Raw genomic sequence first — 72,089 nt, 5'->3', positions numbered from 1 at the left:
GTTGTTGTAAGGGCACAACGGTTGCATTGCTAGTTGCCTAATTATTTGGGTAGTGTAATTTGTACATATGCATAGTTATTGTTGCTAAGTTGATGCCATATCTTGATTCTTTTCTTTCACATTGTTGATCTTCATGGATATACACAGCTGGATTTAAAGTGATTGAACATGGAGAGAGTAATGTGTTTTGAACTAAAATTGGTGATCAACTGACATAGGTATCTTATGTGTCTCTTGGTTAAGCATCGTAGTGTTGTGTTTTAGTTGCTTGAGGACAAGCAATTATTTTAAGTTGAGGGTGTTGATGTGTGAGCAGATGCCAACATATTTAAGGCTTTTAACTAAGAATAATTGCGAAGTCGTAAGCAACTTTTATCATTTTTGATTATTTTATTTTGATATTGCAGTAAAAGTCATGATGCAAGGGAGATTTAAGGAAATAGAAGTAAAAGAGCTGAAAACAAATACAAAAGAACTGGAAGTGTGGCTGATGACATTCCTGATAAGTCGTCATCCCTGTGATAAGTTATCAAAAATCACGTCAGGTGTTGCAGTATTAGAAGGATTAAAGTGAAACCCCTTTAAGCCCAATTAAAAAACTTGCACATAAAACCATTCATTTAACTAAGGAGCCATTTATCAAGGCATTAACAGTTTAGTATCGTCATACCAATTAGGCTTGCAAGCTAATCCATGTAATAAAGGGGAATCCTAGACCCCATCAACCCATCTAAGTTGGGGGAATCCACGACCCCCATTTAACTCCCAATTTCTAATTTAAAATCAATCCATGGCCTCTGAGGACTTTCAAAATCATTTATGTTCCATTAACCTTTTATGCAATGCAAGGTTTCAAAAGTGGATTAAGTCATGTATGTATCCATGTTTCAAAACAAATTTCATACAGTTGGGTCGAGGTTAAAGCCAATTCCAAACCATTAAACCATAAAGTTGGGGAAACCATGACCCCCATAATTTATCAAATCAATTTTCATCAAACTAGGGGGATCAGCGAACCCCATCCCATTCACCATGCCCATTCACCCCGATGAGTTTAAAAATTCATTCATAAAGCAAAAATAAATGCATGTAAACCATGGAAAAACTAACCAAGTAACAATCATTTAAAACCCTCAACCCATCATTCAAAAACCATAATTAATTCACATAAACCATGATTAAACACATGCTTTTATATAAAACAAAGTTAGGGGAGAGATATATGCCTGAAATTACAAGGAATTTGGGGAAGAAAACTGCAATTTGAACCCTAGGTGCTCAATCCTTAAAAACCCTAGCTTTATTCTTGACTTGAGGATTTGAGAGAGAAAAGTAGTTTATGATTACATTAATTGGTGGAAATAGGGTTAAAAGAAGGGTTTTAAGTCTTGGAAAGCAACGGGATGGAAGGAAAAGTCCCCAATGCCCTTAATAAAATCATGCAAGAAATATAACTCTTCGTCGCTATGGGTCTCGCAATGATTCGTGGTCACTGTTCACAATTTGTTACCACAAATTGTAGTCTAGGTAGTACCAGTACCACCTCTACTAGTTTGGTCATGAGTCATACCCTATGACTCGTGATCTTACCTTACGACTGGTAGGGTCGTAGTCGTGATCCAAACAGTAACTAGGGCAATCCTTACTGGTTAAGCTTCGATTGGCACCATAAGAGTCATAAAAAGTGATAATAACTCATCACATGAGTCGTCTCCTAGGTAGTGAGCTCAACACACGAAATTTTTAGAGGCCAAAACCTAGGGTGTTACATTACCCCCACCCCCCACCCCTCTCTAAGATCATTCATCCCCAAATAAGGAGTCAGTCACCCATTTTTACGATACAAGAAAAAATGCACACATACTCAAACAACAAATTTGAAAGGCCATAAGAAAAAGAATGGAAGTTATACCTCAAAACATTTTCATCCAGCACGGTGAATAGGAATGGATATTCGGACTTCAAGTCCTCTTTTCAGCTTCCCAAATAGCTTCTTCCACCTTTTGATTCCTCCAAAGGACTTTCACCGAAGCCACATCTTTAGTTATCAACCTACAAACATGCCTATCCAAAATCTTGACCAAGACTTCCTCATAGGATAAGAAATTTAAAGTACCAACATCTTCCAAAGAGACAATCAAAGAAGGATCACCCACGAGACAATCAAAGAAACATGGAAAATCGGATGAATAAAACCCAAACTTATAGGCAACTCCAACTCATAGGAAACACATCCAATTATCCTCAAAATCTGATATAAACTAACATAACCAGGAATGAGCTTCCACTTCTTCCCAAACTGCATCACTCCCTTCATAGGAGAAAATTTCACGAACACCTAATCATTAACCACAAACTCCAACTCCCTTCGGCTCACGTCCGCATAAGACTTTTGGTGACTTTGGGTAGTCTTAAGCCTATCTCTAAACACCTTCAACTTTTCCATGGCCTGGTGAACCAAGTCAGAAACAAACAACCTAGTCTCACCAACCTCAAACCACCCAATAGGAGATCTATACCTCCTACCATAAAGAGCCTCAAAAAGAGATATCTTAATACTCGAATGATAATAATTATTATATACAAATTTAGTGAGAGGTAAGTGATCAACCCAACTGCCTCCAAAATCAAGCACACAATAACTTAGCATATTCTCCAAAGTTTGAATAGTCCATTCTGCTTATCCGTCCATCTGTAGGTAGAAAGCGATGCTAAGGTTTACCTTAGCCCCCAAACCTCTCTGAAACAAATACCAAAAGTGAGAAGTAAACTATTACCTCAGTCAAAAATATTGGACACTAGCGCACCATACAACTTGATGATTTCTTGGATAAATAACTTAGCATAGTCCTCACAGAGTCGTTAGTCCTCATAGGCAAAAAGTGAGCAGACTTGGTCATCCTATCCACAATGACCCAAATCAAATCATATTGATTGTAAAATTGTGGAAGACCAATATGAAATCCATATTGATCATCTCCTACTTCCACATGATAAATTCTATCTCTTATGACATCTATCTAGGCCTCAAGTGTTCAACCTTCTTATGCTGATAGACCATACACTTGTCCACAAAATTTTCCAATCCTTCTTCTTATTGCTCTACTAAAATATTTCCCTCAAGTCATGGTACATCTTTGTCGAACCTGGATGACCTGTATAGATAGACTCACGAACCTCTGCCAAAATCCTTTTTTGCAGTCCATCAACATCAGAAAACCACAACTTGCCTTAGTACCTCAAGATACCATTTCTTCTAATCTTGAAAGCCATAACCTTCTATTGACCCACATCATCCTTAATCTCCATCGAAATAGGGTCCAAAAATTATTTCTCCTTCACCTCAGCACCAAGAGATAACTTAACCACCTCTTGAACAATTATTCCTTCATCCTAAGAGTCCAAAAGAAGAACTCCCAAATTAGCCAATTAGTGTATATCCTTTACCAATTCTCTCTTATTCTCCTCCACATGAGATAAGCTCCCCATAGACAACCTGCTAAGAGCATCAGCAACCATATTAGCTTTACCTAGATGGTAGTAAAGACTCATATCATAGTCCTTGAGCAATTCAAGTCACCACCTCTGCCAGAGGTTCAACTCCTTCAAGTGAACACATACTGCACACTTTTATGGTCTGAATAGATATCTACATGCACCTCATACAGATAATGATGCCAAATCTTCAAAGCAAAAACCACTGCCGCTAACTCTAAGTCGTGAGACGGATAATTCCTCTCATAAACCTTAATCTGTCTAGAAGCATAGGCCACAACCTTACCATGTTGATCAAACATAACCCAATCCCACACGGGATGCATCAAAATAAATAATGAGCCCATCAGTACTCTCGGGTAGGGTTAAAACTAGTGCAGAAGTTAAATTATCCTTTAAATTCTCGAAACTACCTCACAAGCATTAGACCACAAGAACTTAACCTTTTTCTGAGTCAAAATTGTCAATTGAGAAGCAATCAATGAGAAAATCTATACAAGCCTCCTATAATATCCAACTTAGCCTAAGAATCTTTGAATGTCAGTTGGAGTCGTAAGTCTAGACCAACTCTTTACCACCTCAACTTTTTATGAATCTACTTTGATCCCTTCACTAGAAATAACATGATCGAGGAAAGTCACTGTATTCAGCAAAATCTCACACTTAGAGAATTTACCATACAATCTTTGATCCTTAATTGTTCGCAACACATTTTGAAGGTTGTTGGCATGATCCTCCTCACTCTTGGAATACACCAAAATATCATAAATGAAGATTATCATGAACAAGCTATAACTGTCTAAACACCCAATTTATTTGATCCATAAATGCGGTTGCATCATTACTCAACCCAAATGACATCACCAAAAACTCTTAGTGACCATATCGGGTTTAAAAAGCAGTCTTAGGAATATCAACCTCCCGAATCTTCAACTAATGATAACCTGAGTGAAGGCCAATCTTAGAAAAGTATCTAACACGCAGAAGCTGGTCAAAAAGATCATCAATTTGAGGATGAGGGCAATTATTTTTCACTACAACCTTATTCAACTGCTGATAATCTATACGCATCCGAAGAGACTCATCTTTCTTAAGCGTGAAAAGCCTGGGAGCACTACACGGAGAAATACTAGGTCAAACAAAGCCCTCAACAAGGATATCTTTTAACTGCTCCTTTAGCTTTTTCAATTCCGTCGGGGCCATTCTATAAGGAGGAATAGAAATAGGATGGGTATCCGATAGAAGATCAATTACGAAGTCTATTTCTCTATCAAAAGAAATGCCAGAAAGATCCTTGAAAAATACTTCAGGATACTCATTGACAACAAGGACAGATTGCAAGGAGAGACCCTCAAAATTAGAATCTTTAACTCAAACTAGATGATAAATACACACTTTGAAATCAACTTCTAACTTTAAGATAAGAAATAAAACTCCCTTTAGGCACCAAGGAACTTTCCTCCCATTCAATTATTGGTTTATTAAGAAATTAGAAACTAACCTTTTAGGTCCAACAATCCAAGAAATCATAGCACGAATGGAGTCAATCCATCCCTAAGATAACATCAAAATCCACCATGTTCAACTCTATCAGATCTACTAGGTTCTTCCTATGAAAGATAGACACCACACAACCCCTATAGACCTTTCCAGCCACAATAAAATCACCCACCAAAGTAGACACATAAAAATGCTCGGGAATAGTTTCGGGACCAAAATCAAAATGTATAGCCATATAAGGGGTCACATAAGAAAGGGTAGACCTCAGATCAAGTAAATAATATGCATCACAAAAAAAGAGTTGTAACATATCAGTAACAACGTCAGGAGATGCCTCAGATTCCTAGTGAGTATTAAGAGCATAGAGATAATTTCGGTCAGTGCTGGTACCAAAAGTAGCACCCTTTGGGGCAGGAGCTGAAGAAGTTGCAATCGGGATCTAGTTATCTCCCATGGAAACTATAGTTGTCGAAAAATATCACTGCATATGACCAGGCTGACAACAATTATAGCACTGATTGCTCCTCTCATCACACTGACCATGGTGAAGTTGTCCACAAAATTGATAAGGGGGATATGATGGGGCTGCCTGAGCTCCAATAGCTTGAGATTGGGCGCCCTGTTCCTTAAAACAACGGTTAGCCTAGTGACGATCACTAAACAACTTAGGATAAGGGATACTAGCCGAAGAATATGAACCAGAATTTCCCCAAGTCTTCTTCTTGCTCCACTGCCTACCATCTCTTCCACTATTCTGCTAATTTGTACCCTGCTCTAAATACCTGAACTGCTTACTCTGCCTTTCCCCAATCTCTGCCTATCTCTTTTTTTCATCCTCCAATTGTTGCATATAAACCACAAGTCTAGAGATGCCCATGTTATTGTTCAATATAGTAGCCTTACACTCCAGTACTAAGTCATGGGACAACCTAAAAACAAATTTTCTCATCTTCTCCCTCATATAAGACACCAACTCTAGAGCATAACAAGATAACTATAGAAATTTCAAGGAATACTCTTTCACACTCATCTTGCTCTGTTTCAAATTCACAAACTCCTCTGCCTTATCTTTCCTCAGCTCTTGAGGAAAGAAATGATCAAGAAAGGCACCCAAAAACTCATCCCATAATGTTGGCTCTGCATCATCACCTCTTAACTGCTCCCATTCCTCATACCATTAATAAGCTACATCTTTCAACTAGTATGCAGCAAACTCAACACCCTCAGAATCGGTAGCATACATCACCTTGAATATCTTTTCCATTTTATCCACAAACCCTTGAGGATCATCCTCAACCTTAGAGCCAATAAAGGTTAGGGGATTCAACATCATGAACTGGCCAACTCTAGAGACCTTAGAAGAAGGAGAAACAAAAACAACACAATCTGACTGACGAGACTGAGAGGTCACCAACTGAGTAAGACAATGAATGGACCGATGGAACTTTGCATTACAGATATAATCCTAAGGTGCCGGGGTATGACTATCCTCAGCCCAATAAGCTCGAGGAGGACTATGGGAATTGGTGGAACTCCATGAGGGGTGGTACAATCCAGAGAAGGGACCCAAGACTAGGTCTGTACTTCATAAGCAGGTCGAGCACCATCCATATTATCCTCAGGTAGGAGAGGGTTTAGCATAGTTTTTATAAATATCAAATCTTTGAGAAGGTATAATCTATAACGTGATTAAATCAAAGTTAGGGAGATTCAAGAAACCAGACTCTATAGCCCAAAAAAAGAACACAAGAAAGAAAAACATTCCTAAATGCCTTGTAGACCCTCCCTTATAAGTGTGGCACGCTACATACCCAAAAGGAGACTCTACTCAAATTGTATTTATGGACACACAACCATCCTGAACTTAGGCTCTGATACTAAGCTTGTCACAACCCGAACTAGGGCCTAGTCGTAATGGGTATCTCCAATCCATCGAGGACCGAAGACCACCCCCTTAGCCTATCCAACCAAAACATAATATAAATAACAATAAAATAAAACAGAGTATAAAGATAATACAGTTAATGTACTCAAATGGAACTTCGAGTAAATAAACAATAACCACCCGCATTTTGTCCACAAAAACCTCTAAACTGAAATACCAACTTAGGTCCGAACATACCCCTAACCATGGCCAAAAATGCAATCCAAAAGCATGAAAAATAATTGATGAGATTTCGATACTCATAAAGAAGTAATGAAATGTCAGGCCTTCCGAAAAATGGAGGCTCACCATTTCAACGCAGTCCAACCGATGAACCAGAATCACATAACTCTGGATAAGGTAATTGAAAAATTCCCTAGGACTCTACATCATGAAATGATGTAGCATTCGGGGACGGTTAGTGGGGTGAGCATTAGCACGTAACTTAATATAAAGGTTAATATAATGTTATTTTTCAAAACAAACCAATCTCAATGTACATGTTCACATATATGCATATAAGTATATATAAGATGTTGGGATAGGGTACAGGGTTTAAGCATGAGATTTAAAACCATTATCCTAGACTGTGTAGCTCTAACCATCCTAAAAATACCTATGGGCTATATGGATCTGGCTCCTCCCACCAGAAGAGCCCCAGTACGTGTTAGCCACACAAACCATAGAAGTCCAAGGAAAGGCCAGGGAATCTACAGCCCCACGCCAATCCAAGGTATATACATATCAAGTGTAAACTATGCAGATGGTCATGAAGACCCCCATGCCGGCAAACATGGTTTCTAGTATCGGTCCTCCCAAAACCTCCACCTTCCATGATGAGCTACACAACCCCCTTTAAGCCTAGTTAAAACACTTGCACATAAACCCATCCATTTAACCAAGGAGCTATTTATTAAGGCATTAACAGTTTAGTATCGTCGTACCAATTAGGCTTACAAGCTAATCCATGTAAGATGGGGGAATCTATTACTCCCATCCACCCTTCTAAGTTGGGGGAATACACAACCCCCATTTGACTCCCAAGTTCTAATTTAAAATCAATCCACGGCCTCCGAGGACTTTCAAAATCATTTATGTTACGTTAATGTTTTATACAATATGAGGTTTCAAAAGTGGGTTAAATCATGTATGTATCCATGTTCCAAACCCAATTTCATAAAGTTCAATTAAGGTTAAAGCCAATTCCTAACCATTAAACCAAAAAATTGGGGGAATCCATGACCCCCATAATTTATCAAATTAATTTTTATAAAATTGGGGAAATCGACGACCTCCATCCCATTTACCATGCCCATGCCCATGCCCCAATGGGTTTAAAAATCAATTCATATAGCAAAAATAAATACATATAACCATGGGAAAACTAACCAAGTAACAATTATTCAAAACCCATAATTGAATTCACATAAACCATGATTAAACACATGATTTTACATAAAACCAAGTTAGGGGAGAGATACATGCCTACAAATATCAGGAATTTAGATAATAAGACCATAATTTGAACCCTAAGTTCTCAATCCTTAGAAACCCTAGCTTTGTTCTTGACATAGGGATTTGAGAAAGAAGAGTAATTTATGATTATGTTAATTGGTAGAAATTGGGTTAATGGAGGGTTTTTAAGTTGTGGAAAGCAATGGGATGAAATAAAAATTCCACAATGCCCTTAATAAAATCGTGTAAGAAATATAACTCCCAGTCTCTACGGTCTCATAATGACACGTAGTCCCTGGTTATGAGTCATCACCATAACTCTTATTTTGGGCAGTACATAGGACCACCTCCACTGGTTAGGTCACGAGTCATAGCCTATGACTTGTGACCTCATCTTACGACTGGTAGGGTCGTAGTCGTGATCCAAATAGAAACCTGGGCAATCCTCACTAGTTAAGCTATGATTGGCACCATACAACTCATGATGAGTGATACGACTAATCACGTGAGTCGTCGCCTGGGCAGTGAGCTCAATACACATGTAATTTTCAGAGGCCAAAACCTGGGGTATTATAAATCGATCAACAATCACCATATAAAATTTCACTTCCCCATAGTCTTGGGAAGACCCAAACAAAATCCGTGGTTTTTATTTTCCACTTCTGTTCTAGAATGGAAATTCTCTTAAATATGACAATGGTTTTCCAATGATTATACTTGACCTGTTGAAAATTATAACACTTCGGTCAGAAAATCCACAATGTCATGCTTCATTCTTCCCCACCAATAATTCTATCTCAAGTCTCTATACATCTTGGTTGTACTTGGATGTATAGAGTACTTAGAATTGTGAGCTTGTGCAAGAATAGTATAGATTAAGTTGCCACTAGAGGCACACACGTGCGACCCCAAATCCTCAGTACTGCTTCTCCATCAAGAATGTCCTTCTTAGTCTCACTTTGCAACACTTATTCCTCAACGTTGCTCAACTTCTTGTCTTCGAACTATCTACTCTTGATATTTTAAAAAAAATGTAGATTTAGCCACCACATGGTATAACACTCCTCCCTTGCTATTCACCTATAATCTCATAAATCATTAGCCAATATCGGTACTTCTCTAGCCAATGGGCATCGCGACAGCTCCAACCATGCCAAACTTTCCATGCTTATCGACTTTTGGCTCAATGTATCTGCCACCATATTGGCCTTGCCCAGATGATATAAGATTATGATGTCATAGTATTTGATAAACTCCATCCACTTTCTCTTTCTCAAGTTCATGTCTTTTTTGAGTAAACACATGTTGAAAACTACGGTGGTCTGTGAACACTTCACATTTCTCCCATAAAGATAGTGCCGCCAAATATTTAAAGGAAAGACCATAACTGAAAACTCCAAATAATGAGTGGGATAGATCTTCCATAATGATTCAATTGTCGTAAAGCATAAGAAATCACATTATGTCCCTTAATCAAAACAACAACTAAACAAGACTATGAAGCATCACAATATACAATGAAATCCTTACCTTCAACAGGCAAGGTAAGAATAGAAGTTGAAGTTAACTAAATCTTGAAATTTTGGCATCCATCCTCACACTTGACATCCCACGGAGATGGAACCTATTTGTAAGTTAGGCAGGTCATATGTGAAGTAATAGAAGCAAACCCTTTGACAACTCAGTGATAGTAACTAGCCAACCCCACAAAACTACAAATTTTTATACTAATTATCGGTCTGGACCAATTCATACCAATTTCAAATCTCTATGGGTCTACCATAACCCCTTTCTTAGATACTATGTTCCCCAAGAAGGACATTGAAGATAACCAAAATTCACACTTTGAATATTTTGCATGTAGTTGCTTATCCTTAATTATCCCTAACACCGTACGCAGGTGAGCTTTAGGCTCCTCTTTACTCTTGGAGTACACCAAAAATCATCAATGAAAATGATAACCTACCATCCACAAATCGAGCAAACACATGCATGGGGTGCAGAAAAATAAGAAAAAAGGAAAGAAAAGTAAGGGTGAGTACGAAACCACATATACTCAACAAGCATCGTTAATAACCCAATCCAAATTCAAAGCGATAGCGAAAATCACCCCCCCCCCCCCAACTATTCACGGTTTCCCAACAATCTAAAACACAATAATTACACCATTTTATCCTAATTCAGATAACCTAAGATAACGGTCAATAGGTAAATCAAATACAGGGTAGACACATTGATCTAGATAAGTCAACATTGTTCATTTATATTCAAAAATAAGGAAATTCATTTATGAAGAAGTCTCACAAATACGATAAACCGGCTTAATCAATTATCATTAACCAATTACTATGGAATAGCAATAAGGAAAGTAAATATATATAAAGGTATATCTCATGCTACCCAAAGGTGGTACACAACTATCTCTCTTAATAAGCCATGGCCATACTCCAAGTCTCATAATATCTCATCCTCTCAATCAATATAAGATGATATAAGACTGTGTAATGAAAACAATACAATACAAAAGTAAAAACGAATATAATATCAAACAAAACCAAGGAATGTAATGCAATGCAAATGAAGTAATGCAACGGAATAATGACGATGGGATAAGATAAAATATTTTTGAAAGTTATCAATAACTTTTTGTATATACCTACCGAGCTCGCATCTACCATGTAGGACCCATGGGAGTTCGCAACCCATATACTCATATAATTCCAAAATCATGTCTCAAATCATTCTTTTTGGCACATTCCTTGATATATGTTGTTTTTAAGGTGTCTCATTTTCTTTTAAAAACCAAGATGTCTCAGTGGTACCATTGGATCATGAATATGCATAGGTGATATGAGGATGTAATACTTATAATCAATCAGTATGAATACATGTATAAGTGAGGCCAGAATCAACTTAGTGTGTGAATAATTCATGATATCAATTTTCACTTGGCACCACTAGAATAAATAGTCATGCAGTCATCAATAATATCATTTCCAACCACTCACTCGGGCATCACTATAATGATAATGCAATTAAATGGCTATATTTAAGGCACAATAAGGCCTATGATGACAAATCAAGCTACACTCGGGCAACTGTAACATCCCAAAAATTCAAGATTACAACCATACTTCAAGTACATGTAAAAATCAAACATCATATTTTCGTAGTATGAGAAGTGATTTAGACATGTATTAAGGCTACAAGTAACTCCTAGCTCATGGACAATTCAAAACCTTTTTTTTATCGATTGATTTCTTGACAAGAATCTTGCTATAGTCAACTTCAAAGGACCCTACCTCCTAGATTGTGAAGTATTTTTTTAGCTCAAGAACCACCAAATGATAAATAGTTGAGTTACATTTCCAACTCATCTAGTTTTTCCTTAATCAAATCCCAAAGTAAAAAAATTATGGCCATTTTAGTAAAGCATGTCCAGCAGTGAGAACCTATGAGCGTATGTACGATCATGGTGAGATTGTACGACTGTAAAATTCTCCCGTCTGATCAAAACAGTCTCAAATATCTGAAATTTGACAAGTATACATTCCAAAGATGAGAGAAAACCACAACCATGGTTAGAAATCATGATCTTAGATACGATCTTGACTTATAAAGTTGATCAAATTGAAACCTACAACCTAAGAACCAAGGTACGGTTATAGGTGGATCCCACGGTCGTACCAAGGCTCGTCTGGTAGAGTCCAAAGGACCTTATGTCCATATCTGAACCACGAACACCACTCACGATCATAGGTGGGTTCCATGATCATGGGAAGGTCTCGTATATCCCTTTCAACAACTTATCAGTTATGAATTTAAAAGGGCACATCAGTGTTTTTTCACTCTTTTAACATTAAAACTACTTCATTTAAGTTATTTCAAGGTTGAATATTTAGGGTTAATATTACCCTAATCCCTCGTTACTTAGAAAATAATCGACACTTAGCTTTAATATAAGGAAGAGTCTATTTTCTTTCTCCAATAAAGAATTAGGGTTCTTCAACTTGAGTCCCAATTTCAAAGATTTTTTCAGGATTTTCATATCCATGTATGTGGGATTTCATTAATAGATTTCCGTTCACCCATTGAGTCCCAAAGTTAATTCAATTCCTTGGTTTATTTCTTCCTCAAAGCTTAGGATTCATGAATGTTGTGAATTTTCTGATATTCCATTTCCTTGATCTTATAGAGTTATAAACTCATGTTTTACAAGAATTTTAGTACTATTACATGGGTTCATAAATATTGTGAATTTTCTAATATTCTAGTTCCTTGATCTGATTGAGTTATAAACTTAAGTTTTTACATGAATTTTAGTACTTTTACATGTTCAAAATTATATTGTAAACTCCATGATAGTTGGACTTGAGTTATTAAATTCTTTAAATCCAGTCAGTTTATGAAATTGGCGTAATGGTTGCATTCTTCAGAGATGATGGATTATGAATGCTCGATGACCTAGGATTTCATATATATGTTTCTGAGTATTATATCCTTTAGTTTACATGCTTTGAATGCTCTTAGATAATAGTAGTACTGAGCACTGAGCGGATGCAGGGATGAAGGCTCACTCATCAATTAGGCCGAGACCTTTAGTAGAAGTTCCTAAGTGTCAAAACTACGGTGCCATTATAGGTTCTAAATGGTCATCCGTCAAACTAGGCTTGACACCTTAGTCCCTTTGGACATCAGTTTAGTGGATCCACATCAGTCAATATTTCCACCCTTGGCAAGGTACAGAACACCCTTCCACTAGGGTTACAGATTGAACCCTAGTTAGCTCAAATTGGGGTTTGTTGGTTATTAGTAGCTCCCACAGTCCACAACCAGCAATTCAGATTTAGATACTTGCATGACATTATATTCAGTTAATCAGCATCATATAAATACAAGCCTGTTACTTGATCTTGCATCAGTTTACTATGCTACATGCATCATGTTTCTATATTAGTTATTTCTTATCTTACATACTCAGTACATTCAAAGTGTTGATCACATACTTTCTTTTATATTTTACTATCTCATAATATATGTTTGGACACTCAGCATTTGGATTGCGCTTAGTACGATCTCCTACTACATCAACAATAATATTTTGTTGAGTCCTCATCCTCCGAAGACTATTATCACTTTTGTTTTATTTCATTTTAGTTTCAGACAGTTAGAGTTAGCTGGGGGCTTGTCCCAACAACTCATCTTAGTAGAGACTTTTAGACAGACGATGGAGATTCAGTTTTATGTGATGCTTAATGATTTCTACTTCTATTTTCACATTGATACTTGGTTTTTATTTTTATATATCAATTAGACTTTAGCTTCCGCATGATGTTATTCAATTTTATATAATATTCTTAGCATCATGTTAGACCATAGGTTAGCTTGGGTTCATTTGTGACTTTAAGCATCGTATTACAATTAAAGGTAATCTTGAATCATGACAGCAACATAATAATAAATAAGGCATTTAATGCACAAACATACCAATAACATCAAGTCAATTCCCCACTAATGGATGGTGTTTTTCCAATGAAATTTCACTGAAAATTCAATGTGAAAGGTTCAATTTATTTGGTGTTTTTGGGTGTTATGGGCTACTGATTTTCTTTTTAAATTGGTAGTAGTAAGTGTTGATGTATTGTGTGTATATCGATATAGGGGTGGGAAACACATCTATTAGATCGGCGTCTCTTGAATTTTAGTTGGGACAGGATCAACTAATTGGTTTATTGGGTTGGGCAGTGAATTCAGATTAATTATTTGAGATAAAAAATTTAAAATGAAAAAGAGATAAACATACCCCGAACTATGATAAATGGTACATATATACCCTCTAACATACTTTAAGTACACATATGCCCCTAATGTTAGTGTTACAACATATACGTACCATTTCATTAACGGTAAAACCAGATGTGTACCAAAAGTATGACGAAGAATATATATGTATTATTTATCACAGTTCAAGAATACATTTGCCCCTTTTTGAATTCATAAATGTCCACATAAGGCCCACGAGCAACACATAATAAACACTAATTCCGATAACAATATATCGTGAAACTACACAAACCTAGTTTGTTTCATACACCAAGTCTCATCAAGGGTAAAGTCACTATAAGTAGAGCAATCCCAGCAATATCTCACCATGACTAGGAGAACCGAAAGTAGTTACATGTGCATCTGAAGTCTGAAGCCCTAAAGTAGCATGCTGAACCAAAATAGGAGTCATCCTCTAAAGGAAACCAATACTCGAACCAAACAATCCTTAATCACAGGTATAGTCACAGATGGTGTCTTGCACTGGCCACAACCCCTCTTAACTCACTAGACCTACCACCCCTAGCAACTCTAAAACCTGAAAGAGCAACTCTAACCTGACCACTAGCTGGTCTAGTACCACCGCTATGCTTTGTCATACTTTTGTATGTCTCGACTTCTCTCATTAATTTCCTTTCTAGAACTATTTTGTAGTATTTTTACTTGAGCGGAAGATCTATCAAAACCAACCTGGGGATACTGCCTGCACACACACTACTTTCCAAAAAACCCCCTCATGAAATTATACTAATGTTATTATACAAAGGAAATCGGGAAATTAAACCTATAGAATAGTCTATCAAATTATCCCAAATATGAGACAAAACCAACCACAGTAAATCATGTAACTGATAAACTATTAGTTGAGCTTGCCACTAAGATTATATATGGTTACACTCGAATCATGGCAAAAGAACTCTACTACAAAGTACTTCGTGAATGCTTCCAAATAATCTAATACGACCTAGCTTCCAATTTGCGCAAACGCCATTTCAATTATATGATTAAAGGGCCTCTTTTATTAACCGGTTCGTATAATCTCACGTCCTCACCAATAACCTCGGTAATTCAATAATCATCATCCATAATCACAATATCTGCCCCATTATTAACTTAATTCCAGCTTATCACACAAACATTGATATGCTGCACTGCAGGCCTTGAACTTCTCCGCTGCAACCACCTGTGTCAATTAATCAAAACTTGTTATCTACTATAGCTGGATTACAGAGAAATGACAAAGATAGGTTTGAATACCATAAAGTAATCTGACTTTCATGATCGACATGAGAAAGGCGAGGCAATAATAAGCTCCAAACATAAGCTACAAGTACAATATTGACTTGGAATAGAATGTTTGGTTCCTTTTCTTATTTCTCTCCTGTATGTGTGAATTGATATAGGATACATGAACTTGATAGTGTATGCAAATATCACTATAATCCAAGGGCAAATATATTAACCAGCACTAGGAGCACGGCCAATCATTCAGATGAAACAGCTAACCCTAAGACCTAATGAAGCATGATACAGATCAAGAGACCCAATATATTCTTCCAAGCCAGCCCCTCAAAATGCTGAAGTAAAATAACAACCATAGGTGTGAGCTCATGCAGCTAACAATAGATTTTAACATATTTCGTGAATGAAGCATGGAGTAGTATGTGCTGTATGAGCGTTAGGAAAAAGTCGAGAGGAGTATGATGAATGCAGGTGGAAAAGGGAAAACATCAAACCAAAAATGTCACAGTAAGGAAATAGATATACCTTAGATGTGTCTTGGTGGCGATCAGGATGCCACTTCAGTGCGCATAGACGATATCTGCAAATGTAAAGCATGTGTAATCAGTGATATAGACATTTACTTTTGCCAATAAGTATATCAAAACACACCAGAAAGTAATTTTTTTCTAGTAAGCAATTCATTAAACACCTACGCATTTTTAACATCTTCCAGATTCAAAGGGCCAAATGCATTCAATCCAAGAGTCAAACGCTCTGAACTCAAATCTGACTCTGAATTGTCGGAGTTTGTTGACTCATCATAGTCCGAGTACTGATGCCTCCAATTCCACCGATGGCTGTTAAAGTTGCTTGATGAGTTCCTCCATTGTGGTTCTTCATTGATAAATGACCAGTAGTAGTATCTGTTTCCCCCAAATGCGGAACGAAAAATGGTCTCTATCTCAATATCATCATCCTCAAAGAATTGGAACCCTCCTGAAAGAAGAGTTGACGAAAATCAGCTATTGCTCAATACTCAAAAGGCACTGGCTGATAGCTAAATGTCCTGTTTTGTCAAACGACACAGACAGAGAAAGAAAAGCAGTCTCTTCACATGACACTTTCGGCGCTAAAAATGGTTGTATTTTACAAGATCGAATTCCAAAAAGGTGAAGTTCTCCAGAAACTCTATACTACATTCCATTACAAAAGGTGCAGTTACTCTGTTGATGTTGTCCCTTGTTCCTTGATCTCCCTCCTTTGTGCTCACTGGCCCTGAAATCTCCTCTAAACCATGAACTGTCTCGGATTGAAGATGGATCATGTTCATCAGAGTCATGCTGCCAGCTCTGAAATGCTGAAAAACAACGTTATAGTGGAATAGTTTCTTTAAAGCTAAGAACTAAATAGAATTGGACTACACTGTAGGCTTCAAAGTCCAGAATTTATATTAAGTTATTGTGTTTGAGAACATGATAAGCCAAAGAGTGGCAACATAATTCTAAGTAAAAATCCCTAAAAAGTGATAGTCCAGTGATTCAGGGTTCGAAAACTGAATGCAATGGAAGCAGCTACTGCCAAAAATTTCCAAGCTCTTAAATCAAAGTTCTATATCTAGAAAGAGAATAATGTCGCCAGTAACACAAGAAGAAAGTGTTACTGGAAAAGAGGAAACTCCATTACAAAAAGTACAACATTTATTTTACTTTTAGCAATAACAATGAATGGAAATCATTAAACATAACATTTCAATTCCATATCAAGCAAATTGCAGAATGGGTCCTCAAAGGTCGTCTTGCACTTTACATGTTCAAATAAAAGATCTCGGCGTTAATGATATACCTATTACCCAAGGAACAGCACAACAGTCTTACCCAACTATCAAACAAGCCTCAATGCCTTTAGCGAACATCAAGTCATGCAAAATAAGTGAGAAGATAAGATGGTAACGTTTTCCATTTTCTGCTTACGCATTCGATGAGTTCTTATATTATCCCAGTGTTTTCCAACTGGGAGGTTCATAAAAAGACACAACTGATCCCCTTTTCATCTTTCCACTGCCAGTTCCAGAAGAATAATGAGAGAATTTTTTGGAAGCATCCACAATTTCTAGAATTATACTGGGGTTTTTTTTTTTAGGAGGTACATTTGTGGATATTGACAAGGACGGTACACAGGTTGTATTGAAAACCATATTTATGACATATCAAAATACAGAACTGAATCAAAATCCTACAAGAGCATAGGATGTCAATGATTGACTCAGTATCCTCCAAGTACATCTGTTAACACCAAAAACAAAACCATTTGATGCAGTTTAACTTGATCTTCTGTAGATCACAGTTTTTGCCCTCAAACATCTAGAATTATACTGGGTTTGTTGTTGTTGTATCCATGATTCTAGAATTCACCATGAAGCTGCACATTCACCAATTTCTCCTCATGAGCTTTAAGTGATCTTCCAGTTTAGGATTCATGTTGCCACTTATATGATCAGCAAGAAAAACCTTTGTCCGGGCTTTCCCAAGCTAGATATCAACAAAAAGAAAATTCAATTATAATCAAACTTCAGACCAATGAGGATTTCAAGGTCATCTACACTTCCTTATTTCATTCCCGCAGGGCATTCAAAAGATTTGATATAAAGAGTGCACATGCAAAACACGTTGAACTGATAAATCACGAGTTGAGCCACAGTTCAAACAGCAGGTATTAACCCTTCAAATACAACGCCGCCCATATCCAGCATTTAATACCTTCCTAGTCATCAACTTCTTCAATAATTCTAAATTCTAATGATCAAACAGGAACATTGATAACACATGGTCTCCCGTTTGTTAAGATTTCAATCTTTTAATGGAAAGGGTCAAAATGCCATTAATTGAACAAAAATACCCTCGTAATAGTTTGGTCCAAAAATGCTCTACCGCTAATAGTTTGGTCCAAAAATGCTTCTATAGTTACTTTTGGGTCAAAATGTCTATTTTCTAATAAAAAACATTGTTACTTTTCTTTTTAAACACATCTTTTTTCTGAATAAAAATAGTGCAACTCATCATTGACTTTCAAATAAATAAGATAATAGTAACCTGTCATTAATTTTCATTTAGATAGCAATATAATTCTTTTTCATAATAAAATAGGAAATATTTCTGTTTCTTTTTATTGAGAAGAATAAGCATTTGCTAATATAATTTTTAATTTTAAAGTTAAGATACAACCACCGTAATGTCATTGTGAAGAAATATAATAGAAGAATATAATTGAATTGTTGTATCTACACTATTACACTGAGACCCTATTTATAGACACTACACTATTCATTTTACAATTAAGAGACTACTACACTATAATCTTTTTCTAACTATGACACTACATTACAATCCTTTTTCAACTAGGACACTACATTACATGCCTTTTCCAAGAAGGATTCTATTTAATATTCCTGTTTCAACTCTAATTCTAACACTCCCCCTCAAACTGGTGCATACAAGTCACATATACACATGTACCGAGTTTGTTATAGATATAATTAATACGAGGACTGGTAAGGGACTTCGTGAAGATATCTGCAAGTTGATCCCTTAACTTCACAAATTTTGTAACAATATCTCCTAAGAGTATTTTTTTCTCTGACAAAGTGATAATCAATCTCAGTGTGCTAAGTCCTCTCATGAAACACTGGATTTAATGGGATATGAAGGTCGCTAGATTATCACACACAAGTTCCATACGACTGATTTTCTCCAAATTTTAGTTCTCTCAACAACTGTTTGATCCAAACTAGCTCACAAGTTGCTACTGTCATTGCTCGATATTCTACTTCTGCACTAGATTGAGAAACCACACTCTGTTTCTAATTCTTTCAGGACCCAAATTACCACCTAGTAAAACACAATATCCGAATATAGAATGTCTATCACAAGGTGATATTGCCTAATCAGCATCTACGTATCCAACAATCTGCTCATGACCTTGATCCTCGAAGAATAGTCCTTTACCTGGGGTTGACTTTATATATTACAGAATGCAAACAACTGAATCCCAAGGAGAATCCATAAACTGACTTACAATACTTACAGGATAGGAAATGTCAGGTTTGGTCACACTGAGATAATTCAACCAACCAACCATATGCCCATATCATCCAGGATCACTAAGTGGCTCCCCTTGTCATGGTAGGAGTTTGGTATTTGGATCCATAGGAGTGTCAATGAGTCTACATCCAACATTTATGTCTCCTCAAGAATGTATAAGGCATCTTACCTTGAGAAATAACAATACCTGATCTAGACTGAGCAACCTCAATACCTAGAAAATACTTTAGTCCGCCAAGGCCTTTAGTCTGAGAATATTGAAAGAAATGTTGCTTCAAATTACTGATACCATCTTGATCATTGTTGATAATGACAATATCATCAACTTAAACCATAAATACATATACTTGGAGGAAAACATCAATAAACCACAAGTAATCTACTTCACTATGAATTATGCCAAACTCCTGAACTACTGTATTGTACTGAAGTTTCCAAACCAGGCTCGAGGAGACTATTTTAGACCAGAAAGTGACCGGTGCAATCTACACACAACCAGACTCCCCCGAGCAACAAAACCAGGTGGTCGCTCCATATAAACTTCCTCCTGAAGGTCACTATGGACAAAAGCATTCTTAATATCCAACTGATAAGGAGGCCAATGTCGAACAGCAGCGATGGATAAAAAAAGACGAACAAATTATTAGCCATGGGAGAGAAAGTATCACCATAATCAAGCCCAAATATCTAAGTATATCCTTTGGCAACAAGGCAAGCCTTAAGCCAACCAATTTGGTCGTCTGGACAAACTTTCACTACATAACAAAACAACAACCAACAGTCGATTTACCTAAAGGGAAAGGAACGAGCTCCCAAGTACCACTTGCATGTAAAGCAGATATCTTGTCAATCATAACTTGTTGCCATCCTTAATGAGAAAGTGCTTCTTTTGTACACTTAGGGATGGAGACAGAGGACAAGGGGTCCCTGATTTTTTTTTTTTTAAAAAAAAAGGCATAATGGGGTAATGATAGACAATGATAACTTAAAAAGGGGTATAACGAGTGGACCGTATACCTTTTCGAAGTGCAATCAATAGATTAGGAGGAGACAAGTCTGTAGTAGGTGCAGGGTCTGGTGCAGGACGGGAATCATATGAGCATATCTTGTACATGGACGATGATGATAAGTTAGGAGTAGTGGTACTATAGATAGAGTTGTAGAAGGTATTGTAGATTCCTCAAAAGTCGATGCAGGTAAGACTGGTGGCACTATGGATAGAGATGTAGAAGTAACAGTAGGATCCTCAAAAGTCGATATGGGTATGACCGCAGATATGTGAAGATGATCAGGATCAAAAGAAGATGTAAAGTAAGGTCGAGACTCAAAGAATATGACATCAGTTGACATAAGTAATGACAAAGATCGAGTGAGTAGCAACGATATCCCTTTGCACTCAAGAATAACCAAGAAACGCACATTTGTGAGCAAGAAGGGTTAATTTATCTTTCTTTGGGGTAAAGTTATAAACAAAACACGTACTCGCAAAGACACAGAGGAAAGCGAGTATAGAGGTGAATAAGGAAACAATACTAAATAAGAAATTTGATTTGAATGGAAGATAAAGGCATCCAATTAATCAAATAGCAAGATAAGATAATTGCATCACTCCAAAAATATGGCAGAACATGGGATTGAATGAGAAAAGTGTGAGTAGTCTCGATGAGGTGCCTATTCTTTCTCTTTGCTACTCAATTCTGTTGGGGGGTGTACAGACAACAAGACTAATGACTAATTCCTTGATGAATTATAAATTGTTGAAATTGGGAGGACATATATTCTAAGGCACTATCACTACGAAAGATACGAATAATTGATTTTGTATTTCAACACAATAGCTCTTGAATATAGGAAACAATTTAGAGAGATCTTTCATTAAGAAAATCCAAGTATATCCTAAATAATCATCAATGAAGCTACCAAAATAATGAAACCCTAACTCTGAACCAACTCTACTAGGACGCCAAATATCAGAGTAAACTAAGAAAAAGATGACTCGGCACGACTCACAGCACTACGTTAAAAGTAGTTTGAGCGTGTTTCCCAAGTTTACACGACTCACAATCTAATGAGGAAAGACTGGAAAAACTAGGCACTATTTTTGGAGCTTGAACAAACTAGAATGTCCCAAACGTTTGTGAATTACGTACGCAAGATCTGTAACTGAACATGCTATGGAGGAACTTGGAAAGGTATGGTAGTAGATGCCTTGTGATTTATATCCCACACCAATTGTTTGTGCCGTACTATAGCCATGAATGACAAAGGAGTCGTCAAGAAATAGTATCCCATAATTTAGGGCATGAGTCAAACAACTGACTGATACAAAATTAAAAGGACAACTAGGTAGATAAGGAACATAATTTAAAGTGACAGAGAATAGGGGATTAGCTTGTCCAACTCTTTTTGTTTTGGTTTGGTTACCATTGACTAAAGTGACAGGTGAAAGAGATTGTGAATAAACAATATTTGACATAAGTGATTTATCACCAGAAATATGATCAAAAGCATCAGAGTACACAACCCATGATCCAAAGGTAGAAGACAATGCAGTTGAGGGTATTAGTAGAGATATCTGCTTACGAGCAACTAAAGATATTCATTGTATTTTTCTTCAAAAAGTAAACCCATTGATTACCTGTGGTGTTAGACCGAGCAACATAAGTATTTTTAGGTGGTCAACCATGCAAAGAATAACATATTTCACGAGTGTCTTAAGCCTATTATAATAACTACATTTACTCGAGAGTAACATACGTAACGACTAGGTCCAAGCCTATTAAAATAACTACACCTAGATCGAGATCTTCCAAAACAACCTCCCCTCGTTGGTTCTTCATGGATTGTTGACCGTGACGCTTGATTATCTAATCTCCTCAATAAGGGTTCCGACTTAATCATAGGACTAAATCGAAATCAATGATGAACATTTGCAGAAATTATACTAAACCGCTGAAAAATTAGGTTTGACTGCTGAGAAGTGGTCAAAATCTGAGAAAAACTTGACATGGGTAGGGTCGAAATAAGGACATGACCCTACTGAAAAAAATTGTTGGAAAAGCAGCCGAATTTCTCATAGCACTAACGAAAATAAACGATGACGCAAATCAGCCGTGACAGTCACCGAAAATTGATGCATGGCAACCTGGCTGATTAAGTTTCTCACCAACGCTCTGATACCATGTGAAGAAATATAAGAGAGGAATGTTATTGAATTGTTGTATCTACAGCTTTACATTGAACCTTATTTATGGATACTAAACTAAGCCTTTTCCAAGTAGGATTCTATTTACTATTCATGTTTATACTCTAATTCTAATAGTCATAAGACGCAAAAATTTCTTACATTGTTTCAAATCACAAAATATCTTTAACATATCATTGATGAAGTTATAGTTAATCCCTTTTCCAATTTACCTTTCAAATCCAGGAATATACTAGCAAATGTTTATCCTACTTCAATGTCACTTTGGCGGGAGTGACTAGGGTGGAAGACAAGATGTGAGAAGCAAGGTTGAGATGGTTCAGACATGTATTGAGGGGGTGTACGGATGCCCCAGTGCATAGGTATGAGAGGTTCGTTATGGATAGATTCAGGAGAGATAAAGGTAGACCGGAGAAATATTGTAGAGAGGTGATTAGCCATGACATGGAGCAGTTACAGCTTACCGAGGCATGACACTAGATAGAAAGGAGTGGAGACAGAAATCAGGGTAATCTAGTAGGAAGGAATGTGTATATGATAGTAGGTAGGAGTGCTTGATTTTGTTGTTCGTACTAGCAGTCGTAGTGCTACACTTGTAGTTTCTTGTTCTTGGCCTTTTGGTGCTGTTTGTTGTTTTGGGCAGATCGATTGTAGAATTATTTTGTTGTTTTATTACTACTTAATGTTTCTTGTCCTTATACTACGTCTTTTTCTAAACTTTTTTTTGTCTTGAGCCAGGGGTCTATTAGAAACAGCCGGTCTACCTCACCTCCGAAGTGGTGGTGCATACTGTGTACACTCTACCCTCTCAGAACCCACTTTGTGGGAATACACTGGGTAGGTTTGATACGAACCAAATGGCCATCTTAGCTTTCGATGACACCATTGGAGGCCAACACATAAAGACTCATGCTTGGGGGCTGCCTAACCGTGAGAACAAGTGTTGAAGTATGAAGAAGAGCTTCATTACACTCTAAGGCCACCCCTCATTAAGGGCCTTTTTGTCATTGCTTCGGCGCATAAGAGGTGTCTATGGAGTGTAGTACTTCACTAAGGGTCTTTTGGTCATTTGATTATGTAATAGTTTAGCGTATGACTTTAAATAGCTCTTCTTAGGTTCATTTTCAGCAACTTTGATGATATTTTGAGAGAATACTCTTATGAGTGTTTTGCAAGTATGGCATCACTTGTCACAAACGTGGAATTGTTTGTGTTGGTTACTTGTTTAGAAACGTGGGTTGCTTGGGGATTCCAATTCCCTTGAGGTTCACGTAAGAGTTTGGTGTTTGTTTCTACGAAACTTGGGGGTCTTAGGGTTTGATACACCCTTAGGTTCTTATTTCTTTGTGGATTCTTATGTCAAGTTAACTATCTTTCCTTTATTGTATGTTTTGAGTTTGATTCTTATTATTGTGTTCTCGATTTTATCTTAGTGTTCTCTTCTCATTTTCGGTTTTCTTAGTTAATCTTGTATCACTAGGTATCAGAGTCAAGCTTGATTTCATTCCTACGAGATCAATCTTGGGCTTGTTATCTTGAAAATCACCAAAAAAGTGTCTAAAATCGAAAATCTCAAAAAAAGAATTGTCCTGTTTTTGTACCTTGGCCAAAATTTAAGACTTAGATCTAGGTGATTTTTGTGTGTTTTGTTTGTTTCTAGTGTTTGATCCTTCTTCCCCAACACTAATAGAGTCTAGATCTGAATTTTGAGCCATTTTCGGGTTGTTTTGAGTTATTCACCATTGTTGAGCTTGAAGGTTAAAGAAACTTGAAAGGTGGAACTCGAAATTTGTTGAGGTTTGTGGCTTGAAAATGTGTTGGTTGTGATTAGGAGATCAACATGTGCAAAAAGAAACAAAAATCATCAAATTCGGAGTTCATTTGGCTTGGGTTCAATCTTTGAATGTTCTTGGTGTTCTTCATGTTCATCATGTATTATTGAACAAGAACAATTCAAAGGGGTTGTTTGATCTAAAAGAGTGGAGAAAAGAGTGTGGTCCATTGTTCGTCTTGAAAGACATAATTCCAAGACATCAAAAAAAAAAAAAGAGACAAAGGGCTTTCAAAAAGGCAGACCACCAAAAGGGAGAAAGGGCGTATCCCAAGACATACAAAAGAGGAAAGAAGTCAAAAGGCTTTCAAAAAGGTGTCTTACCAAAAAGATGCAAAGGAAAGTCAAAGTCTTTTGAATTTGAAAAAGGCTCCAAGTCTTGTTGTCTCTCCCTCCCAAAGCCGATTTCCACTCTTCCAAATTGAAGATTGATTAATTCAAATAGGAGACAAGAAAACTTCTCAAAACTTCAACAACTTTCCACGTCCAATAGGAGGCTGCCACATCATCAATCCTCAAATTTACCTTAGACTCAAATTTTAGATTCTAATTTTCTTTTCCTTATTTCTTTAGTTTCATTTTTTGATTCTAATACTAATTAGCAACTAGTAATCATCTACTAGGTTGTGGATTAGCTTTTGAATCCGTTTTCTTCGTGTTTGCGTTCTTTGTGTGCTTTTATCGTTTTTGATTCGTTGTAGTTTCTTGATTCAAGTCCATACGTAGCTTTGTTTAATTGAGTCTTCAAACAAGAATCCACTCCGACCTCAAGCCACAATTGATACCAAGTAATCTCTCATTGGAGTACAAACGATATACCAACACTTGCGATGCCAATTGAGTGACATTAAAGGTGTGAGCTTGAGAGCTTGTGAGGTTGTTTTTGATACGGATCAAAGAGGCATCTTAGCTCTCGAGGACATGATTGGAAGTCAATACGTAAAGACTCGAGCTAGGGTGGCTGCCCAACCAAGAGAACAAGCTTTGAAGTGTAGAGAAAAAGTCCCAACACTCCAAAGCCATCCATATGTACACTTCAAGGCCGCCCCTTTGTATCGGCTCATTAAGGGCCTTTTGGTCATTTTGTGTAATAAGCTTAACCTAGACTATAAATAGAACATATTAGGTCTTTAGTCCACAACTTTGATGAATATTGTGAGAATACTCTTTGAGTGTTTATGCAAGTGTGGATATCACTTATGTTGGTACTAGTTTAGAAACGGTGGTTGCTTGGGAATTTCGGTTCCCTTGAGGTCTCCGTAAGAGCTTGGTGTTACTTGTGTGAATCTTTGGGTCATTATGTTTGATACACACTTAGGTTCTTGCTGTTTATACATTTGTATGTCAAGTTACCTATCTATCTATCCATTTTATTGTTGTTAGTGCTCACTCTCGTCTTTTGTGTGTGTGAACCCGAGAGCTTGTTGTGTAGTTGTAATCTATTTGCTAGTTTGTTGGTTGGCTTAAATAAGTGTTGAAAACCTTGATATCTTGTAGTTCTTGTTCTTGTAGTATTGTTGTGGAAGCCGAGACAAGGTCTCATTTAGTCCTCGGGTTTACCTTGTTGTTTGTGGACTGTTTTTATGTCATTTTAGTGCCTCTGTAGCTTGGTTGGTATCATTTGGTATCAGAGCATGGCTGATTTGTTCCCACAAGATCAATCTTGGGCTTGCTTGCTTGAAAAATCAAAAAAAAAAAAAGTAGTGTTCTTGAGTTTGTGTTCTTGGCCGAAAGTTGAGTCTAGATCTAGGTGTTCTTTTGTTTGTTTTGTTGTTTCTAGCGTTAATTTTCTTCTTCACTAATACTCTTGAGTCTAGATCTAAAGTTTGAGCTTATGTTGTTGAAGTTCTTGTTGTGGATCTAAGCCTTGGCCGGTTGTGTTGTTATTGTTGTGGTCTTGGTCGTTTGTTGGTGGTTTTGTTGTTGGCTTTGTTGTTGTGGAGTTGGCTTGGCTGTGTGGTTGTTATTGTTGTTCTTGGTGATTGTTGATATTATTCTTGATGTTCTTCACAACCTTCATACCTTGTTTAAAAAAAAAGTGAATGTTAAATCTCAAAAGGTGAAGGGAAAAGAGTGAAGTACTTGTTAGTCTTGAAAGACGAACAATCACTCAAGGCTTGTCAACTACTTCCAACCACTTTCCATGTTTTGGGGACCATGTTTTAGGGAAATAGTACAAGAAAGTCAAGTCTTCAATTTTTAAATTTGAAAGAGTATTTCAAGACTTGTTTCCCTCCTAAACCAATTCCCACCAATTCCAAATCACAAATTGATCAAAACTTTCAAATTTGGAAAAATAAAATTTGTTAAAGACTGCAATCAATACGTGGCTGCCACGTCACTAATTACTGTTCACACGAGAATTTTAGGCTCAAATTTTGGTTTCTTAGTTTCTAATCTTTGTTTCTTAGCTGCATTTTGTTGATTCTATTGCTAATTAACAAACTAGTAATTGTCTATTAGGTTGTAAGTTAGTTTTAGGTCCGTTTAATTCGTGTCTACGTTTCTTTGCGGGCTTTTATCTTTTTGAAATTCATTGTAGCTTCTTGATTCAAGTACGTACATATTTGTTTTGAGTCGTTGCCAACAAAAATCTATTCCGACCTTAAGCCGCAATTGGGACCAAGTAACCTCATTGGAGTATAAATGGTGTACCAATACTTGTGAGATCATTTGAGTGATACTTGGAAAAGTGTGAGCTTGAGAGTTTGTGAGGTTGATTTTTGCTAACCTTAACTTGTTGTTTGTGTTGTGTTTAGCATTTCTTTGTTAAGTACCATGGCTTCGGGTGAAGGTAGTCCAAGGACTTCGGGAGAGGAAATATGGATGGTGTACCAATACTTGTGAGATCATTTGAGTGATACTTGTAAAAGTGTGAGCTTGAGAGTTTGTGAGGTTGATTTTTGCTAACCTTAACTTGTTGTTTGTGTTGTGTGTAGCATTTCTTTGTTAAATACCATGGCTTCGGGTGAAGGTAGTCCAAGACTTTAGGAGAGGAAATATGGATGACTTGATAGCAGCCATAATGGGGTAAAACATGATCTTAGTAGTCGAATGGAGAAGATAGAGGGACGGATAGAAGGGACGGAAGGTTCTTTCTCAAGGAGAATGGATACCTTAGAAGTCCGTCTAGTGTCCAACCATTCAAGTCCTAAAAACTACCATACCTCATCCAGTGGACATGCTACCAACGCCTCCCCTACTATAACTCCGGATACACTTCACCAAATGTTCAACCCACCTAGACAAGTCCATGAGCCCGTCAACCAAATCCCTACTTATCCAAATAACCGAAACCAAGTCCACCAAGAAGCTCCACAAAACCGAGACCACCTTGAAATGCCGAAAGCACCACTAAACCGAAACCAACCTATCCAAATTGATGATGTGGAGCGTGAGTGTTCTTATGGAGGTGAGGAGTTAGATAAAGTGACTTTCTTTGCGGGATTTGTGTGCAATAGAAGAGGAGCTTATGGCGAAGGGCATAAGGGCCGAGGGGGAAGGTTTGGTCCGGCTCCTCATGGTAGAGGCAACTTGGGACACCGACCTCATGTTCAAGAAGGTCTAGGGGACCAAGGAGGCAATGTGGGTAGAGACACAGGTCTCAACTCCATCAAGATCACTCTTCCTACTTTCAAGGGAACTAGTGACTCCTCAATCTATCTTGATTGGGAGTTGCAATATAATCGGAATTTCCAACTCAATGAGTTAACTTCCCAAAAGAAAGCCACGCATGCCATTGCTCAATTTGAAGGATATGCATCTACTTGGTGGGAGACAAAGCGGTTGCAAAGAGCAAGGAATAGCAATCTTGACCTTCCGAATCGGGATGAATTGAAAGCTCTTATGAGAGAGATATGTCACAGAGAGGTACAAACAAAAGCAATTAACAAGGCTCTACAATTTAAAGCAAGGAGATAGAAGTGTAGAGGAGTATTATGATGAGTTTCAAAACTTGATCCTTCGCCTTGATATTGTTAAACCTCCAAATCATTGCCTAGCTGGGTTCAAAGGTGGCTTGTGCTATGAAGTTGTTTCTCAACTAGTTGTCCTCAAGTTTGACCGAATTAAGGACCTTGTTGAAGCGGTCATTGAAGTTGAAAGAAACAATTATGCCAAGAAGACCTTCGGATAGAACAAGCCTAAAGACTCATACAATTCCTTAGATGAGGCCGATTGATGGGACCATCCAAAGCTATCCACCACGGCTTGAAGGTAACCCATCTTCTACTCCTAATCCTAAAGGTATTGTTTGTTTTAAATGTCAAGGTTGGGGTCACAAAGCTAGTGAGTGCCCAAACCGAAGGAACATTGTGTTGGTGGAGGGTGATCCTTACTTTGTTAGGGGTAAAGTGACAATAAATGATATTCGTGAGGAAATCCCTCAAAAGGAGGATGACAATGATGATGAAGCCAAGATGGTAGTGGAAGAAGAAAATGTTAGTGTGCCTTGCGGGTTGATAATGAAAGCTCCTCATGAAGATGTTTGGCCTGAAAAAGGAGAGGTCTTGAACTTTAACCTCATGATGAAGAAGAACCCGGATGTTGGAGGTGATGCATTTCGGGTTCAAGAGGAAGAACTTGGTACCCAAAACCAAGCACTTGTTATTCACCATATTCGGCACTAGCATTGTGCCAAGTTCCAAGCCAAGAGCAAGCTCTGGTTTTCGCTCCAAAGGTATGTTCCAAGCCTCTCTTGTTTCTCGTCACACTTATGTGGGTAGACAAATTGTTTCTTCTTTAGGGTATTCGGGTTTTTGTGATTGGAAGGGTATCCTATTCCCTAAGACTCTTCGGCTTATGAAGTGTGTGTAACTTTGGTTTTATACTATAGTTGATTATGCTAACATTAACCCTCATGCCATGAGGAATGTGTGTTTTCTTGTGTACCCTATTGTTTTGCAAGGTTCGGATCCGAGGTCGAATCCTTTTCAAGAAGGGGAGGATGATACAAATCAAAGAGGCATCTTAGCTCTCAAGGACATGATTGGAAGTCAATACGTAAAGACTCGAGCTCGGGTGGCTGCCCAACCAAGAGAACAAGCTTTGAAGTGTGGAGAACAAGTCCCAACACTCCAAAGCCGTCCATATGTACACTCCAAGGCCGCCCCTTTGTAAAGGTTCATTAAGGGCCTTTTGGTCATTTTGTATAATAAGCTTAACCTAGACTATAAATAGAACATATTAGGTCTTTAGTCCACAACTTTGATGAATATTGTGAGAATACTCTTTGGGTGTTAATGCAAGTGTGGATATCACTAGTGTTGGTACAAGTAGAAACGGTGGTTGCTTGGAATTTCGGTTCCCTTAAGGTCTCCGTAAGAGCTTGGTGTTACTTGTGTGAATCTTTGGGTCTTTGTGTTTGATACACACTTATGTGAATCTTTGGGTCTTTGTGTTTGATACACACTTAGGTTCATAGTGTTTATACATTTGTATGTCAAGTTATCTATCTATCTATCCATTTTATTATTGTTAGTGCTCACCCTCGGCTTGTGTGTGTGAGAACCTGAGAGCTTGTTGTGTAGTTGTAATCTATTTGTTAGTTTGTTGGTTGGTTGAATTAGGTGTTGAAAACCTTGATATCTTGTTGTTCTTGTTCTTGTAGTATTGTTGTGGAAGCCGAGACAAGGTCTCATTTGGTCCTCGGTTTACCTTGTTGTTTGTGGACTGTTTTTATGTCATTTTAGTGCCTTCCGTAGCTTGATTGGTATAAGTTTTCCTAACCTTAACTTGTTTGTTGCTTTTGTTTTTGTTTTAGTATTTATTTGCTAGGTACTATGGCATCGGAAAAGGTAACCATGGGAGCTTTGATGGCCGCCATAATGAGTGTTAATAGCCGGTTGGAATCTCTTGAAGGAAGAATGGAAGGAATGGGAAACTCTCTTTCAAAGAGGTTGCATAACATGATAGAGCATCCAAGTTTTCCCAAATCCACCCTTTCCAATCCACCAAATTCTCAAGCTCCCTTGAGTGGACATGCTCCAAATGAACTTCAAGGTAATCAAACTAACTCTTGCACTTTAGTAAATGAGGCTAGTAGCCAACTAAGTGTGAAAGATAGTTTATCTTTTAAGTGAGCCTAATGTCTCTTTTACTTCATGATGATAATGTACAACTTGAAAGCGTAGATACACTAGTTGACCCTTATGATGACAAATTGACTCTTCTAGTAAGATCAATTGGTGTCCACTAAGTGTTGAAGCCTTTGTGATGAGTGACGGTACATTGTCTTATGGAAATGATATGGACCAACTTGTGTGTGAACCTAGCCCATCACTTAGGAATGTTTGTGAAATGTTTAAAGGACCTCGTGAATGGTGATGTTGAGAATGTTGGTCGATTGAATAGGAATGACCCTCTAATTGCCTTTGTTGATGATCATGCTAGTATAGAGGGTACAAATGATTGTATTGGTGTTTATCTTGGGGAAAAGAAGTGTTTTCTAAACCCATGTCCATGGACACTCCACCCATTTGATCTCGAAGATTATTTGGAATATGGTGGTTCTTCTCCACTCCACTTGGTGCTTGGAAAAGAAGACAAGCCAACCATGGGTGATGTTGATGTCTTTCAAACAATGGTTGGGAATGACTTGAATGTGCATGGAATGTATGGCCTTCCTATTTCGGATGGCAAGTCTAATTGTTGTTCCAAGAAGAATCTATGGTTTCCACTTGATAAACAACTCTTGTTCTTTGTTTCTTGTCACACTTATGTGGATAGACAAATTGATTCTTTCTTGGAAGGGTGTTCGGGTTTTTGTGATTGGAAGGGTATTCTACTCCCTAAAGACCCCTTGCTTTTACCCTTAGTTGTTCCAACATGTGATGATTTGCTTGATAATTTTGTTAATGGGACTAACTTAGGAGAATTTCTTGGTGCTCTCCGTAGCAACTCCTTTGCACTTTGAATGTTGACTTTTCTTCCAATATTTTGAAGGATGCTTGGTTATATGTGAAGTGTGTGCAACCTTGGCATGATGCTATGATTGATTGTACTAACCCTAACCCTCATGCCATGAGGATGTTGTGCTTGTTTTTCCTTTCTTTGGTTTTGCAAGGTGTAGATTCGAGGTTGAATCCTTTACAAAAAAGGGAGGATGATACGAGTCAAATGGCCATCTTAGCTTTCGATGACACCATTGGAGGCCAACACGTAAAGACTCAAGCTTGAGGGCTACCTAACCGAGAGAACAAGTGTTGAAGTGTGAAGAAGAGCTTCATTACACTCCAATGCCGCCCCTCATTAAGGGCCTTTTTGTCATTACTTTGGAGCATAAGAGGCGCCTATGGAGAGTAGTACTTCACTAAGGGTCTTTTGGTCATTTTATTATGTAATAGTTTAGCCTAAGACTTTAAATATCTCTTATTAGGTTCATTTTCAGCAACTTTGATGATATTTTGAGAGAATAATCTTATGACTGTTTTGCAAGTTAGAATCACTTGTGACAAACGTGGAATCGTTTGTGTTGGTTACTTGTTTAGAAACGTGGGTTGCTTGGGGATTCCGATTCCCTTGAGGTTCACGTAAGAGCTTGGTGTTTGTTTCTACAAAACTTAGGGGTCTTAGGGTTTGATACACCCTTAGGTTCTTATTTCTTTGTGGATTCTTATGTCAAGTTAACTATCTTTCCTTTATTGTATGTTTTGAGTTTGATTCTTGTTATTGTGTTCTCGGCTTCATCTTAGTGTTCTCTTCTCATTTCGGTTTTCTTAGTTAGTCTTGTATCAAGGTGGTTGTTGAAACGCCACTTTATGGGATTATACTGGTATGTAGTTGTTGAATTCTGAATAGATTAAGAAATAAAAATATTTTTCATTTTATTAGAAAAAAAAAGAAATTTATCATTTATCTTAATGAAAATTAATGATGAGATAATTATAATCTTATATATTCGACCTATATTGTCATTGTAAAAAGAAAATGGGGTTATTTTATTTTAATTGATATTACAAAATTAAGAAAACAAATACTTCGCACATTTTTAAGGTAAAGGGATTATAAAAGAAAAGAAATAAGACAAAGGTTCTTTAAAAATAATATTTTATCAGAAACAAATGTGTTTAAAAATAAAAGAAATAATATGTTTATTAGGAAAAGGGCATTTTAGAACCAAAAGCAATAACAGGGCTTTTCTGAACCATATTATTAGTAACAGAGGTGTTTTTGGACCAAACTATTAACATCAGGAGATTTTTTAGACCAGGCTATTATCACAGAGCATTTTTGTTCAATTTCACGTAGTCTAAGAGCATTTTTTTGACCCTTCTCCAATTTATTTAATTAGAAATAGTAGTTATTCAATGAAGTTGCCGATTCGTTCAACTAGCTAAATACGCATCTGCTATTGGGGTGTGTACTAAGCCAAGTAAAAGTATTCCGCAATTATGTATCCGCCAACCAAGCCAACAAATTCCAACACAAACTGGACTAGTCATAGTATATTCTAATCTTTGCAGATATTTTCACATTCCTTTAGATTTGCTGCGGACTCTTTTCTAGAAATAAGAACACAAATTCTAAGGACATTTGGTATTACGTAACTCTTTGAGCTAGGACTAAACTCTCTCATGTGCACTAGTTAATTTATAAACTTACCTCGAAGATCCTCATTCTTGGGACCTTGGATCTTGAATGCGAAACCTTAGTAGCTCAATAAGTACATGGATTTACTTGTAGCCACAGAGAAGTTAATCACAGAAGCATTTCTTACTGACCATTCGAAAAGTAATGCACGACTAAAAAAGATCTGGACTATGCTAAGCACCAATCCCATCAGTTCAACCCAAGCCATAGTCAAACTTATAACAGCTTCCTTGCACCATTCCCATCAGTTCAACCCAAGCCATAGTCAAACTTATAACAGCTTCCTTGCAGAGAACCATCTTAAAATACGGAGCTCCGTAACTGTTCCCTACCCAATGTTATCAGAAGCAAAAAGCGCAAAAAAGCTCTAGGGTCCATGGGGGCTCTAAGCGCAAACCGCAAATAAAGCATGGGCTTTAACGAAAACAGGCGCAAATGGTGAAAAATACACATACATATGTCTAGTCCAAGACTAATGATTATAAGCATGCGCTTTAACGAAAAACGGAGCAAATAGTTAAGAATACAAATATATATGTCTAGTCCAAGACCAATGATTATAAGCATAAATTACAAAGTATATGAACAAAGAAATTGAAAATAAAAAATATGATAAAGTGCTATCTCAATTGTTTAGTGTCTCCTCTTCAAAGGAGATTTATTGACAAGGGAAAGTATTCTTAGAACCTTGATGATGACACTAAAGCGCACATTAAGCGAGGCAAAGCACTCAACATATTTGTGCCTCGCTTCAGGGCTTAAGCGCGCTTAAAGCTCGCCTTTGCCAACACTAGCCCTACCTGGCTTGGGGTTTCCTTTTTCCCTCCTAAATGAAACTTCCATGTCCATGTTACAACAATCAGACACGCAAGACTGTATTTTAGCATTTAAAAAGTTCCTATGACCATTCCGCAAATTATAAAAAATTGAAAAAAAATCATATATACCACTATAAGCATTTCAAAGGAATGTGAATTCCGCTATAAATAATCTAATTTGGCTCATGAATGACCTGAAAAAACTGTTCAGCGAATCCATTGACACTCTCAAACAGTGCCTGCCTTGAGTTAAGCTTCCTATATCTTCTTGAGTAGAAGTTTGATTTCTGCAACAATAGCTGGCAATCAATATAACAATATTCCTAAAACATCATAAACGAAGCATTGCACTGTAACTAAAGAGTAGGATTTTATATGCTTATTAGAACCTTTACTTTGTACTTGTTTTAAAAGAAATTTTTTTTTTTGAAATAGAACTTCGAAGAAACTTGTTTTAGAAGACAAATTATTGATGGGGTGTTTGGATTGGTTATTTTTAAGTAGTGTACAAGCTAAAAGTCATAAAAATGGGAATACCCAACTTTTGGCTTTTAGTTATTTTTGTACTTTTTCAGCCTAAAAAATAGTACTTAAAAACACTTTTTTGTCATTCCCAAACACCTCAAAAAATAAAAAAAAGCATAAAAGCCAAAAACTACTTAAAATAATAAGCCAATCCAAACACCCTTTGAGTATTGGGATGAAACAGATACAGATGGAACAAAATGGATATTGAAAAATCGTGCAACACACGTAGTTAGGGGACAAGTACTAGTTTTATTGCATCAGAATCATTAAATTTAGGTAATACTCCCATATATTGCATCATTTAATGATTCTGATGCAATAAAACTAGTATTACCCCATAAAATCTATAGACTAAGACTAGGGGTGTTCACAGTTTGGTTAAAAGCTGATCCAAAATAAAATCGAACGAAACCAATTTTTATTTGATTTTGGCTTTGTTAGGATTTATGTTTGAAAACCCCAGTATTATTTGGTTTCATTTTACTAAAAAAATACAAAGAAAAAATCAAACCACGATAATCCAAGAAAATTATAGCTACCACGATAAAAGGATTATAACGGATCTAAGTTGGAAAGGGATGGAAAATTCTTTTCTAATTGTAGGGAAAAAATAGAAGAGAAAAATACCATTATTTCTCTTCGAACCGAACCAAATCGATGAATTGAATTATACTTGATTTGGTTTTAGTAATTAAATAATGACAAAAATGGTTTGATTTTGGTTTTAACGAAAAAAACTGACCCAAAAAAAACATGAACATCCTTAACTAACACAAGCAAACATCACTCAGCACCAGGAAAAAAAAAAATTCTAGCTTCTATACACCTAGAGAAACTGCATCATATAGTTTGAAACTCTGTGATCCCAACAGAATGAGCTATATTGCATAGTTTAATCACAAGATGAGCACAATTTTTTGCCAATTAGGAACATGAACAGATCTGTCGTCTGACTTCCATAAACAAGCTTCATTTTCAATCTATGAGCTTCAATCAACTCAAAGCCTATATTCCCAATTAAGACAATATTTATTAGACTTAGGTAAACTCCACCCAGAAAACTAAGTTTCCTAAAGCCAAAAGTCTCCACAAGCAGAGGGCAAAGAATTATTGCCATTCTCTTTGGTCTAGTATAAAATAAAGCTTCATGTCATGTAGCTGATTTTCAGCTTCAGTGTACTCGGACGATTGCGAAAGCTACTCGGTAGCAACAAAACATGTAGACAGAACACCGTTCAGTAGAATTTTGTTATGCACTTTGACATTGGTATATGATGAAAAAAATGGGTACGTATGGATCGGCAAAACAAAGTATTTACGGGATAAACTCCTACTAGAGTATCACGTCATTCACTCCATCCATCAAACAAGACTTTTTGCCCCTCAACTTGATCATTAACTATTTGATAAATGTATTTCACATTTGGGATTAAAATAACCAATTACAAGAGAAGACGAGACAATTCACATTTACTTTAAAAACAACGACCAATTATGTTGTATAGGACAAAACCGGTCAAAAACTTGCATCTCTAGAAGATAAAAATAGTGGAAATAGGGATGTTGAGATGAATGTAAGGGAATAATAGGAGAGACAGAATTAAGAATAAAGATATCCCCAATGAGGTGGGAATAGTCTCCGTAGGGGATGGGATGAGGGAAGCAAGGCTGAGATGGTTCAAGAGAGATGTACAAATGTCCTGATAAGGAATGCGAGAGATTGACTATGGTGAGTATGAGAGGAAGAAGTAGGTTGAAGAAGTATGGGGAGAGGCGATTGGACTGGATATGACACACTTGTAGCTTACCGAGGAGTAGGTTGAAGAAGTATAGGGAGAGGCGATTGGACTGGATATGACACACTTGTAGCTTACCGAGGACATAACCCTAGATTAAAACATATGGAGGTTGAGTATTAGGGTTGAAACTTAGCAGGTAGTCGAGCATTGTCTAATTTTCTTATCAGTGTTGTTATTATTACTTTCCTACTAACTTATTCTTTGATTTTGGTAGTACTTGTTGTTCCCTTTGCTTCAGTTATCATATTGTATTTTCTGTGATACAATCCGGGTGAGCTCAAGACCCTTCACTAAAAGCCAAGTTCGGGAACTTCAAGCGCTCCAACGAGTTTTTGTTGAATATAGATGAATAGTTCTCCTTTGAGAGAGAGTTTAGTGAGCTTGTGTTGAACTTTGGCTTAGAAACGTGTGGACTTGAGGGCGTTCAACCACTCTTGATCACCGTAGGAGTTAGGTGTGACTAGGAAGGAGATTGTAATTAGGGGTTTTAGGGTTCATATATCCTATTGTTCTTAATTCTTTCTTCTCGTTTGTGTCTAACTATATCTATCTTTGATCTATCTTCATTATATCTTTAGTTTCCGCACTTAAATCTTAGTTTTCGTAGTTAGCCGCATGTCATTTGGTAGCAGAGCAACACTTAGAATCATTCTAACGATTCTAACGATTCTAGTCTTGGTTAGGTATCAAGAAATTCGAAAATCAAAAAAGAAAAAAGAAAAAAAATAGTTTGAGTTTTAAGTCATTCTTGAAGTTTCAATACTAGATTTAGCTTCATCTAGTATTTTGAGTCGGAACTTGAGTTAAAGGAGTGGCATAAAGAAATTGAAGAGAAAACCCACCATTGTTTTGAAACTTGAAGAAAAGAGAAAATGGATTTTTAGATCTACAAGCTTTGGTGTGGAATTGAGAGTTATGGTTGGTAGGAAAGTGTTCCTTACGTTGAAGGGAACCTACGATTAAAATTTCAGCGCATTTGGAGCAAAGATGCAATAGTTGAAAAATTTTGGTGTTCATAGTGTTCTTGAAGACCTTAAAATCTTCAAGAGACAAATTCATCTCAAAGTTGTTGTTTGATCCGAGAAAGAGAAAGGAAAAGTAAGCAAAAGTGTCGGTCTAAAAGCATATCCAAAGGGTCCAAGGAATATTCCAAAAGAGAGGCAAAGACGACCCATAAGTAGGACATTTTTGACCATATTCGAGCTGGGCTGACGCACTCTGCACCCAAGGTGCGCCTGACCTGCTAAAGCAGGTCAAACCAGTACCTTCTGCACCCAAGGTGTGCCTGAGGTGCGCCCAATCTACTCTAGCTTGTCCAAAACGCATCTCAAGCCTCCCAAACTCATTTTTGCTCTAGTTCAATCCATCTAGTTTCATTTCTTGATTCTTGAATTCATATTTTGATTCTTAAACTACTCAACAACTAGTAATTCACCTACTAAGTTAGTTGATTAGTTCTAGAGTCCGAAAGAAATTCTTTCGTCGTCCCACTTCTTTCAAGCTTTTCTCGTTTGTCGTTAGTTCGTGATCCAAGTTCATACGCATTTATTTCAGCCTTTCAAACAAGAATCCAATCCGATCAAGGGTAGCATTTGACACCTCGACTACCACCCAGAGTATAAGCCATCCTTCAACATTTGCTACCCAAGTGTGAGGCCTACAAAGGTGTGTAGAGTTGTGAGGTTATTTCTCTAACGCTAACATGTCTGTTGTTGTGATTAGTGTCTATTCTAATAGGTACTATGGCGCTGGAAGATGACATTCCTAGTTCGTCACGAGAAATGAACATGGAAGCTATAATGGTGACCATCTTGAGTATGAAACAAGAACTAGGTGAGGTTTGAAGTCAAGTGACGGTATTGGGTGGAAGGACGGATAACATGGAAGGGCGTCAACACTCCAACCAAGCCACCTCTTGAAACGTCCATACATCTTCTAGCGGAGATGCTTAAAACACTTCCGCTAACATCACCTCGGAAACACTTCACCATGTTTAATGTTTAATCCACCAAGACTGACACAAGATCCTACTAACCACTACCTACCCACAAAATCAAATACCCCAGCCTCCACCAAACCAAAATCACCCATTCCAAGTACCCCATAACCACAACCAACCCACCCAAGTCGAAGAAAAAGGGAGGGAGGAACCTCAAGCAGAGTTTGGAGTTTTCGATGAAGAGGATGTATGGGTGAACATGAGGGATAGGCCAATGGGTCAAGGAGGTCATAGAGGTCGAGGAGGAAGATTTGGTCTGATGCCTTGTGGGAGAGAAAACTTGGGATATTGACCCCAAGGGCAAGGGCATGATCAATGGAACCAACAACGTAATAAGGATCGAGATATGCGTATCAATTCAATCAAGATTAGTCTTCCTACCTTCAAAGGCGAAAGTGCTCCCGAGGCTTATCTAACGTGAGAGTTCGCCTGTGAAAGGATCTTCCAAGTCAATGATCTCACCGATAAGAAGAAGAGTTGCTATGTCACAGCCCACTTTAAGGGGTTTGCCAATACATGGTGGGATTATGCCAAGAGGTTTGGAAATGTGTTGAATGAGGGACAACCACCCCCATGGGATGAATTGAAAGGACTCATGAGACTAAAGTACTTGTCGGAAAGGTATAGACACGAGTTACTTGCCAAGCTATACAACTTGAGGCAAGGAAACAATAGTGTCCTATCAACAACTGATTTTGAAGCTCGAGTATCATGAGAACATGCAACATGCCATCATACGCTTCAAGGTTGGATTGAAACAAAGAGATCTCCTTATCAATGACTATCCACAAGTTTGAAACCTTAGAAAAAATCTTCCAAACGGCCTTGAAAATTGAAAGGGATCTCAAAGAAAGGACATCTTTCAAACCCAAAGGGTACTATCTACCAACCCTTCGGGTAAGAACAAAAAGGTAGCTCAATCTTCGTCAGGGTGGAACAAGAACAAGGACTGCAACACGTCCTATGAAAGATGCTCGTAGAGAAGACCACTCCAAAGTACCCACCAAGGAATGAAGGTAACAAATATCCTACTCCTAATTCTAAAGGTTTTCAATGTTTTAAAATGCTAAGGATGGGGAAATAAGCAAGAGACAACTGGAGAAATATGATCCTAAGGGAAGAAAGGTTGTATTACCTCAAAGAAGAGGTAGGGTTGGAGGATGAGAATGATGAAAAAGCCCAAGATGGAGAGGGGCCCGAAGAAGATGAGCAAGTAAAGAAAGATAATGAGGATGCTTGGCCTCAAGATGGAGAGTTTGAGGTTCCAAACTTTGTCGCGAGACGAGCAATGATTAGTAAGACAATATATGATCCTAGTCAAAGGGAGAATCTATTCTATACTAAGTGTCTCAAGGAGAATGTATGCTCCTTGGTCATTGATAGTGAGAGTTGTGCTAATGTGGCTAGTATAGTTAATTTCTTGAAGTTGCCCATAACCAAACATGCCACACTGTACAAGCTTCAATGGTTAAATGAATATGGAGAGTTGAAGGTGGCTAGACAAGTAGTGATTCGATTCAAGGTCGAAATTTATCATGATGAGGTGCTTTGTGATGTGATACCCATGCAAGTTTATCATATCTTGCTTGGGAGGTCATGGCAATACGATCGTTCAATCATGGAGGACCAATCGATATTCTTTTGAGTTGAATGATTGAAAATTCACTCTCCGTCCAGTTTCACCATCTCAAGTGAATGAGGTTCACCAAAGAATGAGAGAATTAAAAGAGAAGGGTAAGAAATAAGGTGAGGGAGAAGTCCAAACCAAGGAGAAAAATGACGAAGAGGAGGTTGAAAGAGAAGAGTCCCATGGTGATGTTGGCTAGGAAATTGATGACAGAGCACCCATGCTCCTCCTAGCCCATGCTTTGCATACTAAACACTCTACTTTTCCTATTCCCCATTCTATTTCTCTTGTTTTTGCAGGAATTTGATACCCCAGGGATTACCCCCACTTTGGGAAATTGAGCATCAAATTGATTGTGTCGGGTTCTTAATTGCCCAACAAACCGGCTTATCGAAGCAATCCATCGGACACTAAAGAGCTCCAAAGGCAAGTTGAGGAACTCCTCAACAAACGATACATCAAAGAGAGCATGAGTCTATGTGCAGTCCCGATGTTGCTAGTGCCAAAGAAAGATAGGATGTGGTGTATGTGTGTTGATTGTCGAGGTATCAACAAGATAACAGAAAGGTATCGCCATCCTATTCCTAGATTAGATGATATGTTGGATGAATTGAATAGTTCTTGTGTGTTTTCAAAAGTTGATCTTAGGAGTGGATATCATCAAATCTGAATGAATCCCGGTGATGAACGAAAAACCGCCTTCAAGACCAAATTTGGTCTCTATGAATGGATGGTTATGCTATTTGGGCTCACCAATGCTCCTAGGACCTTTATGCGGTTAATGAATCATGTTGGAAAATTTAGTCACTTTTGGAGGTCATTGTGGGGTAGGCTTGGCGCCAAATTCCTTTTCGCAACGTCTTGCCACCCACAAATCAATGGGCAAATGGAAGTGGTAAATAGAACCTTGGGTTCTATGTTAGGTATCTTAGATAAACGAAAAATGTCCTCTTGGGAGAGCCACCTACCTTTAGTTGAATTTGCTTATAATCGTGTTATCCATTCGACTACTGGTATGACTCCCTTTGAATATGTTTATGGTTTCAAACTACCCACCACTTTGGATCTCACTCCTTTATCTAGCGATGTTGTGATTAGCTTAGATGGGAACAAGAGGGCGGAAGCCATGAAGAAGATGAATGAGAAAGTAAGGATTCGCCTAGAGAAAAAGAACCAAAAGGTGTCCAAAAGAGTAAACAAAGGACAAAAGTGACTTGTACTTGAACAGAGTGATTGGGTGTGGGTGCACCTCCAGAAAGATAGGTTTCCAACCAAAAGAAAAGCCAAACTGATGCCTCGAGGTGATGGCCCATTTCAAGTACTTGAGAGGATAAACGACAATGCCTAAAAGATTGACCTTCTTCCGGAATATGAAGTGCACAATACGTTCAATGTGTGTGGTCTTTCACTCTTTGACATGATAGAAGACGATCACCCCTTGAATTTGAGGTCAAACTCTTCTAAAGATAGAGAGGATAATACAATCTGGGTGAGCTCAAGACCCTTTACTAGAAGCTAAGCTCGGGAACTTCAAGCGCTCCAAGGAGTTTTTGTTGAATATTGATGAATACTTCTTCTTTGAGAGAGTTTGGTGAGCTTGTGTTGAACTTTGGCTTAGAAATGTTTGGGTTTGAGGGCATTCAATCCCTTATGATCAACGTTGGAGTAATTAGGGGTTTTAGGGTTCATATATCATATTGTTCTTAATTCTTTTCTTATTTATGTCTATCTCTCTCTATCTCTCATCTATCTTCATTATATCTTTAGTTTCCGCACTTAAATCTTAGTTTTCGTAGTTAGTCGTGTATCATGTTGCTATTGTTTGATCTACATTGTTTTTTAGTATGACTTTTTCACTATTGTGTTTGTTTTACATATTTGACTTTTGATGTGTTATCTGACTTGAAAGTATATCAGAAGCAGCCCATAAGACTCCTTAAAATTTTGATCATTTTATTTTTGACTCCGACGTGCGTAATGTCGATTTTTGACTTGAATTATGTTTAGGGATGTTAAAAGAGTGTTTTGGGAAAGTTTCTAATTATTAAGAAAGGGTTCGGGGTCATTTTGGGACCCCAAGGTAGTAAGCCTTTGCGACAAGGCCGTGCAACGAAAGTTAACCTCCGCGATATTGGCGTGGCACAAAGGCTAACCTCCACGGTATTGGCGTCCCACGCCGCTGTTTTAAATTCATCTAGTTTTTGTTTTTTTACTTAGGGTGAGGGGATTTTTGTCTTTTTACCCCTTGTACGACCTTATAACATAAAATAACTCCATTCCTTTCCGTTTTCAAAGATCAAATCATTCTTTCTCTCTCAAACTCAAAACCTAAGAACATTCAACGATTTTACAGCGAATTCATCATCCGAACTCCAAACTTCGAATTGTTTTCAATTCCTTGTGTATTTCAGGCATGTTTCTCTTGGATTTGGTTATGTGGATTTGGCATGGCATAATTAATTTAGCTTGCAAGCAAAGTGGTATGACAATACCAAGTGGTAAATGCCTTAATGAATGACTCATTTGTTAATGTATTGGTTTATGTGCAAATTATTTTAATTTGTACTTAAAGGGAATTGTGCTGCTTACCGTAAAGGTGTAAGTCCCAAGGGGACGAACACTGAAAATCACGTTTGTCGACGTTAGAGGTCTATATGACTGTTTGCTTGGTGCACACTTGATATATATATTTTGGGACGGCTATTGCCTTGGTGGCTTTAGTTTTCCCTCGATTTTTCTTCGGTTCATGCGGCTAACACGCACTGGGTCCTTTCAGCAGGGGGAGCTGAACCCATATAGCCTATGGGTGCCTTTAGGACGGATCGAGCTATACAGTTCAGGTTAAATATTTAAACTCTCATGTTCATGACCCTTGTCCCTATCCCGACATCATATATATATATATATACACACACATATATATGTAATATATATACATATATATATATATATGTATATGAATGTGCAGCAAATGGTTTATGACTGAATTTGGTAATTGTATTATTTTATCCTTATTCCCTGAGTTACATGCCAGTGTTTATCCCACTGACCGTCCTTGGACGCTATATCGTTTCATGATGTAGGGTCTGAAAGGTTTTCTATTGCTCCTGCATAGCATTAGGTGGTTGAGCACGCATGTTGAGTTGCTGTGAAGTGGTGAGCCTGCTCATTTCAGTATTCTCTCTTTATTGTCATAGTACTTTTGGATTCTTTTTTATCACAGTCGGGGGCATATCCCGACTTAGGTGTTATTCTGATTTTAGAGGCTTTTGTGGACAAGTATGGGTGGATTGTTATTTGAATTTTTTGAACCGTCATTTGATTCATCTATCCTGATTACAATTATCATTGGTTTGATTGGCTTTCGCTTTATTTTTATGATTATTGTGTTCTTGAGGTTAGGCTAAAGTGCTGGTCTCCGGTCCATGGTGGGCTCGAGATACCTGTCATGGCTAGGCCTTGGTTCGGGTCGTGACAACTTTGGTATCAGAGCACGGTTTAGGGTCATTGGGTGTCCACAAGCCGTGTCGAGTAGAGTCCCTTTTATGGGTGTGTAGCGCGCCACACTTATAAGGCATTTAGGATTGTTTTCCTTTCTTGTATTCTATTTTAGGGCTATAGATTCTAGTTGTCTTGAAACTTCTCTAACTCATGGCCTCCTCGCATTTCAAATCATGCCTCCCTGAAGATCTGATGTTCGTAGAAACTCCGTTGGAACCTCTGTTCTACCTGAGGAGAATATGGAGGGGACTCGCCCTGTTTATGGAGTGCAGACCCGATTTACGATCCTTGCTCCTGATGTGCCGCTCCACGTGGGGTTCCACGGGTCCCTACTAGTCCCCCTCGAGCTTCCCGGCCTGGTGATACTTATGATCAGCAGCTTCAGGGAGATATCTCTAATGCGGAGTTCCGTCGGTCTATTCATATGGTTACACAGTTGGTCAATCAAATCGTGTTGGTTTTGTTGCTCATTCATCTGAGGTCACTCGGGTTGAATAGTTTATGAGGTTGAATCCCCCAACTTTCACAGGCTCTAAGGTTGAGGATGATGCGCAGGGGTTCATTGATGAGATGGAGAAAATTTTAAGGTGAAGCATGCTACTGATTTGGAGGGTTTGGAGTTTGTTGCCTATCAGTTGAAAGATGTTGCTTGCTAGTGGTATAAGGAATGGAAAGTGGTGAGGGGTGATAATGCTGAACAGGGGGTGACTTTTCTGGTGGGCTTCTTGATCACTTCTTTCCTCAGGAGTTGAGGGAAGTTCAAGGCTGAGGAGTTTGTTAATCTGAAACAGGGTAAGATGAGTGTCGGGAAGTATGCTCTGAAGTTTCAACAATTGGCTTGTTATGCCCCAAAGTTTGTGTCTAATGTTGGTCCCAAATGAGAAAATTTGCTTCTGGTTTGTCCCGTGATTTGGTACTGGAATATAAGGTTGCTATGTTGAATAATGGTATGGACATCTCTAGGCTAGTGGTTTATATGCAGTGGGTTGAGGATGAGAAAAAGACTCAGGTAGAGATGGAGAGTGGCAGAATAAGAAGTTTAGATATTTCAACAATTGGCTTGTTATGCCCCAAAGTTTGTGTCTAATGTTAGGTCCCAAATGAGAAAATTTGCTTCTGGTTTGTCCCGTGTCCCGTGATTTGGTACTGGAATGTAAGGTTGCTATGTTGAATAATGGTATGGACATCTCTAGGCTGGTGGTTTATATGCAGTGGGTTGAGGATGAGAAAAAGACTCAGGTAGAGATGGAGAGTGGCAGAATAAGAAGTTTAGATATTTAGAGCAGGGTACAGGTCAGCAGAACAATAGGAGAGATGGTAGACAGTGGAGTAAGAAGAAGAATAGGGGAAATTCGTATTCGACAGCTAGTGCTCCTTATCCTAAGCCTTCTGGTGATCGTTGTTTTCAGACTAGCAGTGGTCCTAAGGCACAGGGTGCCCAATCTCAGGCTAGTGGAACTCAGTCAGACTCACCTTATCCTCCTTGTCGTTTTAGTGCGCAGCTTCACCATGGATATTGTGAGGAAGGGAGAAATCGATGTTATAATTATGGTCAGCTTGGTCACATACAACGAGATTATCCTTCAACCAGGGTTGCCACTGGGGCTAATAAAGTTTCGGTTGCCACTTCTTCAGCTCCTGTGCCAAAGGGCGCTACTCTAGTACCGGCACTAGCGGGAATCATCTGTATGCACTTGCTACCCATTAGGAATTTGAGGCATCCCAGATGTTGTTACTTGTATGTTATAGCTCTTCTCTCGTTATGTTTATTGTTTGCTTGATCTGGGTTCTACCCTATCTTATGTGACCCCTTATGTGGCTGTACACATTGGCTTTGGTCCTGAAAATATTTCCGACCCCTTTTTCATTTTTACTCACAGTTGCTAGAAAAACCTATAGGAGTTGTGTGGTGTCCATCTTTCATAGGGAGACATTAGTGGATTTGATAGATCTTGATACAGTGGATTTTAACGTTATCTTGGGGATGGATTGGCTCCATTCGTGCTATGCTTCTCTGGATTGTAGGACCCGAAAGGTCAGTTTCTAATTCCCTAATGAAACGATATTAGAATAGGAGGGGAGTTCCTTAGTACCTAAAGGGAGGTTTATTTCCTATTTTAGAACTCCGATGTTGATTTCTAAACAATGTTTGTATCATCAAGTTCGGGTTAAAGATTCTAACTCTAAGAGTCCCTCTTTGCAATCTGTCCCTGTGGTTAATGAATTTCCTGAAGTTTTTCCCAATGATCTTCCTGGAATTCCTCCCGATAAAGAGATAGATTTTGGGATCGATGTTCTGCCGAATACCCGTCCCATTTTCATTCCTCCTTAAAGAATGACTCTGGCTGAACTAAAAGAGCTAAAGGAGTAATTGAAAGATCTTCTTGATAATGGGTCCATTCGTCCTAGTGTCTCTCCGTGGGGTGCTCCTGTTCTTTTCGTGCGAAAGAAAGAGGGTCTCTTCGAATGTGTACAGACTATCGTCAGCTGAATAAGGTGTTCGTGAAAAATAAGTACCCTCTTCCTAGGATTGATGATCATTTTTTAAGCTTCAGGGTGCTAGGTGTTTCTCTAAGATTAATCTCCGTTCGGGCTATCATCAGTTGAAAATTAAGGAGATTGATATTCCCAAGACTGCTTTCCGAACCCGATATGGTCACTATGAGTTTTTGGTTGTCATTTGGGTTGACTAATGCTCCGGATGCGTTCATGGATCTCATGAATCGGGTTTTTAGACAGTTTTTGAATTGGTTTGTTATTATTGAAGTATTGAGTTATTTGTTGTTATCGTTTCTTTTTAGTTTAGTATTTTTATATTTGAAATTCAGTTAGTTAGCTGAGATAGAATAGGAGTTTATTAGTACCCTAGTTGAAATAGAATAGGAGTCTTTTGTCTATTTATTTTCTAAGATGTGAAAGAACAAACAAGAAGAATATTTTTATCATCAAACGTATTTTTTTCTTCTTCTCTGCATTCTGTAGAACAACAATTGGTATCAAGAGCTACTTGATTCGAAGGGCTTGTGAGTTAAAGAAGACCCAAAAATATAAAAACCTGCGTAAAAGCCAACATTGTTATAGCTTCCAGCAATTTCTCAATTCCTTCACCCCCAATTTTTTCTGGTGAGAATTATCCAATTTGGGTTGTCAAGATGAGAACCTATTTGCAAACATATGATCTGTGGGAAGTGATAAAGGCTGGAGGAGAGGCAAATCCTATGCCAAATAATCCAACTATGGCGCAAATTAAGAATCACAGAGAACAGGTTTCAAAAAAATTTAAAGCTCTCTCTTGCATACAATCAGCACTTTCGGAAGTAATTTTCGCAAGAGTTATGACGAGTGAGATTGAAAAGGAGACCTGGGACAAGTTGAAAGAAGAATTTCAAGGAAGCGACAAGATCAAGCAAATAAAAGTGATACATCTAAGAAGAGAGTTTGAAATTCTCAGAATGAATGATCCAGAAACTATTGAAGAATTCTCCAACAAGTTGATGAAGATTGTAAACCAAATCAGACTTATGGGAGAAGAGCTTACAGATTCAAGAATCGTGAAGAAGGTTCTTGTGAGTTTGCCGGAAAGATTTGAAGCAGAGATCTCCTCACTCGAAGATTCGAAGGATCTCACAAAAATGTCACCTTCAGAACTTGTACATGCTCTTCAAGCTCAAGAGCAGAGAAGATCCTTGAGACTAGAAGAAGCTACTGAAACTGCTCTTCAAGCCAAGTTCAAAGGGAAGATGCAGATGCAAAAGGAAGGTAAAATCTCAGAAACCTCCACTAATTCTAGTAGAAAAGATCAAGGCGATTCTCGCAATGGAGTCAAAAAGAAAAAAAACTTTCCTCCATGCAAGTACTGTAGAAAAAACAATCATAAAGAGGATGATTGTTGGTTTAAGGGGAAGAAACCACCTCTCCAGTGTAGATATTGCAATAAGCTTGGTCATATTGAAAGGTTTTGCAGAGTGAAGAAGGAGAACAACCAATAAACTCAAAAAGTCAATATTTCGGAAGTTGAAGAAGAGGAGTGTGTTTACGGCGATGGCAGCAACAAGATTGGATGATGACAACACATGGTTTCTGGACAGTGGTTGCACTCAACACATGACCAGCAAACGAGAATATTTTACGAAATTGGAATCTGCCAAAGATAGTGTTAAGTTGGTTTATAAAACCAAGTTGGAGATTGTTGGTAAAGGAATTGTGGCAATTGAAGCTCCCAAAGGTACTAAATTTATTCAAGATGTTTTGTTGGTACCTGATCTTGACCAAAATCTGTTGAGCATTGATCAAATGCAAGAACAAGATTATATGTTACTGTTCGAAGACAAAAAATGTATTGTTTCTGAATCTAGCGGCCAAGAAGTGATTACGGTTGAAATGATAAGTAGTTTTCCTTTGAATTGGAACTCAAATTCTGAGCAAGTTTGTCGAAGTAGTCGATGTGAGCAGGATTCAAAATTATGGCACAAAAGACTTGGCCATTATAGCTTGAAATCAATTCAATATGCTCAGAAGCATGATTTAGTGAAGGACTTGCCTGAAATTGAGTTATGATCAAATGTGCGTGAAAGTCGTCAACTAGGGAAGCAACACAAATTGCCTTTTCCAAAGTCAGCAACATGGAGAGCAAGTGAGAAGTTACAACTTGTTCATTCTGACATTTTTGGACCGATGAAAACTCTTTCAATCAATGACAGCAAGTATTTTATTCTTTTTATAGACGATTTTACTCGAATGACCTGGGTATATTTTCTTAAGCAAAAGCTTGAAGTATTTGTTGTTTTTAAGAAGTTTAAAGCTTTTGGGGAAACTCAAAGTGGATGCTTGTTGAAAATTCTCCGAACAGACAATGGGAAGGAGTATACTTCAAGTGAATTTCATTTATTTTGTGATGATATGGGAATTAAGCATCAACTTACAGTCACTTACTCACCCCAGCAAAACGGAGTATCTGAAAGAAAAAATCGGTTTGTTCTTGAGATGGCTAGGTGTATGATTTTTGAGAAAAAGTTGCCGAAGTCTTTTTGGGCGAAGGCGGTAAACACATCAATTTATCTGTAAAATAGACTGCCAACAAGGGTTGTGGATGGAATGACACCAGTTGAAGCTTGGAATGGTATAAAGCCATCAATTGGGCATCTAAAGGTGTTTGGTTCTTTCTGTTATACTCATGTACCAGCTGTCAAACGAAGTAAGCTTGATGAAAAAGCTGAAAAAGAAATTTTGGTTGGATGTAGCTCTATCTCAAAGGGCTATAAAATCTACAATATTGAATCTGGGAAAGTTTTTGTAAGTCGAGATGTGAAGGTGGATGAAGATGCTTATTGGGATTGGAATATCTCTCAAGTCAGAAAGATGGTTGTTAAACCTACTTTTCAAGATTCAAGTGAAGACTTGGAAACAGAGAAAAATGAACATTTTACTGTTGGAGGCACCAGACAATTGGCTGAAATTTATGAAAGATGTAATCTTGTTGTCCTGGAACCTTCAAACTTTTAAGCTGCCTGCAAGGTTGAAGAATGGAAGCAAGCGATGGAGGAGGAAATGGTCATGATTGAGAAGAACGAAAGCAAATTATTGGAGTTAAATGGGTGTACAGGGTGAAACTAAATGCGGACGGATCTATCAACAAGCACAAAGCGAGGTTGGTCGTTAAAGGTTATTCTCAACAGCCTGGAGTTGATTACTCGGATACTTTTGCACCGGTTGCAAGGATGGACCCCACCAGAATTTTGATAGCAATAGCAGCATAGATGAAGTGGAAAATTTGGCATTTAGATGTCAAATTTGCCGTTCTTGAATGGCTTTCTAGAAGAGGAAATTAATGTAGACCAACCAGAAGGTTTTGTGGTTCAAGGAAGTTAAGGCAGTGATGAGGAAGAGTTGTAGAAGTTTAAAGTGAAAATGGAGAAACAGTTTGAAATGTCAAAAATTTGATAGAGATGAAGTATTTTTTGGGGCTGAAGTATGCCAATCAAAAACTGAAATTTTTCTCAATCAACACAAGTTTGCTTTGGAGATTCTGAAAAAGTTCAAAATGAAAAATTGTAAACCTGTTCTTACACTATTGGTTTTGAATACAAAATTCTCAAAAGAAGACGGAGCAGAGAAGTGTGACGCTTCATTATATAAAAGTTTGATTGGAAGTCTCTTGTACTTAATGGCTTCAAGGCCTGATTTAATGTATGTCACTAGTTTGCTTTCAAAATTTATGCAGAGTCCCAGCGACATTCATTTTGCTGCTGCGAAAATAGTGCTTAGGTATTTAAAAGGTACTTTACAACTTGGAATATGGTTTAGACCAGTTGAAGAAGGTGTTTTGCTTGGCTTTGTTGATAGTGATTGGGCCGGACATATTGACGATATGAAGAGCACTACTGGCTATGCTTTTTCCTTGGGTTCTAGTGTGTTTTCTTGGAATTCAAAAAAGCAAGAAATAGTGGCGTAATCCACTGCAAAGGCAGAGTATGTGGCAGCATCTACGGTAGCAAATCAAGCTATTTGGTTAAAGAAAATTCTGAAGGATCTTGGAATGGAATCGCAAGTTGTAACTAAGATCATGTGTGATAACACCTCAACAATTGCAATTGCAATTGCTGAAAATTCAGTGAAGCATAGTAAAACAAAGCACATCCTTGTCAAGTATCATGCCAATAGAGAAGCTGAGAAAAATAAGGAAATCAAGCTTGTCCATTGTAGTTCGGAGGATCAACTCGCTGATATATTTACCAAAGCCCTTCCCAAATACAGATTTGAAACTCTTCATGAACAACTTGGAGTTACCAGCAAACATCTCAACGAGGAGTCTTGAAGTATTGAGTTATTTGTTGTTATCATTTCTTTTTAGTCTAGTATTTATATATTTGAAATTCAGTTAGTTAGCTGAGATACAATAGGAGTTTATTAGTACCCTAGTTGAAATAGAATAGGAGTCTTTTGCCTATTTATTTTCTAAGATGTGAAAGAATAAACAAGCAGAATATTTTTATCATCAAACGTATTTTTTTGTTCTTCTCTGCATTCTGTAGAACAACAGTTATACTCTTCATTGATGACATCTTGGTGTACTCCAAAAGTGAGGAGGATCGTGACAATTACCTTCGAATTGTATTGTAGACTCCTAAAGACCAGAGGTGTGTATGCGAAATTTTCTAATTGTGAGTTTTAGCTGAATGTTGTGACTTGAGCATGTTGTTTCTAGTGAGGGGATCAAGGTGAATCCACAGAAAGTCGAGGCAGTTAAGAAATGGCCTAGACCCACAACTCCAACCGACATTAACAGCTTCTTGGACTTGGTTGGGTATTATAGGAGATTTGTGGAGAGTTTCTCGTTTATTGCTGCTCCGTTGACGAAGTTAACTCAGAAAAAGATTAAGATTTTGTGGTCTGATGCTTGTGAGGGTAGTTTTGAGAAGTTGAAGGATAAGTTGACTTCGGCGCCAGTTTTGATCCTACCGGAGGGTATTGATGGTTTTATTGTGTTTTGTGATGCGTTCCGTGTGGGACTGGGTTGTATTTTGATATAGCATAGTAAGATCGTATGCTTTCAGGCAGCTTAAGGTTCATAAGAGAAATTACCCATTTCGCGATCTAGAGTAGGTAGAGTTGGCGGTCATGGTCTTTGCCTAGAAAATTTGGCGCCATTATCTGTATGGAGTGCATGTAGACATCTATTCAGATCATAAGAGCTTGCAGCATATGTTTACGCAGAAGGAGTTAAATCTCAGGCAGAGGCAATGGCTCAAATTGCTTAAGGATTACAACAAGAGCTTGCACTACTATCCAGGTAAAGCTAATGTAGTTGTTGATGCTCTTACCAGGTTGTCTATGAGGAGTCTATCTCATGTTGAAGAGGAGAAGAGAGGATTAGTGAAGGATATTCACAGGTTGGCTAATTTAGGAGTTCGTCTCTTGGACTCTGAGGATAAAGGAGTGATGGTTCAAGAAATGGTTAAATCATCTCTTGGTGTTAAGGTGAAGGAGAAGCAGGCTTTGGATTCCATACTTATGCAGATTAAGGATGATGTGGTCAGCAAGAAGTTATGGCTTTCAAAATTGGGGAAGATGGCATGTTGAGGTATCAAGGCAGGTTGTGTGTTCTTGATGTTAATAGGCTGCGGGAAAGGATTTTGACTGAGGCTCATGAGTCCAGATATACAGTTCATCCGGGTTCGACTAAGATGTATTATGACGTGAAGGAAATCTACTTGTGGAACAATATGAAGAGAGATATGGCAAATTTTGTTGTCAAATGTTGCTCTATCAGCAAGTTAAGGTTGAACATTTTGAGGCCTGGTGGCACGTCTCAAGAGATAAAGTTGCCCATATAAAAGTGGGAGATGATCAATATGGATTTCATTACGGGTCTTCCGCGGTCTCGCAATCAGTATGATTCTATTTGGGTTATTGTGGATAGAATGACTAAGTTTGCTCACTTCTTGTAAATGAGGACTAACTACTCAGGAGAGGATTATGCTAAGTTGTTCATTCAGGAGATTGTGAAGTGACATGGTGCGCCAGTGTCTATTATCTAAGATTGAGGTACGCAGTTTTCTTCTCACTTCTGGCGTTTGTTTTAGAAAAGTTTGGGTACTCATGTAAACCTTAGCACCGTTTTCCACCCTTAAACTAATGGGCAAGTGGAGTGTACTATTCAAACTTTGGAGGATATGCTAAGGGCCTGTGTGATTGATTTTAAAGGGAGTTGGGTTGATCATTTGCCCCTTATTGAGTTCGCTTACAACAATAGTTACTATTCTAGCATCCAAATGGCTCCTTTTGAGGCTCTTTATGGTAGGAGGTGCAGGTCTCCTATTGGGTGGTTTGAGGTTGGTGAGACTAGGTTGTTTGGTCCTAACTTGGTTCACCAAGCCATGAAGAAAGTGAAGGCGATTAGGGAAAGACTTAAGACTACTCAAAGTCGCCAAAAGTCTTATGTGGATGCGAGGCAAAAAGAATTGGAGTTTGAAGTAATTGGGTGTTCTTGAAGGTGTCTCCTATGAAACGAGTCATAAGGTTTGGGAAGAAGGGGAAGCTCAGTCCCCGTTACGTTGGTCCATATCAGATTTTGAGGAGAATTGGGAATGTCGCTTATGAGTTAGATTTGCCTGCAAGTTTAGCTTCGATTCATCCTGCTTTTCATGTGTCCATGCTGAAAAAAGTGTGGGTGATCCTTCCTTGATAGTGCCTGTTGAGGATGTTGGTGTTACAAATTCATTGTTGTATGAGGAGGTCTCGGTAGAGATACTGGATAGACAAGTTCGTAGATTGAGGACCAAGGATGTAGCCTCGATGAAGGTTCTGTGGAGAAATCAAAAGGTAGAAAAGGCTACGTAGGAAGCTGAGGAAGATATGACGGCCAAGTATCCGTTCTTGTTCCACATATTGGATGAATGTGCTTAAAGTAAGATTTTCGTTTTCCTCTTATCACTTTCTAAATTTGTCATTTGATTCTGATGTATTCTTGTTATTCTCATGCTTAAAAGTGTCCTAACTCATCATTCGGGGACGAATGTAAGACCCCTTAAAATTTCGATCATTTTATTTTGACCCCCACCCCCGCATATGTAATGTCGATTTTTTACTTGAATTATGTTTAGGAATGTTAAAATGGTGTTTTGGAAAATTTTAGAATTTTTTGAAAGGGGGTAGGGATCATTTTAGGACCCCGAGGCAGTAAGCATCCGCAACAAGGCCGTGTCATGGAGGTTAACCTCCGCGATATTGGTGTGGCATGGAGACTAACCTCCACGATATTGGCGTGTCACGCCGCTATTTTAAATTCATCTAGTTTTTGTTTTTATCACTTAGGGTGGGGGGCTTTTAGTCTTTTTACCCCTTATACGACCTAATAACATAAAATAACCTCATTCTTTCAGTTTTCAAAGATCAAACATTCCCTCTCTCAAACTCAAAATCCAAGAACATTCAAGGGTTTTATAGTAAATTCATCCTCCGGACTCCAAACTTTGAATTGTTTTCAGTTCCTTGTGAATTTCAGGCATGTTTCTCTTTCCCTAACTTTAATTTTACATTGTGGCATTAACTGAATGGATTTTCATGTGATTTAATTGTGGGTTTTGAAATTGGGTTGAGGTGTTTTGGTTGTTACGAATTGAATTACTTGTCTCATGTTCTAAATTGATTATTCATGCTTCAAATTAATGTTTTTAGGACTGACTTGGTGCATGGTATAAATAGTTGGAATGGGGGAAAGAGTTCCCCAAATTGATGGAATTTTGGCTTGATAATTGCATTAACTTCAACTCACTTTGTAAACTTGATTTTAAATATGAAAAATTGCATGGTTTAACTTGTTTTTTTAGCTTGCAAGCATGTGGTAAATGTCTTAGTGAATGACTCCTGGGTTAATGGATTGATTTATGTGCAAATTGTTTTAAGTTGGGCTTAAAGGGAATTGTGCATCTCACCGTGAAGGTGTAAGTCTCGGGGGGACGAACACTGAAAACCACGTTTGCCGGCATTGGGGGGTCTATATGACTGTATGTTTGGTGCACACTTGATATATATATTTTGAGACGGCTATTGCCTTGGTGGCTTTAGTTTTCCCTCGATTTTTTCTTCGATTCGTGCGGCTAACACGCACTGGGCCCAAAAGCGCTGAAGCGCCCGCTTAAAGCGTGAAGCTTAGCGAAGCGACAGTGGGTCGCTTTTTACACTTGAAGCGTTGGGGCGAGAAAAAAACTCTCGCTTTATGTCCAGAAGCGAGAAGCATTGAAGCAAAAAAACGCAGAAAAGCTCGCTTAAATGGATATTTAAGGTTTTTTTTTAGGGTTTTATTACTTTATTTAATTTATTTTAGTTAAAACCCTTAAGTGACTATACGACTGCATTGCTGCTGCTGCGACTTTTCTGGAAGAACTGTTGAAGGTATGCGACTTCTTCTTCTCTAATTCTCCTCTTCTTCTTCTCCTATTAGGGTTTTCTAGTTTTTTGTTCTCTTCTCCTCAATTACTCTTTTTCATCTTCTTCTTCTCTATTTCTCTTCTTCTTCTCTGTTTTCCAGTTCTGTTTTACTTTTTTTTTGCTGTAGGTAATCTGACTTCCAACTTTGTTTTTTCCTTTGTTTTTTTTTCTTCTTCTCTATTTGTGTTGGTTGATTAAGACGCAAGATTGATTTTTAGTATTTTAGTAGTTTGCTTAAATGCTTGTTATGACTATCTATTCTCTTTTTAATTTGAGTATTGAATGATTATGTTATTTAATGAGCTCTTGGTTATTTATTTATGCATGTTTAATATTTTTGAATTTTGTACTAAATAGCGCTTTAATGGAAAAAAGAGTGCGCTTCGCTTCACGCTTCTCGCTTCTGTGAAGCGAACCCTCGTCGCTTTTTTTCGCCTCTCGCTTTTCAAAACACTGATCCCGACATCCTCTCTCTCTTTATCTATCTATCTATCTATATAAGTATTTTCCTGTCTTCTCTTTGTACTGCTTCTCCGTGCATATGGTTTATGACTGAATTTGGTAATTGCATTATTTTATCCTTATTCCCTGAGTTACATGTCAATGCTTATCCACTGACCGTCCCTCCCTAGAAGCTACATCATTATATATATTTATATATATATATGAATGTGGTGCATATGATTTATGACTGAATTTTGGTAATTGCATTATTTTATCCTTATTCCCTGAGTTACATGCCAGTGTTTATCCACTGACCGTCCCTGGACTCAACATCGCTTTATGATGTAGGGTCTAAAGGGTTTTCTGTTGCTCCTGCGCAGTGTTAGGTGGTTGAGCACGTTTGTTGAATTGTTGTGAAGTGGTGAGCCTCTATCCTTCGGAAGACCTTGTCATTTCACTATTCTTGCTTTATTTTCATAGTACTTTTGGATTCTTTTTTATCACAGTCGGGGGCATGTCCCGACTTTGGTGTTATTCTGATTTTATAGGCTTTTGTGGACAAGTGTGGGTGGATTGTTATTTGAATTCTTTGAACCGTCATTTGATTCATCTATTCCTATTACTAATATCATTGGTTTGATTGTCTTCCGCTTTATTTTATGATTATTGTGCTCTTAAGGTTAGGCTAAGGGGGTGATCTCCGGTCCATGGTGGGCTCAAGATACCCGTCACGACTAGGCCCTAGTTCGGGTCGTGACATGGCCTCTCTACCTTCACAAGATATAGGTAAGGTTGTGTATACATCACCCTCCCAGAACGTATTTGTGAGATTACACTGGATATGTTGTTGTACAATGACATGAAAAGACATAAATCAAGCGATTTGTTGTAAATTAATAGTTCAATGGTTCCGAGGTTAAACAGGAATCAGAGACACAAAATGCTCTAAGTAACCAGCCATGCATTCATGGAATGTTAAACTACTCAAGAAACTGTGTGATACATGAAAAACTAACAACTTAGGACAAAAATTAAGCATTCTCAATTTCTTTTTGTTTTAACTTTTATTTATTTCAAGTATATTTCTAAGTTTTTACCAATTTATTAGAAAATGCACAAGCTTTTGCTAGTTCATTGTGTTAAACTCTAGGGATTTTGCAGAATTCCATGTCAAGAAGAAACAGAAACAACAAGGTTAGCCTCTTCCTTAATCCTCTTCATTTCCTAATTGTATGTAACTTAAGAAGCTAACCTTGGCAAACTACCAGATGGGGTAGGTATTTTACTGGATTTTAGTCCTCATTAACCAAACCAAAGGGAGAAACCTATTTTGCAGCATTAAATAGTAAATCAAACATGTCTATCAGAAAAATTCCTTGAACAAGGTTTATTGAAGCAACATAGCGCCAATGGCTCACCCTTGAAGAGCCTTTATAAGCACCACTCCCCTGCACAACAAGGAAAAAGAGCAAACTTCATCAAACTTTACAATAGTTCTTTCGATTGCCACAAATGAAAATCCAGAAATCACCAATTCATGGGCTTGCTGTGCAACGTTTGCTTTCTTCTCTATAATAAATACAATATATTATGTTTATGCAAACAACTAACATGAATTTCCACTTCCAAAACCAAACTTGTTGCACATAGAAATTTCATACATCGCAAAACCAATGAGTCCGACAAACTGAAAACTCGAGATAAACCAAATAAATAAACGAAATTATATATATGTAATAGAAAGAGACACTAACAGAATCCCAATGAGTGCGTCTTCTGCGTTCCAACATTGGGGAAGAATGAAAAAGAGAGGCGGCCCTTAGCTGAAAAGTGTTGCCCTGAGAGCTTATTAAAGCAGCCCTATTCATCGCCGGAAATTCATGTAAACAAGAAACAATGCTCACTCATTAACTAATTTTAAATTTGAGAAAGAAAACACTTTCTGCTCCGCTCTTTTAAGATACCAAGGGGAAACTGGACTACCTTCTTGGGTAGGTAGCCCCAAAATAAATGACTTTTGACTCCAAAGAAAAAAAAAAATTATAAAACCAACCTTCAGCTGAACTTCAGCTATTAGTTGATATATTTTTAGATATATTTTTTTAATTTTATTTTTAATTATTTTCAATCCTTATTTGTTTTCTTTTTTCCTCTCAATTTCTCCTTTTTTTTATTTTTTATTTTACTTTAATTTTTAATTTTTTCTTTCCTCTTCTGTTTGTTCTTTTTAATTTTTCTCAATCCTTACTTTTTTCCTTTATTCCTCTCAACATCTACTTCTATAAAAAGAAAAACTTTTTTGATTTTTCTTTGATTTTTATTTTTCTTTTCTTTTTTTTTTTAAATTTTTCTTGGCCTCTATTTTTGTTTTATCTTTTTTATATTTTTATCAACCTTTAGTTTTTTCTCATTCTCTTTCAACTTCTACATTTTATTTTATTTTTATTTTTTAATATTTTTCTTTATTTTTTCTGTAATTTTTTATTATTTTTATTCTTTTCTTCGATTTCCTCTAATCAAGTTACATTTCATTAGTAAGAGTTGACACTATCACATTATAAAGGCAAGACTTATGATTTTCAAATTACAAGCTATGTTTCATGAACAAGAGTTAACATTGCTACATTGTAGAGGCAACACTTGTGACTTTCAAACAACAAGTTATATTTCATGCGCAAGAGTTGACACAACCACATTGTTATTTGATTTATGAGATATTTTATAACTCTTACCTTAGAGGAAAAACTTAGCTCAAGGACTTTCAAAAACAAATTATGCCCCACCGGCAAGAGTTGACTCTACCACGTTATATTTTCATTTATGAGATATTCTACAACTATTATCTTAGAGGCAAGACTTTGCTCAAGGACTTTCAAATTACAAATTATGTCCTACGGGCAAGAGTTGACACTACCACGTTATGTCTTTATTTATGAGATGTTTTACAACTCTTACCTTAGAGGCAAGACTTAGCTCAAAGACTTTCAAACTATAAATTATGTCCCACGGGCAAGAGTTGACTCTACCACGTTATGTCTTTATTTATGAGATGTTCTACAACTCTTGGCTTACAGACAAGACTTAGCTCAAAGACTTTCAAATGACAAATTATGCCTCACGGGTAAGAGTTAACACTACCATGTTATATCTTTATTTATGAGATGTTCTATAACTCTCACCTTAGAGGCACGACTTATCCCAAGAATTTTCAAACAAGTTACATATATTGGGAAAGAGTCAATACTAACACACTATGTTTTTTACTTATGAAATGCTCTATAACTCTTGTCTTAGAGGTAAGACTCAACCTAAGGACTATCAAACTACAAGTTATGCCCCATGCACAAGAATTGATACCACCATACTGTGTATTAATTTATGAGATGTTTTATAACTCTTCCCTTAGAGGCAAGATTTATACCAGGGACTTTCAAGTAACAAGTTTCTCCCCATGGGTAAGACTTGACACTATCACATTATGTTTTGATTTATGAGATGTTCTATAACCCTTGTTTTAGAGGCAAGACTTAGCCCAAGGACTTTTAAATAACAAGTTACCCTCCACAGACAAGATTTGAGACTACCACACTGTATCTTGATTTATGGGATGTTCTATAACCCTTGTTTTAGAGGCAAGACTTAGCCCAAGGACTTTTAAATAACAAGTTACCCTCCATGGACAAGATTTGAGACTACCACACTCTGTCTTGATTTATGAGATGTTCTATAACCCTTGTTTTAGAGGCAAGACTTAGCCCAAGGACTTTTAAATTACAAGTTACCCTCTACGGACAAGATTTGAGACTACCACACTGTGTCTTGATTTATGAGATGTTTTATAAATTAAGGACTTTTAAACAATAAGTTATGCCCAATGGGTAATAGTTAACACTGCCACATTATATCTTGATTTGTGAGATGTTTTATAACTCTTACCTTAGAGGCTTGTATTAGTCTAAGGACTTTCAAACAGTAAGTTACGCCCCATGGATAAGAGTTGATACTACCACATCGTGCCTTGATCTATGAGATATTCTATAACTCTTGCCTTAGAGGCAAGACTTAGCCAACAAGTTACGCCCCATGAATAAGAGTTGATACTATCATATTGTGTCTTGATTTATGTGATGTTCTATTAGTCTTGCCTCTAAGACAAAACTTAGCCTAAGAACCTCCCAAAAGAACAAGTTATACCCAATGGACAAGTGTTGACACTACCACATTGTTTTTTTTATTTATGAGATATTCTATAACTCTTGCCTTAGAAGTAAGACTTAACTCAAGGATTTTTCAAACAACAAGTTATGCTCCATAAGCAAGACTTGACGCTACCGCATTGTGCTTTGATTTATGAGTTGTTCTATAATTTTTGCCTTTGCGGCAAAACTTATCCCAAGGAGCTTCTTAACAATAATGCATGCCTTTAAATTTGTTTTGACGTCAAAAAAAGAATATCTCTTTGCGGATTATCCAATTTTTTATTTATTAACTAAATATAATAGAAGTTGAGAAAAAAGAAAAAAACGATCAAATAAAATAGAGAAATAAAAAAAGAGATTGAGAAAAAAACAAGAAAAAATAAAGATTAAGAAAAAAATGAAGAATTAAAAAATTGAGAAAAACAAAAATGAGATGAAAAAAATAAAAATAAAGTTTAAGAAAAATGAGGGAAAAAAAGAGAAATGATAAAGACCAAAAATAAAAGAAAAATAAAGGTTGAGACAAATGAATTAAAAAAAAAGAAAAAAAATGATGAAATAGATAATGTTTGAGAAAAAAAAAGCGAAAAATAAAGGTTGAGACAAATGAATTAAAACATGAAAATAAAATTAAAAGAAAAATAAAAAAGTTAAAATAATAAAAATAAAAATAGAATTTGAGAGATAAATGAGTATGGAAAGTTTAAAAATATTTGAGGTGTTGAGAGGTAAAATTATACTTATATTATACTTAAAAGGAAGGAAGGCTAGTCTCTAAAGACTTTTCTTATTGGGGTTAAAAATCCAAAGCCCTCCACTATTGGGGCTATACCATGTAATTTTCTGGATTTAAAATATAAACTACTACTATTGTTGGAAACCATTTAAAAAAAAATTAGCCTCCAAGCTTTACACATGTTTTGGTGTGACACATAAGTTATCATAGTCTCAGAATAAAGTATAGGATTATTTTACATACCATGTTTAGTTGAAGTTATTAGAGGTTATTTATTCCATCATTTATATCTTAGTGATACAATAAGTATTTCATATACATGGTGGAATAATTAATCCCAGGATTAATTATCCCGAAGTAACTTATTCACAATCAAACGATCCCTAACTCTCCGAGCCCATGTTGTTTACTTAGTCCTAATTTATGTAACACAAATGAAATTTAAATCACCAATTAATTTTGTATGATTTAAAAAAATTTAAGTTATTAATTAGTGTTACGATTTATTGTATTTCTTACATAATTTCTATTATGTTTCAATTTATGTTACATAGATAGAATTTTAAGAGTCGATCGAAATGTTTCGTTTAATTTTTAAGTTGTTAATTATTGTGATTTATAGTATTTTTTTTACATAATTTTTCGATAATATATGATACTCTCTCTGTCTCACTTTATGTGGTACTGATAGAATTGGAGAGTCAACTAATTTTAATATACTTTTTACATATTTAAGTTGTTAATTATTATAATTTATAGTACTTTCTACATAATTTTCAAATAATATATGTTACTTCCTTTACTCTAATTTACCTGGCATTGATAAGATTTGGAGGATCGACCAAATTTTTAATATGTCTTTTTAATATTTTAAATTGTTAACTATTGTAATTTATAGTACCTTTATATGTGACACTGATAGAATGTTAAGAGTTAATCAATTTTTTTTTATACCTTTTACATACTTTTATTGGTTTAGTATTTTAATTTAAATTACTTTTACATAATTATTTTCTTTATTTAATAGAAGTATTTAATTTTCGTGAAAATGTTGAATTATTTTCTTTATTTAGTTTTTTGTTTTTTTTGATGTGTAAGAGAAAAACATCATGTTGAATGAAAATAATATAATTCTCTCTTTACATCTTTGAAATGCTCAAATTTCAAAAAGTAGGCCCAGTTAATAATGAAGAGAGAAATTATCGGTTGTTTTGGTTAAATTATATGAATTGGATTTCCACAAACTAAAAATAAAAATAGAAAGGCGAATCAGTCAATTACCTTCTGACCCTAAGCTACTTTATGTTCTCACGTTTCAAAAATTTTATATTGTTAATTATTGTAATTTATAGTATTGTTTATATAATTTATAAATAATATATGTTACTTCTTATTATGTCTCAATTTATATAACTCTGATAGAATTTTAAGAGTTAATCGAACATTTTATGTCTTTCAAATATTTGTAAATTATTAATTATTTTAGTTTATAGCATTTTTATATCACTTCAAAATAATTGTTCCAATTTATGTGGTATCGATAGAATTTCGGGAGCCAACTGATTTTTTATTATGTCTTTCAAAATATTTTAAAGTTAATCATTGTGATTTATTATATTTTTACATAAATTTCAAAGAAATATAAGTAATTTTGGAGAAGTAAAAGGGCGAAATAATCATTTCACAAACTAATCCTAAGCTTTTCAAATAGTAGTAAGTGAGACTTTGAGGAGCTTAGTTGTCATTTTTAAAAATTGACCCTAAGCTCCTCTCACTCCTCAAAATCAAACAATAAAAAGTGGGACTTTGAGAAGTTTATTTGTAAGTTTCAAAAGTTGACCCTGAGCTCCTCTCATTTCATTTTTTATATGTCTTTAAAATACTTGTTATGTATTATGCTTTATAATACATTTTATATCATTTTCAAATAATTATCTCAAGTTATGCAGTACTGGTTTAATTTTGAGAATCAGTTCTTTTTTTACTATGCCCTTTAAATATTTTAGAATTAATTATTGTAATTTATAGTATTCTTTTAACATAAATTATAAATAAATATAAGTAATTTTGGAGAAATCTACAAATCGTAATAAGTGAAACTTTGAGGAGCTTAGTTGATATTTTGAAAACTCCTTTAAATAATAATAAATGGACTTTGAGAAACTTAATTGTCATTTTGAAAACTTGACCCTAAGCTCCTCAAATTACACACACATATATATGTATTTTAGCAATATCTTCTTTAATCACACCCTGAGAGAATAACAACAGTTTTTTAGTAATAATATGAGAGAACATTTGGGACATTTACATCAAGTTTTTAAATTATTTGTAGATAATGGAATAATAATAAACAGAAAGAAAATGAAATTATGTAAAAATAGTATTAATTTCTTAGGAGTAGTTATTGGAGATGATAGAATAAAATTACATACACACACACATATATATATATTAATGGCTTATTTGGTCAAGCTTTCAAACTCGCCTTATTTTAAGGGAAAGAATACTACTAGAAATAACTCATCTATGCCACCACTTTTAAAAGTTTGGCTTATCTATGTCACTGCCATTACAAAAAGGTCTATTTATGCTATTATCTCGTAATTGTGGTTTTGCGAAATCATTTTTTCACGTGACCTTTTATTATAGGTCTACGTTACCAAATCCAAATCAATCAATATTATTTAAAATCAATATAAAAATTAAACTCATTAAATTAAAATTCGATCCACAACATTAAAATAAAAATTAGGCTCATTAATAATAAAAATTATACCATTAATTGTATTGGGTTTTATTTTAATGGATTGAATTTATTTAAATTTTAAGTAATATTGGTTGAATTAGTTTTGGTGATGTGGATATCTAATAAGAGGCTATGTGGAAAATGATTTGGTAAAATCACCCATTACAAAAATAATGACACGAATGAACCTTTATGTAACGACAGTGGTATAGATGAGTGTAATGACCTTTTCGTTCATTTTTCATATTTTTGTTTATTTCCGTTGTTATATCTTCTCCATAGCTGCCCCAAGTTATATATGACTTGCTGGAATTGACAGTCTGGCTACCGACCAGTTCGTTTGATTTTTAGAATCAATTCCTTATTTACAAGTCTTCGGTGGTTCTAAATGGCCACTGAGTAAAAACTTTAGTAAAACAATCTCGGATGCAAATTTTGACTGCGCCAATAACTCTGAGATATCGATTTTAGGCTAGGTAGACCTTTGATTCGGGTCTCGATGCACCCGAGCTCATTTCGACCTATTGATCGGAAAGTTGAAAAATTGGTAATATGGGTGTAGGACGTATATTTGGTCGAAACTGACACGATCCGAATCAGGGTCTAGTCGTGTCGGGTATCACAAGTCCAACCAGGATCCGAGACCACACCCAATACCCCACTATTAAAACAACAATACCATAAAAATCATACATTAAAACATGAGCTTTTAGTAAAATAACAATGAAGGAGGAGTAACATGCCTTAGACACCAAGAAGTACAGAGAGATCCCACCCTTGAAAGCCTTAATTTATTATCTTGATGAAACTGTAGATTTATGCTTAAGCAGAGAGTTTGAGAGAGATTTTAAGAGTGTTTGATTGGGAATAATATGTTAATGAAGTCCCAAAAGATGTTTTAAGTCGTGGTATCAAAGGGAGTTAAAGTGGGAAATATCCAGAATGCCCTCAACTTAAATCTGTAAAAAAACTGCAGGTGGTTATGAGTTGACCCCTTGACTTGTGACCACAACATAGACTCGTACCCTTGATTCGTCATCAAGACAGTAAGTTGAACACCCATACACTGTCCACCACATGACCCCATGATCTTACTCCTTACCAGATCATACGACTCGTATGGTCTAGTCATATCCAAGACAGAACCCAAAGGGATTAGACACTGGCCAACCTACGACTTCACCTCACAACTCGTAACCTATCCTCACGTCTCTTAGTGAGCCACTTGTACTCAAAGTAAAGTCAAGCCACTAAGTTATTGATTTGATTAAGGATCGTGCTAACGACTCATCACCACCTCTAACGACTCGTACCACCAATTCATTACCATAATAGAACCCCAACCATCATCTACTAGACACCTCACGATTTGGGTCCCTTGACTCGTACCCACACCATATGACTCGTATGGTTAAGTCATCAACAGGATTGTGAGCTCAAAGCTTAGGAAATTTCCAAGGGTCAAAACTTAAGGTGTTTTAATCCTCCCCTACTTGGATCATTCATTCCCGAATGATGGGACAAGACATTGACTAGAACGATCAAAACCCCAAACGCCTCTACTCTTACTTTTAACTAAGTTAGAAAACAAAGGTGTTAAGAATAACACATACCTTACGCATGATCTTCCAGAGCAGAAAACACGAATGGATACTTGGATTTCATGTCCTCTTTAGCTTCCCAATTAGCCTTTTCAACCTTATGGTTCCTCAATAAAACCTTTACCGAAGCTATGTCCTTCATCCACAACCGATAAATTTGCCGATCAAAGATTTCAACCGAGACCTCCTCATAAGACAAGGAATCCAAAATACCAATATCCTTGATAAACATAAGTTGCGATGAATCACCCACCTACTTTATTAACATTAAGACATGGAACATCGGGTGAATGGAGCTCAAACTAGAAGGCAACTGCAATTCATATGCAACATTACCAACCCTTCTCAAAACCAAGTACGGACCAACATACTAGGAACTAAGCTTTCCCTTTTTCCCAAACTGCATCACTCCCTTCATGGAGACACCTTCAAAAATACCCTATCCCCAGCCTCAAACTCTAACTTCCTACACCTCACATCCGTATAGGACTTTTGGAAAATTTAGGTGGCTTTAAGCCTATCCCGAATCACCTTTACTTAATTCATGGCTTGATGAACTAAATTCGAACCAAACTTCTCCGCCTCACCAACCTCAAACCACTCAATAGGAGACTTACACGTCCTACCACACAAGGTCTCAAATAGAGCCATCCCAATGCTAGAGTAGTGGATGTTATTGTACATAAACTCTATAAGAGATAATTGCTCAACCCAACGACCACCATAGTCAATCACGCAAGCTCAAAGCATATCTTCCAATGTCTAAATAGTTCTTTTCGCTTGCCCATCCGACTGCTGGTCGAAAGCAATATTAAGAATCACCTTAGTTCCCAAACCTTTCTAAAATAATTGCCAGAAGTGCGATGAAAACTGCCTACCACAATCCGAGATGATAGAAATAGGTACCCCATACAAATTCATACTCTTTTAGAGGTACAACCTCGCATAATACTCTGTCGAAAAATTAGTCCTTACTGGTAAGAAATGAGCAGACTTTGTCATCCTATCCACGATGACCCAACCCAAATCAAATTGATTCAGAGATCGAGGAAGACCGGTAACGAAGTCTATATTGATCACCCCCACTTCCACACAGGTAACTCAATTTCTTAATACAATCCTTTGGGCCTCAAGTGCTAAAGTTTTACTTGTTGTCACACCATGCACTTAGATAAAAAACTAGCTACATCCCGCATCATATTATTTCGCTAGTACATCAGCTTAAGGTCATGATACATTTTCATCGAATCGAGATGAACAGCGTAGCGCGACTTATGTGCCTCAATCAAGAAAGATCCTTTCGCAATCCATCTATATCAGGAACACATAACCTCCCTTAGTACCGCAAGGTACCATCACCACTAATCTCAAAGGCCATCACCTTCTGCCCACCTACATTATCCTTAATCCTCATCAAGACAGGATCCAACACTTATTTCTCCTTTATTTCCATACCAAAAGATGGCTGTACCACCTTCTACACAAATAGATCACTATCTTCAGAGTCTAAGAGACGAACTCCAAGGTTAGCCAAATGGTGAATATATCTCGCCAACTCCTGCTTCTCTTCATCTATATGAGCTAGACTCCCCATAGATAACCTGCTAAGAGCATCAACAACTATGTTAGCTTTACCTGGATGGTAGTGAAGACTTATGTCATAATTTTTGAGCAGCTTAATCCATCTCCTTTGCCTGAGGTTCAGCTATTTCTGGGCAAACACACATTAGAGGCTCTTATGATCAGAAAAGATATCCATAGGCACTCCATACAAATAGTGATGCCAGATTTCAATGCGAATACCACAACCAACAATTCCAAGTCATGAGTTGGATAATTCTTCTCATGCACCTTATTTGGAGGCATAAGTTATCACTTTTCCATGCTGCATCAGGACGTAACCAATCCCTACACGGGATGCATTATAATAGACCAAAAACCCATCAGTGCCTTCAGGCAAAGTCAAGACTGGAGCCGAAGTCAGTTTATTCTTCAGCTTTTTAAAAATACCCTCAGAAGCATCATACCATAAGACCTTCACTTTCTTCTGAGTCAACTTAGTCATTGGGGTAACTATAGAAGAGAAATTTTTCATAAACCTTCTATAATAACTGGCTAAACCCAAGAAGCTCCAAATATATGATTAGAGTCATGCGTCTAGGCTATTTTTTAACCACTACAACTTTCTGTGGATCCACTATGATCCCTTTACTAGAAATGACATGACCCAAAAAAGTGACAACGTTCAACCAGAACTCACATTTTAAAAATTTGGCATACAACTGCTGATCTTTCAGGGTCTATAACATAATGCGAAGGTGATCAACATGATCCACCTCGCTCTTAGAGTACACCAGAATATTGTTTATGAATACAATGACGAACAAATCTAAAAAATAACGAAAAACTCTATTCATCAAGTCTATGAATGCTGTCGAGGCATTAGTCAAGCCAAAATACATGACTAAGAACTCGAAATGCCCATATTAGGTTCGAAAGATAGTTTTACGGATATTTACTTCCCTAATCTTTAACTGATGATACCCCAGTCGAAGATCAATCTTAGATAAAAAATTAGCACCTTGAAGTGATCAAACAAATCATCTATCCTTGGAAGGGGGTATTTATTCTTTACCATTACCTTATTCAATTGCCAGTAATTAATACACATCCGAAGGGAACCATCCTTCTTATGCATGAATAACACTAGTTCACCCTATGAAGATACACTAGGACAGATAAAACCCTTGTCTAAAGGATTCTTTAGTTGCTTCTTAATCTCCTTTGACTCAGCTGGAGCCATTCTATACGGGAAATAGAAATAGAATGAGTGTTCAAAATAAGATCTATCCTAAAATCAATCTCCCTATCGAGAGAAACACTATAAAGGTCATCAGGGCCGACCTCAGGAAATTCATTCATCTCTAGGATGAAATGTAAAGAAGGACCCTCCGAGTTAGGATCTTTAACCCAAACTAAATGATAGAGACACCCCTTGGAGGTTAATCTCTGAGCTCTAAGATATGATATGAACCTCTCTTTAGGATTTAGGGAACTACCTTCCCATTCAATAACCATCTTATTAGGGAATTTAAAAATGACCTTACGGGTCCGGCATTCTAAAGATGTATAGCACGAGTGCAATCAATCCATCCCTAATATGATATCAAAATCCACCATGTCTAATTCAAACAGATCTACCAAGATTTCCTGGCCATCCACCGATACCACACAACCTCTATAAACTCTTTTAGCCACCACAGAGTCACCCACCGAGGTAGAAATAGGAAAAGGGTTCGAAATACAATTAGGACCAAAACCAAAATACACAACCACAAATAGGGTCACATAAGAGAGAGTAAACCTGAGATCAAGTAAACAGTACACATCAAGGGAAAAAAGTATCAATATATCGGTAACAAAACCAGTGGCACCTCAAACTCCTGATGAGTAGTAAGAGCATAGAGTTGGTTCCGACCAGTGTTGGAGCCAGATGGTGCACTCTTTGGTGTTGGAGCTGAAGAAGAGGCAACAACACCCTTGTTTTCCCCAGAAGCAACCTTACTAACAGGACAATTTCTAATTATGTACCCTAGTTGATCCCAATTGAAATACTTGTCCTTTTCTTCATCACAGTCACCATGATACAATCTACCTCAAAATCTGTAGGGAGGATAAGATGAAGCTGATTGGGCCCCACTAGCCTAAGACTGGGCACCCTATGCCCTATAATTATCGCCACCATAAAAATGCTGTCACCTGATGGCTTTAGGTAGAGAGCACTAGCCGTCATGTAAGATCCCAAATTACCCTACTTCTTTTTGGGTCACTTTTTACCATAACTGCCACTCTGCTGCTAGCCACTACCCTACTAAAAAAATCTAAACTTCTTGCTCTGCCTTTTCCCTATCTCTGCCTGCTTCTTTTTCTCTTCCCCATCCTACTGTATGTACATAACCAAACTGGAAATATCCATGTCCTTGTTCAATATGGAAGCCTAACTTTCCAAAATCAAGTCTCAGGATAACTCGGAAGCAAACTTTCTCTTTTTAGCCCTCACGTTAGAAACCATCTCCGGAGCATACTAAGATAACTGGTGAAACTTCAAGGCATCCTATTTGACTGACATATTGCCTTGCTTCAAATTAACAAAATCTTCCACCTTCACTTCTTTCATCTCTTAAGAAAAGAAGCAATCTAGGAAAGTATTAGAAAAATCACCCCATAGAGCTAACTCGGCATCGTCACTCCTTGGCTGGTTCCATTTTTCGTTCCACTAATAAGCCACATCTTTCAATTGGTATGCAGCGAACTCCTTGCCCCCTACATTAGTGGCATGCATCGCATGAAAGATCTTGTCTATCTCATCAAAGAAACTTTGAGGATCCTTCTCGACCTCAACTCCAGCAAAGGCTGGAGGATTTAAACTCATAAATTGGCTAACCCTTATAAACTCAGAAGATGGAGTAACAGAAGTACCACGCTCAAGATGAGTAGCTATCAACTGAGTAAACACATGAATAGACTGGTAAAACTCAACATTCATCACATCAACATGAGAAGCTCGAGAAGGACTGGAGAGAACCAGTGGAGCTCTAGGAGGGCAATCAGAGACTGGACCCCTAGACCGAGTTTGGACCTCATAAAAAAAATATGTCCCATCAATATTATCCTCTGGTGGGACAGAGGAGTTTTTATGAGCTTTAGATCATCTGGGAGGCATAATCTAAGAAACAAACAAAAGGGAATTAGTGAAGATTTCAGGACCTTAGGCTCTACTGCCTGAAAATATAACACAAAAAAGAGAAATATTCCTAAATGCCTTGTACTTTCTTCCTTATGAGTGTGGCGCGCTACACGCCCTTAAAAGAGACTCTACTCGATATAGATTTATGGACTCCTAATTGACCATGAACCTAGAGCTCTGATACTAATCTAACATGACCCGAACCAGGGCCTATAGTGTCGGGTATCTCAAGTCCAACCAGGACTATGGACTACCCCTAATACCCCACTGTTAACCACCCTACATCCTATGTTGAATGAATTCAGAATATACAATAAGATAAAATAATAATAATTTAAAGACATTAGCTGAAGCCTATAACTAAAACCAAACAGTCAAAACCAAGTGTCCAACCAATACTAATCCCAATGCCAATACCAATACCAATGCTAACACTAATACCGACATCACCCATGTCCATGGTAGTCTGACAAAGCCTCTAACCAAAATCAAAGAATAATCGATCGAGACTTGCCCCAACCATAGTCAAAACTAAAACCAAAGAAATAACAATAATGAAAAGAAGTCCATAACATGAAATGGAGTCTTTTGAAATATGAAAGCTCACCACTTCAGTCTGACTCAAAGTTATCCCTAAATCCAAGTCACTGAGTAGGAAGGATAATAGTATGGCCGATTCTGACATCATGTGGTGATACAGCACCGAAGATGGTTAGCAGAGTGAACACTAGCATATAACTCAAAGATAAAGGTAAAATAATGCCATCATTCAAAACCAAATCAAATAACCATATATAGTCACATATATAAATATATATCATGCTGGGATAAGGAAAAAGGTTTAGCATGCAATTTAAAACCTTAACCTATGTTGTGCAGCTTTGCCATTAGGAACCTCCACACATAGCTATATAGATTTAGCTCCCATGCTGAAATGCCTCGGTTGAACTAGAGGTATCAAGGAAGACATGTGAATGACCTGACCCCACGTTAATCCACGATACAAATATATATCAATAGTATGAACCATGTACATAGGTCATCAAGACCAAACCTCAAATCAGCAAATATGAGTTTCCAGTATTAGTCCTCCCCGGGAACTTCACCTTCCATGACTTTGCCACACAACCCCCTTTAAGTCTATATTAAAACCATTTATACATTCCTAACCATTTTCCATGGAGCCCTTTAATTAGTCATTAACCGTTGGTATTATCACACCAGAATTAAAGTTTGCAAGTCTATTCCCTTATGCCATATAGAACCATTAAACCAAAATTAGACTCTACTGTTTCCAATTAATCTATGACCATAGCCACTAAGGCCTTCTCAAAACCATTTAAAATCAAAGCAAACCAATTCAAGTTACATTACCATTTATGCATTGTAAAGATTCCAAGAATGGTCAAACTATATGACAAAATCATATTCATATGCAGTTTCACCAACAGGTTAAGGGCACATAAGTTTCAAGACCATGACCAAGTAATTTAGGGAATCTATAGTACCCTAAAATACATTTACTATTAACATGCATCCCATAATATTCAAGTTATGCTAAAATAAGGAAAAACCATATTTAAACCATAAGAAGCTTTATTCAACCATTAACATAAAAAACCCTAACCTTTATTTCAAAATCATACCAATACCATGAAAATCATACATTAAAACTTGAGCTTTTAGTAAAATAACAATGAAGGAGGAGTAATATGCCTTAGACACCAAGAAGTACTGAGAGAAACCACCCTTGAAAGCCTTAATTGATTATCTTGATGAAACCCTAGGTTTTTGCTTGAGAAAAGAGTTTGAAAGAGGTTTCAAGAGTGTGTGATTGGGAATAATGTATAAATAAAGTCCTAAAAGATGATTTAAGTCATGGTATCAAAGGGAGTTAAAGTGGGAAATATCGAGAATGCCTCAACTTAAAGATGTAAAAAAATTCGCAGGTGGTTACTAGTCAACCCCTTGACTAGTGAACACAACATACAACTTATACTCTTGAGTCATCACCGAGATAGTAAGTTTAACAACCATACATTGTCCACCACATCAACCCATGATCCCACTCGTTACCATGCCATATGACTTGTATGGTCTAGTCATATCATAGATAGAACCCAAAGGGATTAGACATTGGACAACCTATGACTTTACCTCACAACTCGTATTCTATCCTCATGGCTCCTAGTGAGCCAATTGTACCCAGAATAAAGTCAAGCCACTAAGTTACTGATTTGATTAAGGATCATCCTAACGACTCGTACCACCCCTAATGACTTATAATACCAAGTTGTTATCATAACAGAACCCCAACCACCATCCACTGGACACCTTATAATTTGGGTCACTTGACTCATACCCACACCAGATGACTCGTATATTTAAGTCGTTAACAAGATAGTAAGCTCAAAGCTCAAGAAATTTCTAAAGGTCAAAACCAAGGGTGTTTAAAAAACAGCATTAGATTAAAATCTAACTTTACCGTTGAATTCGGAACATCGATTTAGGGTAGGGGACCCTTGGTTCAGATTCTAAGGCATCTAGACTTATTTTGACTATTGAGCAGATTTTATGAAAAATGGAATTATAGGTATGGGTGAAACACCCCTAACCTTTACCCTTGTAAATTTCCTCAGTTTTGAACTCTCTGATCATCTTATGACTCACGCTATGAGTCATATGGTGTGATAACGGGTCTAGGGACCTAAGTTGTACATTGGTTAATGTGTTGTTGGCCAAGTTCTGACCTGGTTGCGAGAGACTCCATATAAGTTATATGATGATGTGACGAGAGAGTTTAGTCCAATCGTATATTGTCCAACATCTAACTCTTGGTGTTCTATCATGGATATGACTAGACTTTACTAGTTATATGGTCTAGTAAGGAGTGGGGCAAGAGAGTCATCAGTTGGAGATAGTGTGGTGCCCAACCTTCTGTCTTGGTGATGACTTGATGGTAATAGTCGTAGGTTATGGTGACAAGGTGGGGGGCAACTCATAACCTTATATGAGTTTGCTGCACTTTAAGCTGGGGGTACTTTGGACATTTTCCACCCCAAGCCCTTAAGACCTTACGTCTTATAACACTCTTTAATCTCTCTCTAAAAACCTCTCAATAAGATTAGGCTAGGGTTTTTTCAAGGTGGTCATTTAGAGGCGTACAGATTAAAATCTTTCCATAAATTTTCGTAACTCAGGTATGTGACTCCTCCTTCATTGTTATTTTACAAAGACCATGTGTTTGATGTATGATTTTCATGATATTG

General features: G+C 37.1%; 1 protein-coding gene across 2 annotated transcripts; it reads right to left on the bottom strand.

Annotated features, from left to right (window-relative positions):
* Positions 1-15,013: 15,013 nt before the first annotated feature.
* Positions 15,014-56,847, bottom strand: LOC107863650. 2 transcript variants are annotated; one of them, XM_016709677.2, is made up of 7 exons: positions 56,543-56,840; positions 56,207-56,236; positions 34,156-34,248; positions 16,644-16,770; positions 16,135-16,417; positions 15,965-16,019; positions 15,014-15,380 (listed from the first exon to the last, which is right to left on the bottom strand). In XM_016709677.2, exons 1-7 carry the CDS (start codon positions 56,654-56,656, stop codon positions 15,306-15,308), a joined length of 777 nt encoding a protein of 258 aa, XP_016565163.1. In that variant the 5' UTR covers positions 56,657-56,840; the 3' UTR covers positions 15,014-15,305. The 2 variants fall into 2 exon arrangements, with proteins under 2 accessions (XP_016565163.1, XP_016565164.1); XM_016709678.2 differs by lacking the exon at positions 56,207-56,236 and having other exon boundaries at positions 56,543-56,847.
* Positions 56,848-72,089: the final 15,242 nt, after the last annotated feature.

Source organism: Capsicum annuum, chromosome 3, assembly GCF_002878395.1.
Source record: "Capsicum annuum cultivar UCD-10X-F1 chromosome 3, UCD10Xv1.1, whole genome shotgun sequence".
Taxonomy (NCBI): domain Eukaryota; kingdom Viridiplantae; phylum Streptophyta; class Magnoliopsida; order Solanales; family Solanaceae; genus Capsicum; species Capsicum annuum.
Note: the sequence above shows the minus strand (reverse complement) of the source record. Positions and strands in the feature narration are given on the sequence as shown.

What these genes read in the sequence shown, in the direction of transcription:
- LOC107863650 (XM_016709677.2), bottom strand. Translation starts at nt 56,656, where the DNA reads ATGAATAGGGCTGCTTTAATAAGCTCTCAGGGCAACACTTTTCAGCTA. An exon ending in CAAGGGACAACATCAACAGA is followed by an intron (nt 16,418 to 16,643) that starts GTAACTGCACCT and finishes CTCTTCTTTCAG; the next exon opens with GAGGGTTCCAATTCTTTGAG. An exon ending in GCCACCAAGACACATCTAAG is followed by an intron (nt 15,381 to 15,964) that starts GTATATCTATTT and finishes TAATTGACACAG; the next exon opens with GTGGTTGCAGCGGAGAAGTT.